The sequence below is a fragment of the Thalia democratica genome, chromosome 8 (genome assembly GCF_965202585.1).
Source record: "Thalia democratica chromosome 8, ktThaDemo2.hap1.1, whole genome shotgun sequence".
In the NCBI taxonomy this organism is placed as follows: domain Eukaryota; kingdom Metazoa; phylum Chordata; class Thaliacea; order Salpida; family Salpidae; genus Thalia; species Thalia democratica.
In genome coordinates this window covers 39,640,834-39,712,922 of record NC_139172.1, presented here as the reverse complement: position 1 = coordinate 39,712,922, position 72,089 = coordinate 39,640,834, and the positions used below count along the sequence as shown (strand labels likewise).

Genomic DNA, 72,089 nt, shown 5'->3' with positions numbered 1-72,089 from the left:
ATGTATTAATAAACATTTGAATATATTTATTTTATACATTTTGACTAAGGGTTGCCACTGGTTTTTTTTAATCTTATCCAAGCTTTGAAATGTTCCTCCAGGTATTAAAAAGTACACGTTTTTAGTGTATTTTTAGTATAAAAAAATATATATAAATCTGTTTCTTAAAATAGTAGACCAACATTGTAATGATACTATATAGCTACTCTTAATGAGTTTTGTGATAAAAAGTTTTTGAATATGACATAAAACTTTTATCTATAAAATAGATTTTTTTATGTCAAAATGAAATTTTACTACTTTACATGTAGTAGTTGTTTAAAAGTCCAGTTTTTTAGTGATTTTTGTTTTAAATTCTAGGTGTTTCCAGTTTTTTTTTCAATTTTTTTTAAAGTAAAAGTTTTTCAGCCTAAATTGTCAAATTCTAGGCTTTTCCAGGAATTCAAGTTTTTGACAACCCTGTTACATCTGTTACATTTTTATAAAGCTTAACTTATTTAAAACCAGTTTTAATCATAAGGTGTTACCAGAGTTGCAACTCTATGAGTCAAAAAAATGTCTTAGTGACCAAAAGCTGACCTTGGTCATATTGAGTATTTTAAAATTTTTATTCAAATAAGTTAACAAACTTTAAGTAGTTTAAAATAAATTTTCCAGAATCAGTGAAAAAAGTTATTGAAAAAAATTTATTATACAATTTTAAATATTGAAACTGGAACAACTAAATCTCATTCAAGATTTAAGAATTGAAAGTCTAAAATTTTTGAAAAGTAGTAAAGCAGTCCTGAGTTTATTGGCTTGAGTAATCCACATTTTTTATTAACTAAAAGTAGGCTGAGTTATCCTGAGATTTTCAAAAACTTACAAAACTGTCTTGTGTTGCTCTGACCATCCTGAATGTATGGCAACCTCTGTTACCCCTAGCTCTAAAAACTACAACTGATTATGTTAAATGATTTATGCTAAAACACAGTTTAGTTTCAATGACATTTCTGACAAAAACATCTGATTAGATCCAATTAGTTATACATAAAAAGCAGTTAACAATATAAAAGCTAAAATATTTTATTTCTATTTATTTCAAATTGCCTTTAGTTTATTAAAATTTTTTAATTAGAAGTTTATAAAGTTGAGTCCAATTTTGTTAATTTTATATTAAATTACTAGTTTTTAAAACCTATACTGATTTTAAGTGATATTTTTATTTAAATTTTTGACATTAAGTACAATTGTATATTTATTTATACAATAAAGGGTAATAAAATAAGGATAAATAAAAAATATTTTTTTTTACACTAAATAACTAATAGTTATATAGTCTTAATTATATTAGAAATAGAAATAATGAAACATATTTCTGCTTATCAATACAAGCCTGAGTTTTTCTAACAAATTAAAACTGACAAAAATTGGAAATAAAATTCTTTAAACTAGACTAAGTTGACATTAGTAAGTTAATGATAAACTTAGCAACTCTAATTTCAAACCTTCTACAACCACAAATTAAGTGTACTGATTGGTGTACTGACTGATTCTACTTAATATTATATCTGGAGGTTTTAAAAGTCCTTTTGCAACATTTTCAATGAAACTTTGTTTTGCCAAAATGGTCAAAGTTAGTATAAACCAGGGACGTAGCTAGCTCAAAAAAGTTACAAATCTGCAAAAATAACCGTATTGTAAAAAACTTATTTCAATGTCAAAATTAGTGTAGATCAAATATTATATTTACTACAAAGTTTCAGTGCGAAAAAAAATGACTTTTTTCAAGTACAGTAACCTCTCGGATCTTTACGCACTCGTGACGTTACTCACTCTCGTTTAGTTACGCATTTCAGAATTCTATAAAATTCAGAAAATAAAAATTTTAATTTTTTTTAATATTGCACATATTAGGTTTAATGTATATTTTTAAATTAAAATATGTTTTTGAATGCTAACACACCTCTCTATATCTTTAGACTTTAAAAATTTTTGTTCCTTGACTAATTGATAAACATTTAGTTATACCTCAGTATATCAGAAATTTTGTTAAAAATAAGAGATTAAATCAAAATTCTGAAATAAACATAACTGTATTTAATAATGAAAGTATAATGAAATAATGAGAGTTTAAAACACAAAGAAATAATACAGCAGTCTTGCCCTATATATTAATAAACACCATTTTATAATTGTAAAGAAATGCTTAATTATAAATTGAATTTGCTAAGTAGAATAGAATATAAATGTCACATATAAATAAGGATAAAGATAATTTCTACTTATTATTAAAATAGTAAAATTATTTCTACTCGTATTATTATTTTATAGAAATTCAAATCCTTATTTTAATATATGTATAGTTTTATCTATTGTTTTCATTTTATAAATAAAGTAAACAAATAGTTAAAAGTGGGAAAGTGCCAAGCCTGCTTTTAACTAGAAGCAATATTAAAAAACAGCCGTTATAGTGAGTATATTTGGTACCTCTCGCTTCTTTACGATCTCTCATATCTTTACGCACTTTTTCTGTGGACACAATGTGCGTAAATAAGCGAGAGGTTACTGTATAATTAAACAGTAAACTGCCTATACATGTCTACAAAAAATTTCAATAATGTTAAAATAAGTAAGAATTAAACTGCAAAAGTGTATGTATATTACCTTAAATAAACCAAATTATAAAACGACTTTCTTGTAAATGGAAAACAATAACACTAACATTTATACTTTATTTACTTTAGATTATATTTTGTTGAAGTAATTTTTTTTTATTTAGTGTGCAAAACCAAGATTACAACTAACATTTTTTATTAGTAATAAAACTTAATGTTTTTTAGTTTAACTTGTATTTTAGTTTACAATTATTAGTTATACAGTTTATAGGGTTTTTTGAAGTAAAATAAACCTTTAAAGCGAAAAATTGCGAATAAAATATATTTAATAAGCTAGTACAAGTCTTATAGATATGAAATAGTAGCTGAAGTAAACGACAAAAAAGTTTTTGAACTTATTTTTTACTTATTTGTATATAAGAAAGAACTAAATAACTTCTTTTCGGTACTAACTTTATATAAAAAATTGAGACATCAATTTATTTTGCAGTTTATTTTATTTTTTGTGAACTTAAAATTTTTCCATCTACCATTTTCAAAAGTTCTTGTAGATAACTAAATAGATTTTTGTAAGTTTTAAGTTAACAAAAATAAAATAAACTGCAAAATGATTTTTTGTCTCAAATTTTTATATAAAGAAAGAACTTATTTTTTAATTAAAAACTTTCGATATTGTATATTTCTTCTAAAATTCAAAATGTTTTTTTGTACTTAATAATTTAAATCCATTAGATTCCGACAAAAAAAAAATCAATTTTTACGACAGTACAAACACTTTATATTTAAAATTTTTTTAAAACCAAACGACTATTGTTGTTTCCTTCGAATAAAAGCATTAATTATAGTCTAAACTGAAGGTTTAACTAAAAAAAAGTTTAACTACAAATGTAATTCAAATACAATAAGACCGCAGTAAAATTTAATGTGGATTGTTTAATGTTATGTTTAAATACTTTACATTTGATCTTAGGTTTGTAGTTATTAAATATGTTCTATTACCACAAGTCCAGACTCCAGACTCCTCCAGAATACAGCTTATAGTGTAGCAACATTTTTATATTTTTGTTTGATTTGACAATACTAATAAACTTTGTAAATTTACCCGTTTTGTTTGTAATAGATGCAATATTTTAAATCTCTCATACAAAGATAAATCGGCAAAGCGCGGATTGGAGTCTCTAGAATAAAGAAGATGGCAGTTTGATTTGATAACACTTTTTAAAATTGTTAATGGTAAAGATAAAGAATTTTTTAAACAGTTTTTAGTTTTTTCTCAGACCAATTAAAATTTGAGAGGAAACGATAAAAAAATTTAAATGTAAATATAATTGTAATAACAGTCAGTGGCAATTTTTTTTCTGCAGAACAATAAATATGTGGAAGGGTGGAATATTTTCGATTAAAACTAAAAAAAAATAGATTTAAAATAATATAAACACTAGTAAAATACAGTGATTATAGATTAAAGATTCATTATAATAATGTTGGAAGTAATTTTTATTTACTTATTTTAAAGTATTAGTATCACTAAGAATGATTCTCTTCCCTACGCGTTCCCCCTACAGATTATAAATTGTTGTATATAATTCTTGTAAATGTTTAATCTTTTACAGTCAATACATAAGTTTATTTATGGAAATTTATTCTGTTTAATTTTTGTGCATACTAAATTATATGAGATCATACAGAACTATTTGTTTGCTTTTTTTTTTACTTTGTTGTATTTAGATTTTTTATTTTCATTGAATGTAACTTATTTCTTTCTTTTTCGTGTGTATTGTTAAGCGGCTCAGGTTTTAATGTCCGAGACCATCTTCGCACAATAAACTCAAATAATAATAATAATACATATTTTAAATATTATATGTCTGTCGCGAAGTAAGATAGTTTTATGTTTTCTTTCAAATGTCAAAAAAAAAGTTTTAATAATTGTTTTTAAATAAATAAAATTACAATGAAAATACAAAGTTAGTAGTACGATAATAAATTTTTTGATATACTTTTTTAGATTTCAATCTGTTATTAAGTTTAGATTTACTTTAGTTGTAAGTATTTTCATGAAGATCAGATCAAAACTAAGCATAGCAAATAGTTTTAAAACTTTTTGTGAATAAAAAAAATGTTAATGTATCTAATTTATAATTTGAAGCAAATTTCATATCTACTTTTATACTTTGATGCAACTTAATTATTTAGTTAAGTATCGTATTTCGTTGTTTTGTTTAATTTAGACTTATACTATTTTACGTGAGAGTTTGGTATGTGAAAATAATTTGTTTTGTAGCTAAAGTAATTTTAGTTAATGATTATTTAGTAGCTTGATAAATAAAGGTTTTTTACATACAAGTTCTTCTTTTATCGACATTTATAAGCGCTGAATTTTTCCGTCGTAATGAATTTTACTAAAGCCAGCTGCACTTCTTTATTAGCATTAGCTACATGGCAACAGCAAAACTTTAAAAGTCCATTTTCACTTAACGAATTCTAAACAATAACAAGATTGTTAATTTAGAGTATAACAAACCCATTCATGATGTAAATGTGTCTTCTGTAAAATTATCTGATACTAAAAATTTGATATAATCTAGTTTTATTATATGTTATAAGATTTATTTACTTTATCATAGTATCTTCTAAGTTTGGATGGTAAATATCAATACTTCATTTTACAATTTTATCTAAACAGTTTTTTTGAAATAAATTTTCTATAAATATCAATCTTTAAAGTATAACACAGACTAATTTAAAAGTACTTTTGTAGTATACTAGCATTGAGTTTTACAAAATTACATCAAACAATCAACAATTAAAATAAAGTTACCCCTTGCTTAAATTTTTCAAGGGCATAGGGGAAGCAACATTTTTTACAAAATTAACACTGGCTCTTATTTGAAAGCTAAAGTATATATTGTATCATACTGTTTAAATATAAAAGAAAAAGAAAAATCAATTAACTTTTTGATTGTAACCAGTTTTGTAAAGAAATTCAAGCTCTTCCTTCATTTTTTAAGTATTTACTTCAAATTTTTTGAAATGTTCATCTGATTATTACAAACAACTTAAAATTGCAGATTTTTAAAGAAATATATATCTAAATTATGACCAAAATTTAAAAGGTAACATGTTTTTGGTTAATTTTTCTTTTTCTTTTACAAAAACTAAGAATATATTTTCTTAAATAAGTTCAAAATTCAATATGGAATACACTAAATAAATTTTATAACAATTGGTCAATAAATGAAAGGTGAGATAGATTTTTAGTGAAATAGTCTATTTTCACCTGTTTAGTTTGCTCCTCCCACAAAGAGCCTCTAGAACTCCCTAACTTTGATGACTTGTATCTCAAAAGATACTTCTAATTTCAACAAACTGGTAGTTTAATAATTTATGTTAAAAAATTAGACTAAATTTCAATAAAATAGCTTTACCTATTCTCCCCTCCCCATGCCCTTATCCTGAACAAGTATTGAGTATTTTATTTACCCCAACATGATAAACCTAACATTATTCAATGAAAAGATACAAAATTTCTTTAAATTTTAAATGTTTGTCTTGATTTTGTTTACTATTTGTATGGCTTGATAGTGTAGGGATTTAATGACAGATTTAAAAAATCGGAGAGAAATTGAAACCCAGTGGTTGACACATTAACAGGAAAAAAAAAAAAACTGAGATAATTTGTAAACTATTAGGGGTAGGGAGTACAGCACATTTTTTGTTCATATTGTAATATTCATTCAAGTCCATATGATTTGTATGTGTTTTTGCTTCATTAAGAAGAATCTGAATAAAAATTTCCAAAAAAAAAAGCTTGTAGCCCAAAAATCTAATTTCAACCTCAAAAATCACATGCTTTTTGATTTTTTGACTTAACAGTTATAAAATCACTTTTACATTTCCTAAACTTATTATTTATGTTTTAAATGAAAGCTTATACTTATTGACATATATTCAACATCATATTAACTGCTTTTATTGTATTATGACGTCATAATCACCGTAAATGTGCAAAGTTTTTCTGTAAAATGTAGGGATAAGGACAGGGTTGCCACTTTACCTAGAAAAACCTGGAATTTGACAATTTAGGCTAAAATAACCTGGAAAAACCTGGAATTTGAGAAATTTTGAAAAAAAACTGGAATTTTGATCAAAAAACCTGGAAAAACCTAGAATTTTTAATAAATTTAACATTTTCAAATTAACTTGAAACTAAAAATGGACTCAAAAATGTGTACTTTTAAAAACCTGGAAGAAATTTGGAAAACCTGGAAAAGAAATTGAAGAAATGAGTGGCAACCCTGTAAGGAGTACAGCACATTATTGGTCATTTTGTAAAATCAAATAAGTAAACATGATTTAGATTGTTTTTACTTAGTTAAAAAGAATCTAAAAAATATTATTATAAATTTGAAAAAAAAAGTCCTGCTCAAAAATTGAAAAATATGTGATTTTTGGGGTTGTAATCAGTTTTTTTGGCAGGACTTATTTTTGTGCAAAATTATAATTTTTTTTTAGATTCTTTTTAACTAAGCAAAAACACATCTGAATCATATTTTTATTTATTTTAATTTTTTAATATGACCGAAAAATGTGCTGTACTCCCTATCCCTACATTTTACTTACAAATTTTGCACATTTAGGGTGATGATGACGTCATAATACATCAAAAGCAGTTAGTATGTCTTTAAATATATGACAACAAGTATAAGCTTTCATTTAAGAGATAAATTAGAAGTCTAGGACATGTATAAGTGATTTTATTAGTGTTTAAGTCAAAAAATTGAAAAGTGTGTGATTTTGGAGTTGAAATTAGTTTTTTGGGCTGCAAGCATACTTTTTTTTTTTGATTTTTTTTTCAGATTCTTTTAATGAATCAAAAACACAACCAAATTGTATGGATTCGTAAGTCCATCAAACATCACCCAAGTATTCCCTACCCCTAAAACTATACAAGGTTCCCACTATGCTAAAAAAGTGTAATTTTACAAAACAACAAAGGTAAAAACTAAATCAAATAAAAATCAAATATTGTATAAAACAAAGGAACACATGAAGTTTTTTTTAGGCTGATCATTTTGAAATGATTTCTACAACTGTTCATTATCAGAATTTTTACAATCTCTATTAATAATAACTTTGCTTATGCTTGTAGTTTTTGAAATGAAGCAGTTTTATTTTTGTGTATTATTTTTTTAGTTTTATTTTTGTGTATGTTTTGACAACTGGGTCATGATCTTGCAGCATTAATCTCAAAGAGTTCATAATGCTGTCATCAGGCTGCACTTTAACCGTGAACAATTGAAAACATGATAGATAATGAGCTTAACAATACAACCAACAACAACAAAATCCAAAACAATCTACAACCAGTTTTGTCCTTATTAACACTCATTGGCAGGCATAGTTGCAAGAAGCGCTACTATTTGTAGAAGTTTTGATAGTTTTTGCTAGTTAATTTGCATCAATCACAAGGAATATTTTTAACTTTTCAACTTTTATCCAGTACAAATTACACTTTACTGAAGAAATTAAAAACTGGTAAAAAGCAATTGTAGCTTGGTTAAAAATATGAAATATAATATCAAGCTGTAGAATAAAGTACTTTTCCCTATGATGACCTTAAATTTAAAAAAAAGTTTTTCTTAAAACTTTCAGGTATAACTACTTAGTCTTCTAAACTTCTGAGACAACACCAAGTGCTAAAGCAGGGTTGGCAAACTTTGACCTGCCAGGCAAAGCTTCTTTTTTTTCCCACAACTGTTTCCCATGCTGTTTAGCTTATAAAAAGCTATGTAATTAAAGCTTTTTTTGTTAAAAGTTTACAAATAAGGTTTTCTTTTACTGGTAAGCTGCCTATTTAAGGAGAGGGGGTAAATTACTTTTTTTTACAGTTTGATCTTATTTAATTGAGTTTTAATTAACCTACAACATGCTTTTTACAGATTCAAAAAGTTCAAAATAATTTTTGAGATATAGCAGGTTGAAGTTGGAGGCAACAATAGGTTCCATATGGAAGGCACAAACTAAATAGGCATAAAAAAGACTATTTCACTAAAATTCTATCTTCTCCTACGTTTTTGAGATAATTACCTCAAACTTTCAGGAAATGTCCCTTAAAATACTTATAAAATTCTATCCAAATAAAATTTATAAAAAAATAACAAAAAAAAAGTTTTTTTGTCATTGAATTAAAATTTTGTTTCAACATTATTTTCTAAATACTGCAAGGACATTTCCAGAAAGTTTGAGGTAGTTATCTCAAAAAACGTAGGATGAGATAGATTTTTAGTGATTGCTAGTTAATTGCCGTTTTAATTTGTGCCCCCCCCCCCTCCATAAGGAATCTATTATAATCTCCAAATTTGACAGTCTATATCTCAAAAAATATTTGAGTTTTTAAAATCTGTAATAAGCAACTTAATACTTTCAAACTTAATGAAATAAGACTAAGTTGTGAAAAAGGTGATTTACCCCTTTCTTCCTATGCCCTTATTGTTTTTGATTATAAAGTAACTTTTTTTAAATACCCTGGCAAGTACTTTTTCATTTTTATGTGGCCTTCAACAATTTTTTTTGGTAAATCTGGCCCATTCCTTATAAAAAAGGCTGCCTAACTCTGTGTTGAAATAAAAACTTATGAAAATTTTAAAATAGTTTGTTTAAAACTTTATTTCATTTACTGTTTTATAAAAATGAATATTTACTGAATAAAAGGTTTTTAACTTAATCTAACTATAGAGTTCATAACAAATAAATAAGACACAGTAATCTATCCACAAGAGAGATTGATAATTAATAATTTATTAGTTTTAGGAAAAACAATTACTAAGTTTACCGCACAGCAGATTTTAAAATTGTAAATCTGTAGTAAATTAATAATGTTAAAAATGACAAATAAAACAATTGGTTTGAATTAAGTTTTTTTACAAAAAAAAATTTATAAATAAAAAATTACATTGATGCCAAACATGGTTTAATTGTATTTTTTTATGGACTATAATTTAATAGTTTTTAAGTTAAAGATTGTTTAGCATCAATATAAATCTTAATTTATTTATTTTTATTTGTATTTTATTTTTTTTAAACTTAATTCAAACCAATTTTTAATTATTTGTCATTTTACCATTATTATTTTACTACAAATTTACTGTTTGAAAATCCACTCTGCGGTGAAACATAGTAAGTAATTGTTTTTTTTCTCAAAAGTAATAAATTTTTAACTTAATCAACATGCCACTACCAAATTAAATATATAAAACTGCTGTATTTAAGTAATTATTCAATAGAGTAACTTCAAACTGTTAGCTTGTTTTTTAAAGCAATTTTTATTGTAACTAAAATATTTAATAACTAGTAAAACTAGGTTAGAAACATTTTATCTAACTTCTGTCTTTATGTTGCTCTAAAGATTGTTTGAAACACTGAAAGTCTAGAACATAAGTCAGGACTTTTGAAATAAAATTTCTTATTAACTTGAGTTATATGTAATAGGAGCATTAATTAGTTTCTTATAACAGTTATAGTTATGAAGTGCTTATATATACATTGTTGTTATTTAATAAAATTGTTTTTTTTTGTTAAATAATGTAGAAAAAGTTAGTTTTAACTTCATCATTTTATGCCTAAAATCTACAATCAAGTTTAAACAAACTGTAAAAATTTTATATATTTCAGGATTTATTTAGTTATTAAGTTCACTAAAAGGAGTATTACTGCAAAATGGTGAGTGTTTTTGTTGATTCACACTGTATTTATTTTTTTTTTATTGATAGATTTTTGTATTTAAGAATATTTTATATTAGTTTAATTTGATAATCTTAGCTTACTTAGATTGTAGTTATGCTATATTTTACTATTTCATTAAAACTATAGGGAGAAGGGATAAATTACTTTTTTATTAAATAATCTTAAGGGCATGGGGGGTAAAATGCATTTTTCACCATTTGATCTTTTATTAGGTAGTTTTAACTAAGCTACATGATGCTATTTACAGATTTTAAAAATTCAAATTGTTTTTGAGATAAAGTGGGTCAAAGTGAGAGGTAACAATAGGTTCCTTATGGGTGGCGCAAACTAAAACAGCAAATCACTAAAAATCTATCTTAATCTCTGTTTTTTGAGATAAATACTTCAAATTCTCTGGCAGAACAAAGTTTAAAAAAAATGTAATGAAAAGTTTTGTCACAAAAATTCAAAAAAAAAAAACTTTTTTTGTTTAATTTTTAATAAAATTTTTAATTTTTTTAATTCCTTGACACAGAGTTTTCTAAATATTACAAGGAGCATCTCCTGAAAGTTTGATGTACTTATCTTAAAAAACATAAGAGAAGATAGATTTTTAGTGAAATAGTCTATTTTGGCCGTTTTAAGTTGCCTCAGACTTTGACAGGCTACATCATAAAAATTATTTTGAATTTTTTAAAATCTGTAAAGAGCATCTTGTAGCTTAGTACAAACTAAACAAAATAACATCAAATTGTGAAAAAGGTTTTTTACCCTTACTCTCCCCCCTTATGCCCTTAATTAGTCTATGAGTCACTTTTTATAGCTTTTTAACATTTGAATAAATTTTTGAGACACAGCAGATTAAAGTCAAAGAGTACAATGGGCTCCTTATAAAAGGAGAAAACAAAACTGAATAAATAAAAATCTTTATTTTCCTGCTTTTTTAAAACTTTTAATTTTGAGTTTTTTTAATAGTTAAAAATCAGTTGAAACAAATTAAAAAATCTTCTATACAAAAAAAAAAACAAAAGATCTTTTTTTGCTTATATTTGAAAACGAAAATATCACTTAAATTATATAAATTTTCTTCCTGTTAAATTAAATTAAGATCAGATGATAAATTTTTTTAAATTGATGCTCAAAAGTTATAGGAGAAGATATATTTTTAGTAAAATAATCTTTTTTTGCCCTTTTACTTCATGTTGTTAATTAGAAACACAAAGCTCTTTATCTAATTACTTATATCTCAAAAAATATTTGAAAAAGACTAAAAAGTAACTAGTAGCTTAGTTTTATTTGAATAAAATAAGATTTGAAAAAAACTGTTTTACCCCTCTTTTGTGGCTTTGATTGTAATAATAAGGCAATTTATACTTTTTGATTAGTACGAAAAAAGTAAACTAAACCTGTATGATATTTTTACTTTGCTTCTTCTAAATTGAATTATGAAACTTTTTAAAGTTGGTATTTTGTTACTAATATAAAAAATATCTTTAAACAAAATTTTAATAAATATCAAATCATATAGCATAAAATTAAGGGCATGGGGGGTAAGTAGCTTTTTTCACAGTTTAATTATTTTTTAGTGAGTTTCTACTAAGCTACAAGTTACTTTTTACAGATTTTTAAATTTTGAATTAGTTTTGAAATATAGTCAATCCCAGTATAAGAGTGCAATAGGCTCCTTATGGAAAGAAAAGACTAAAACAACAAATAACTTAAAATCTATCTCCTTCTATAATTTTACAGATAGTTACCGCAAACTTTTAGAATATGTTCCTTGCAATATTTTTTTTTTTAGAATTTAAAACGATATGTAAAAATAAATCAAATTAAAAAAAAGTTTTTTGGTATCATTTGTTATTATATTTGATTATTTTATAAGTCTGAGATAATTATCCCAAAAAACGTACATAGTAATAGATTGTTAGCAAAAAAGTCTTTTTTTTTGCTTTTTTAGATTGCCACTCTAATAAAGATTTTATTCTAATCTTGAGTTTCACTGGCTATATCTCAAAAATTATTTTAAGATTTTAGAATGTGCAAAAAGCATCTTGTAGCTCAGTTGAAACTCAACAAAATAAGATAAGATTGTGAAAAAAGTGATTTACCCTACCCCTATGCCCTTAGATCCACATATTATTAGATTAGAATATAAATCTGCAATTTATCATAGTTTAAACACATTATCTCAATTTTCAAAAAAAATAGTAAAATAATTTTTTCAAGAAAGAATTTTATGAGCTGCTTATAAATTGCCCAATTAAGATAAACAAAGTGTACAGTAGGGTGCAGCTGTTGCCCTTCAAAATGAAAATTTTTGAGTAGAGATTAGTTTAACGTTTTGTGCGTGGCATATCACATAGATAAACAACACAAGAAAATAGCTTAATATGTTTTTCCACTGTTGTGCGTTTTACAACAACCCCCATGTAACTAAAAACAATGTTTTACAACAACTTAAAACAACCCCCATGTAAATTGAATGGGACCTAAAAAAATTGATCTTCAAGTTTTTGTCTGATATTGTTTGTACATGTAACAGTTACCACAAAAACATGTTCTAGGCGTTTAGACAGTTTCATGCAAGCAGTTGTTGATTTTCTCAAAAAAAAAACTTAAGCAAGTCAAATTAGCAAAAAGTGATAAAGAGAACTGAAAATTTAAAAAACTCCCCATTATAATTTCTTTGAATTGTCTTAAAACGCCTAGAACGTGTTTTGTGGTGATTGCTACATGTACAAATAATTTCAGCCAAAAACTTAATTTTTTAGGCCCCATACAATTTACATGGGGGTTGTTTCCAGAAAGATGTAAAATGCGCAAAGTTGGTAAAAGCTAGGAAGCTATTTTTTTTGTGTTGTTTGTTTATGTGGTTTGCCACACACAAAAAAAAATTGAATTAAGCTTAAATCCAAGGTCCAGGAAACTTTATTGTACAGTGTTTTTACTTTGAAGTAATTTTTTTTAAAACTTACAACTCTAAAGCTGGAACTTTTAAAGTTGATAGCTGTTATTGCTCATGTTATAACTAATTTTGTAATATAAGAGTTCTTACAATTTTCCAAAATAGTTACTACTTTTAAAAACAAGCAAACTTATTACCAATATATTTCAGTCTTCAGAAGTAGAAGAAACCATCAAGAGAATCCAGTCTCACAAAGGAGTGGTTGGTGTCATTGTGGTCAATGCTGAAGGTAATGACTTTTTTATTAAATAAAAATTCAATTTAATCAATTTATATTCAGATTAATATCTAAGTGTTTTTGTTTCGAATAATGTAACTTTTTTTAAATACTAGCTTTACTTCGATATTATTTATCTGTGTACTATCAATAACTAGTTATGTATAAAATGTATACTTAAAGTACGTTTTATTATTTGTAGCAATGCATAATGACATCATAGGGGTTGCGGAGAAACATAAGTTACAATCATACTTAACATGTTTGCATACTTTTATATTAAATACAGTTACATTCGAGGTAGTTTAAACTACTCTGCACCCCTGTGACATTATCACGCATAGTCCATGATTGCTAACATTTTAAGAAATAAAACCTAAACACCAATCAATTATAAATGAGATGCTTAAACTGAAAACTTTTTTTTTATGAATTGTTTTAAGAATTGTAATTTCATTACAAATCTCTCATGAACATTGTATACTGAACAGTCATACCTTTAAGAAATTCCTAAGGCATATTAATAGTTTGTCTGAAAATTTATTCTCATTAGTTTAATCGGACTTAACTTTGTATTTGGTCTATTAGAGCTTATGTTTCTATTAAAGTTCTAAGAAAAAAAAGAGCTAATAATTAAATATAGTACAAATAAGTTTAGTAATAGTAGATATTGTTCTGATTGATTATAATAATGATTGTCATTATACTACAGCATATCATTAAAAAATTTTTTTCATTAAGTAAATTTTTATAAAAATAGCCAAAGATGGTTTAGATCAAAATAATATGGATAGTTGTTGAAATTTAATAATTGACAGTTTAATCTCAGGCCATAATATAAGCTTAGGGCATAAATTTTATTTTTTTATAATTTAAATAAATTACTTACATAAAACCCATATCATCCATAACAAACCTACTGTTTTTAAACTATGAACACTAAAATATTTGATAAACTAAAATCAGTATGTTTTCAATAAAATTCATCGTTATATATGGTATATAATTAAAACTTTTGTTAATTTCCATATTAACTAACTATTTATTTGTTAACATATTTTTTAGCATAGTTTTTAAAAATTCGTTATACTAATATATTACTATATTACTACTATAAACAGCTTGTTTACAACAACAAGCATAAAATTAACAGTATTTAGTTTATGTTAAGCCATAAACAAAAATACTTTTGATATTAATCAAGTCTTACAAGTTTTTCAAACAAATCTCTATTAGCTTTTGTAATAACAAATCTATTAAGCCATACATAAACATCATTTATAGTAGATTAAAAGCTATGTAAGAATTTTATAAGCTTAAATATATATATATCTTGTTTCAACCTTTTTGTATCTGTAATCAATTTGATTTGTTTAAGAGGTTGAATCTTTTTTTAATTAGTTTCCATTTTCACAAAATAATTAAATAAAATGTTTAGTTTGCCATTAATTTTTGAACTCAAAGGTTTTTAAATATTAATATTTTACTTGAATACTTATTAAACACTAAATTTAGTTATATTTAAATAAATAGATAAAATGAATAGAAAGATAATGATAAACTACTTGTTATGTTATAAAAATATTATATATTTAATAAATCAGTATAAATTGTATTTTACATATTATGCCTAGATATTTTTCTCAGCTTATTAGCAAACACATTCATTTTAACTTTTGTACTAACTAACCTACTTGGTCATTAATAAAAACTTATAATACTATAAATTCATTTAAGGTTGACTTTAATAGCTTGATAAAATCAATTTTTGATACAACTTGTTAGATTTACTAAAAACATTTTTGAACAAAATTTTTGAAGTTAGAGTTTTATTTACAAATTAATATTATAAATACATTAATATGCTGGCGCTTGTTTTTACAAGAGCGCTTGTAATGTAAGCTTGTATGAAAGCATAACGCTTTACTTTATAAACTCGTTATTTCGGTAACAACCAGCTGGTAGCATGGCCGAGCGGTCTAAGGCGCTGGATTAAGGCTCCAGTCTCTTCGGAGGCGTGGGTACGAATCCCACTGCTGCCACTTTTTATGCAATGCTTTAATATTTTTTTCTTTAACTGATATTTGATTTCTCACTACAGTCTAAAAAATATTAAGACAATTTTGTTCTTATAAACTTTTATTTTAGCTCTACTAAATTTAAATTCTACAGTTTAATTTAATACACCCTAAACAACTGCAAAAAAAAATATTATTTAATAGAAACTAGCAATATAATTTTGTTTATACTACATAAATTTAAGTAAAACAATCTTAAAAGTGATAATTTTTATAAAAATTTACTTTATAATTGATTAAAAAGTTTAATCGAGTAAAGCAAGTGTTTAAATTACATCTATAGTTTTATTATAATTTCCCAAATGTCAGGCATTAATCAACAAATAGATGGCCGCGATGGCCGAGTGGTTAAGGCGATGGACTTGAAATCCTTTGGGGTCTCCCCTCGTAGGTTCAAATCCTGCTCTCAGCGCTTTTTAAATATTTTATTTTCTTAAAATTGTTTTAATATGAAGTTAGTTTTACTTATTTATCAACGACTAAAATAATTTAAAAAAATTTTAATTGCTAAAATTTTAAGCTTATTCATTTATCATTGTTAAAATTCAAAACAAGTTTTCTATTGTTTTGGAAAGAAAAAAAAGTGTTATACTTCAAAACTATTTAAAATTTGTTTTAATCTGATGTTAAATAATTTCTTTACTACTACCAAATACAAGAAAACAGCAGTTTTTTATTTACCATAAATATTCCAACTACTATAATACTGATTAGCCCTTTACTGTTCAAAGATTAAGCTTAATTACATATATATATAAGTTTAATCTTACGACGCTCTTTCTTATTCTTCAATTTTTCAAATCTAGAATAAAACATCAATTTGCTCAAAGTTTCAATATTATTGAGCCTGTTGGAAAAAGTACATAAATGTGCTAAAAGTTTTAAAATTTTTGAAGTATTTAAATAAAAGTATTACTTTTCCACACAGGAATTCCGATAAGGACGACACTGGACAACTCAACCACGGTACAGTACGCTGGTCTTTTGCACTCACTCACCCACAAGGCCAGATCCACTGTCAGGGACATCGACCCGCAGAACGACCTGACTTTTCTCAGGTTGAGGTCCAAAAAACACGAGATCATGGTTGCGCCAGGTATGGGTTTGTTTGGAATAAAAATATATACTTATAATTATTTAATTTTGCAACATTTGTTGTAATGTAGTCCTAGAGGGCCTGAGGTAGAAACTACCTTTAATTGGGAGAAGTCCCCTTATTTTGTGCTAAACATAAATATCCACGTTTATTGAAAACGTGATGTTAATGTGAAAATTAGGAAGTAGAAATAATAAAGCAGCCAATTTATCAGTAGAATAAAACTGCGAATATAAACACAACAAGTAAACACCTACAAACTAAAATGTCTTAATGATGTTCTTAAAGTGTCTTAATGACACAATCTTAAGCACAAAATAGGTCTTACTAAAAATACTACTAATAATACAGAGTCTTAATATATGTCGTGCTTCATGCACAACGATGGCTAAACTAAGCACAATATAATACGATCATGCAAATAAACATCAAGATCTTATAAAATGAAAATAATAAAATAGCTCTAAAATCAACTAGTGTGCCTCTCGCACGGTCTTATGGCTTACCTGAGCACATTACAATACAGTTATACAAATAAAGATAAAGTTCTTATAAAATGACAATCATAACAAAGTTCTTAAATTCAATCAGTGTCTTAAGTTCTTAAAATTAGTGTGCTTTTTGCACGATCTTATGGCTAACTGAGCCAAAAACAAAAATAACGAACAACATATCGAACTGCGCGTAGTGCGCAAGCTAGGGCCTAATGAGCATTATCACAAACATTTTTAAAGTTTTATAGTGTAATTTGGTATAAAATCGTCTAACGCCCCCTGGCGGTCATTTAAAATACAACAAAATGCATATTTTGTTACAGTAAAACTTTATTTTGTTGTTTCTATTCTTATTTTGTGGAACGATTGAAGATTAAAATTGGTTAATGTTGTTAACATTATTGTGCTGTTTTATTACGATGGTCATAGTTTAGTAAATATTTTCTTATTAAATGTGTATAAAAGAACAATTTAGTTAAGTTTGTAAATTTTTTAAAGTTAATTTGGACATAATTAGTTTACTTTACTTTTTTTTTTGTGTAGTGTTTTTTTTTTTACATTTTTTTGGTAAAAAAAAATATTACAATTATTTAGTTGTTATTTATTTTAAAAAAATATTTATTAAAAAAAATCAAAATTACTTATACAGTTTATTCCTTCAAAGTTTAATCAATAAACAAAGTTTTGCTCAATGAGCTGAAATTTCGTCAGTACTGAAATCAAATACTTGAATGGTATTTTTGAAAGTCGTGGAACTTTTTTACATACTAGTATTTTCCATGACTTTTAAACATCTTTTCAGAATTTAATTAAGTAATGATGAGATGATTGAGCAAAACTTTGAAAACTGGTCAAATTTTGAAAAAATGAACTGTATTGATTCTCCTCTTGAAGTAGATACCCCGGTTTTTTTTAGCATCACAATGTTTTTAATTACTCTATTTCAGCTATGATTCTTAGTACTTTTGTAATGTTATTTTTCCGTTATCTTTAAAAGACTTCTTAAAAGAAATCATATTTTCCTAGTTACACTTATATAGAAATACTTTTAAAAATTACTTTAAACGAGTTTTAATAAAAAGTGTTTTTATCAAATAAATTTAATTTGAATTTATTTTGTTACATAATTAAGATGGTCGGAATTTATTATCATAGTAATCAAAGTTTAGTAGAGAAGAAGTTTTGAAATATTAAAAAGGCTTTATTAAAAACAGAAAATATTGTACTATTACCAAACAGTTTTATAAATTGCTTTCAGACTAAAAACTATCTTGATATCATGTTGTAAAACCACAATTTACATTTCAATTTTAAACCCAAAGTTTTTAATGGTTATTTGAGTATTTCTGATATATTTTTTTTTAGCATTTTATAGAAGCACTATTCAAAAATTTTTAAAGATAAATAGTTTTTATAAGATGACCAATAATTAAGCTTCAATATGAGAATTTTAATTATTTCAAACAAATTTATAAATCTTTAATCATTCTTTTTTTAGCTTTTTACTAATTGTAATAACTGTTTAAATTTTGTAGTATATATTAAATATACTTAGTTAAAAAACATGGATTTTTATTTACGACATAAGTTTCCAGTATGAAGTACATACTACCTATGTACTGTAAATTAGAATTTATATTTTACTTAAAAAGTAAATATTTATAATTGAAAAATGTTAAATTTATATTTTATTTTTTACAGATAAGGACTATTTGCTGATTGTCATTCAAAATCCCTCTGAGTAAAAATTTAATATCTTGATGCAAAATTTTACTAATTCCACTTTTTTATTTCTTTTTCGCATGTTTACAATACGTTTTTTAGTTTTTTACTGTTAATGAACTCATATTAAAGAATGTTTATATATCTTTAAGTTGTAAATAGTTATATTGAATTTATTATATTGAATGTTTTGTAATTTAATGTCAGTAAGCTTTTTCTATTAAAAGCTTTGTTTTGTAATTTTCTATAAAAATTAATAAATAACAGTATAATAAAATAAAATTAATAATCCTCAACTTTATAATTAAAATTATATTCAATAATAAACTCAAAATGTTTTTATGTATTAATTTTTTCGTATAGTTTCAACTTTGATTAAAGCAGAATAAGTGTTTTCTTTAAGAAAAATACTAAATAAAATTTTGTTGTTCATAAGTTATAAACCTAAAAATAAATTACGTTAGAATAAATCTATTTAATAAAAACGATAGTATACTTTTGTGAATGACATCAAATGCTGGTTTTTTAACTACATTCATAATTTTTCTTGCAGGGTTGCCAAAAAACCTTGAATTTGAGAAATTTTAAAAAACCTTGAGTTTTGAACAATTTTAACATGTTAAGTAGTAAAATTTCGATTTGACACAAAAAATCTATCGTGAAGATATTTTTTTAGCACCTTTAAAGTAGCTATGCAGTATCTTTTCAATGTTTTTATACAATTTAACATAGTTTCCTACATTAAGCTTAATATTAAACTGAAAATAGACCCAAAAATGTGCAATTTCAAAAACCTGGAGGAAATTTTGAAAACCTGAAGAAAATTTGCATGTTACTTGTAATAATTTATATAGGCAAGCATCTACTATAAAATAGGTTAATTTGTACTTCATGTAGCTACTCATACAAAAGTTGTTTAGTTTGATTTTAAATTATATTTTAAACCTCTTTGGCTAGTTTGAAAGTCAGGGTTGCCACTTTACCTGGAATTTGACAATTTAGGCAAAAATAACCTGAAATTTGAGAAATTTTCAAAAATGCTGGAATTTTGAACAAAAAACATGAATTTTAAGTTTGACACAAAATATCTATCATATTAATAAGATATTTTTGTCATCATCAAAAAAAATATTTGAAAAAACTCATTTGAAGTAACTTTCAGTATGTTTTCAAGGCTTTTATACTATTTAACACAGTTGCTTACATTAAATTAATTTAAAACTAAAAATAGACCCAAAAATGTGTACTTTTAAAAACTTGAAAGAAATTTCAAAAACATGGAAAAAATTTAGAAAAAACGAGTGGCAACCCTGGAAAGTAGACTAAATTGATACAAAAACATTTTGTAAAATAAGACTGTACTTAATATTATTCAAAACTTTCATATGTATCACATTCCTTAATTTATTTACTTTAATCTATGACTTTACTTGTAAGTAACATCAAAATCAGATTGTGTAAAATTATTTTCACCTAAACATACTTCGAGTTCAATTGTTTTACTAAAGAAATTTACTTTTAAGACTTAGATAGTAAAGAATCGCTATATAATGTTATCAAAGTATGCTACATGTGTATGAAGGTGAAGAATTAGTTATAACTTATTTTAACTACAAGTTAAAGGTATTTTAGTTGTTAAGTAGCATTTAAAGTTACAAATTTTCTTTTAACAAGTACTTGGTGCTTTTGTTTTCAAATTAATTTTGTTTTTAAATCTTTTGACGACAATGTGTAGAAATTTATAAAGTTGTAGAAAAAGTAACAAAACAAACTAATCATGCTAGTAAATAACTTTAACTTACCTCTGTACAATGCTTTATCTAATAAGTGAAAATTAAATTTAACATAAGTATTTTTATGAGCACAACAACTTTGGTATAGTTGTCGAAGTAGGTCATATCAAGCTGTTGTTTAGTATTTGTTTTTACATAAAACAAATTATAATAAAAACTTTTCATTAAGTCTATCAATACTATTTAACAGTACAAATGTTCTATCAAAATGTCTGTTTAAAACACAATTTGATACCTTATAAAAACTAGCCAAAATTTTGAAAAAAAATATTAAAGATACTAATAAAATTGTTGGACTATTAACTTTAAAAAGGTTTTAGTTTGATTGTGCATATGTATTTGATTACTATTGAATCTGATCGAACTTAGATGATCAAAACTGTTTACCTATCTGTTACATAATACTGTATTGAACTAAATTGTTTTAAATAATTTATAGTTGCATGTGTTATAATAACTAAGTTAACTTTTTTAGTTGTGAAGCTTAAATTGTTTGTTTCTAATATACAATGGAAACCTTAATGCAAATTATGTTTAAGTTGTAAAGTTTGTTTTTGTGAAGATAAAAGTAAGACTGATGTTATTACAACAAAAATTGATTTTTATGTTGCTACTAAAAGCTTTTACTTTACTCAATTTTAAAAATTTTACCTACAAAAAAGCAAATTTTAGAAAAGTATTTTAAGCAAACTTTAAAAGTCTTATTTTGATTTTATAGCTGAGAGTCACCTATTAATTTTTAAAAGGTTTTATCAGTAAGTTCACATTAGTAAGCTTTAAGTGTTGTAAAAACTATATAAAAAAAAGTTCGGCTAAACTAACGACTTAGTTGAAGTTTTGTTTAACAATGGAAAAAAACATTAAACTGATCTCAAGCTGTTAACTGCGAGTGTTATAACAGATAAAGTACATAACGATTTAACAAGAACTTCACAAACATTTTTTTGTACCAAACTGAATAGAAATGAGCATAAATCTTGAACTTATAAGGGTCTTAAACTATGGTCAGAGCTACTAAACTACTTAAAACATCAAGGCAACCTTCAAAAAAACGAGGTTGGTTAAAAAAATACTAAATATTAAAAAAGTAAATTGGATGCAATGGGGAAACTTTTTTTAAATTTTATGAATACTGATGATTTCTTAAACACATTGGGATGTTGTTCACTAAGTTCTAATGACTTTGCTCCAGTCTAGATTTTAGCAAATGTTATTGTGTTTCAACTGTATTTAAACTATTAGTAAAATTTAACTAGTTAACACTTCTTTTCTGCAGGTTTATCTACCAATTCTTTGATATAAAAGGTTTTTAGAGTTGAAATTTTAACTAATATTTTGTTAAAACACTATACTCGAAATATATTAGGTTTTATCTATTTTCTTTTTATAAAATTTTTACAAGAAAAAGTTTTTAGTATATTTTATTTTATTTATTACATGCTAATATTGTTATATTTAAATCTTTTGGTATAAAAAATAAGATTTTATTTATGAAATTCATTAGTTTGAAAGACTTAAAAAATAGACAGTTTTTCTGGTGAAGCATAAGATCTATTAAATTAAAAAATAATTAGATATTTTTACAACTTAAAACAATTAAGTAGACTTGAGCTTGTTTTAAGCAAGAGTTAAATCAATAATTTATCAATTATGTTAAGTTGTTCTGAGTTGAATGTCATAGTCTGTTTTTCCATTAATGCTAGTGTTTTTTTTCTCTTATACCTAATTTATTACTTTATATAAAATCATCATACTTCAAAAACATTTTATTTTACCCTCTCTATATTTCTTCAGGTACTTTCAAAACCGCCGTCGGCTAATAACGGCTTTTTTTCTAACTGTTTGCTGAAGACGGTTTTGAAAATACCTGAAATATAATGGGTGTAAAATAAAATACTTGTTGATTTTTTGAAATATAATGATAATTGTGTATAACAATTAAGATAAAGACAAAAAATCACAATTAATAGTTGAAGTACTCAGAGGACGATTTGAGAAACTTGAACATTATAATACTCTTACCTTATTTATTATTATAGCACAAGTTTTTAATGTTATAAATTCATTTTTGACTTTTATCTTAAAGTAGTTAAAGTTTGCAAAAATGTGTTTATTTTGATAAATAAAGTATATGTTTATAAGCATCAGGTTCTTTAACCATTTTTGAGCTTTGATATTTCTTCATCCTACTTATTAACTTACTTTAAGTAATAGAATTTACAGGTAGCTTTGTAGTCTTATAAAACAAGTTGTGAAACAAAATATTCTAACACATACTAAGTTATAAAAGCTAGGTTTATATTGTATAATAAAAAAGTTTTTAACAAAGAGTACATTTAAAGTTAGAACTTTAAAATAATATATAAGCAGTTAAAACTGGCTATAGATTATTATCTTACAACACAAGAAAATTTATTAGTATGTAGTTACTTATTATAACCATAAGTTTTAAAATTCCGAAAAATATTAATACTTTTAGTAACAATATATTAACTGGTAATACAGAAGTATAATTGTAACAAAAATAATTACAAAACATTTGTAGACATTCTATTTTGAAATATTTTCAAGCAACTTTATTTTTCCTACAGTTACAAAAACCTAACTATAATTAATATTTCTCCAACAAGTGAATATAACAAGAGAAACAATTATTCATAAATTAAAAAGTTTACTCTAGCAAATGTTACATTATCAAAAGTTTATCTAAAACGAAAGTTAAGAACTATTTTGCTAAAGCTTTTATGTTTATTAATTATTGAACGACAAAAAAGACGCCCAAAATAATTGGTCTTGGATCTGGTGCACGAAGAACCTTTCGGTTATTGAGTCGTACACCACAGATACCTTTTAATGGCTTGTCTAGAACAGCTTTTTATATAACAAAACTTTTGAAAGATTTTTTTAATACACATTTATTTTAGCTTTGAAATATATTAACCGTGATTTTGTACACAACGACATAGTAAATTAGTTGTAAAAGTGGCTTTAAGTTGCTGTTTAAAATTGACGAAAACATAAATGTTTCAAATGTTAGGTTTACTGTTAAAGTGAAATAGAAAATCGTAAGATTTACTTATGAGCTTAACAGACTTTTGTAAACAGAGTTAAAACTTTTTTTTTTAGCTAACTCGTATTGATTGCTTTACTTATATTTTGTATTTATAAAGTTGCAATAAAAACTAAGAGGTACATGCTAAAATTGACTTAAAACAATCCTACTACTTAAATGTGCTTAACAAGTGAACATAATGAAAAATTTTATTTATAAAATAAGCTTAATAGAAGAACTAAATAAAAAACAACTAAAATTACTAAACATAAAACTGTTGTTATTGTATGTATAAACTGTACTGTAAGTATGACAAAATTAGATTTGAGGTGCATAAATCTTATTTTGAATACTAAATAAAAATAATATGTTTTTTGTTTTATAATAGGTCTCAAGTTTTTAAAATGGCGATAAGTTTTTAATTATTAAGTCAAAAAATGTTGATAATTCTAATTTCATTATGTTAAAACTTTTTTTTCAAAACAGGTGACTTTAAAAGTAATGCTCAAAACTTTACTTTGTTTATTCACATACCTTTCTAAGTTTGAATGTTACTTGTCAAATAAACTTTTTTCAGTATAAAAGTAATGAGAGTAACTTGTAAATAGATAGTCAAACTACAAAGTGATATAAGTAACGCAGTTGTTTGTTGAATAGTTATTGATAAGATCTCATTTTAGCTTAATTTTTTTTTTTATAAAATTTAACATATTTTTAGTACAATGACATTTGATTTACATAAATAAAAGTTGTAAAACTAAAAAATGTATAAACTAATATAATTTTCACCTCTCAGTATCTTTTAATTTCGGGACTAGGCTAATATTAATTTTTTTTTTTTTTTGATTTTAGTCAAAATAATTTAAAGCACATATACACCTTTATCAATTAAAACTAGGTAATTGCCAAATTTTTATTACAACTTTTTAAACTAACTATAAATACGCTAAAGTTTGATTTTCATTTGTTCATAAAAGACTTAAGTTTTGTATTTTTTTCTTTGTAAAAACAACGTCTTACTTTTTGACTTTTTTTAAGAAATTCAATAGTTTTTAATCCCTTAACTAAAATCTAAATTTATTTTTTTACAAGATTTGTATTGATGTACAACATATATCTAAAACTTTTTTTTCAAGATCTTTTATAGAACAGTTTTTAGTAAATAAACTTTTGTTAGTTCGCCTCATCTCTGGCAAAGTTTAATTATACTTAAAAATACATTTTTAACACGAGGAGCGCAAATGTTTTCTTGTTCTTGCACAATGTTTCAGTGATATTTAATTATAAATATTATCTGAGTTTGCTACATTCACTTAAAGTTTTACTTTTTTGGAAAACAATCGGATTTCTAAAAAATATATTTTTAAACAAATTACAGCAACAAAATAACTACAAAACCTCAAACTGAAAATTTTTAAGTTTTTCTCAGCATTACTAAATGTTAACGAATTTTGCAGTGAATTTGCAGTTGCTAGTTAAGCTTTCTTGGTAGTATTATACTTGTGGTTAATTTAATCTCAGGTAATACATCAGAAAAATTTTGTATCTTTAATAAATAAGAGCTAAAATGTTCAAAAAAAAATCACGGTGACCACAGTTAAACGTTTGATTTTGTTCTTAGCTGAATTGCCTACAAGTTGCGAAATTTAAACTATTTTTTAAGTTCACACAAACTCAAAAAGTTAATCTCAGGTTCGCGCAAACTGAATTTTGCTTAAGGTTTGAAAATAAAACAAACACAGATTAACTGATTGATAGATAAAAAACGTTGTTACCTAACAATTGATTTATTTGTGTTTGTTTTCATTGTTTAATTTGCAGACTTAAAAAACAATTCAGCTTGTGTTAAACACAGTTTACCTAGAGTTTGTGTGAACTCAAAAAAAAAATTAAGATTTGTATTTGGAACAGTTAACTAGTTTTTGTTAAGTTGTTTAAGTTTTTAAGTCAATACACTACCTTAAAAGCTGTAGCTTGCATTTAAAAAAACTTGTAGTTAATACTTGACAATTTTACTTTTTGGCAGTTTCTTAGTAAATGAACTTTTACACAAAGACTTTCGCTTAACTGTTTATACAACTTAATCGAATCTAGGACTTTTTCAACGAAACGTATCATTACTTCACTTAGATAACTATTACAATTTTTATACCAAATTTCAAGGTATTTTAAAAGTTTAAACTTTTTAGTAGAAGCTATTTGATAAAAAAAACTCTGTCAGTGTTAACAGCTTATACTCAAGGGTGTGAATAAAAGTTATTCTTCTTTAAACATAGAACTTGTTAAATGATGATTTAATCGGTCTATGTTGTAATCCGCTTCGGAATCACTGCTAACTGTTTTAGCGTTATTGCATCAATATAAGCATTTGAACTTGGTAAAAGTAGTTTAAAGCAGTGAAAACCAATTTTTAGTAGGCAATCTTTTTAAATACTATGCTACCGGCTATGCTGAAACACGTGTTTGAAGTTAGTAAAGGAATATAAAATAACATTCACTACTTGAATTAAAGCAAGTATGAAAAAAAAAGTTTCGGTTACCTTCAGAACTTGAAAATTTTTATTTCAATATTTAGCTTCAAGTACTGGAAAGTTTTAAAAAGTCGTTCGTTGGCAAATGCAATACTAGAATAGCTCAATATACCTTTATGAAAAATTATTTTGTACAGAAAATAAGTGCATGCTAGTGCAACTAAATTTTCTAAAACAAAAATTGCTTTGAGAAATTGAAAAAAAAAGTTGTAATATGTATTTAATTTAGATGAGAAAAAAAACACATTATTATAAACCGGTAAGTAGTAAGATTAAAGACTTATATTAGTAAGTTTAAATTTAAAAATAACAAGTCAGTTATTATTAAATGTATTGTTTGTAAGTAATTTAAATGTTATGTTTAGTAATAGTGTAATGATTTTGCATAGTTTTATGCTTAGACACGCTTATGTAACAAAAATCGAATAAACCAATTGATGTGCAAAAACCTTTTACTTTTTTTCATAAGTTTAGTTTTAGTGGGTTAGGAACTAAATATATTTTAAAATCATTTAATATTTTGAACTTTATAAATTATACTTATTTTGTTTGTTATCATTACATATAGTATAGCCAATTGTGCAGCAAAGAACTATTAGATACTAAAAAGATTTTTTTTTTGTGTAAATGATAAAACATTGGAAAACAGGAAAAGAAAGATAATTTTTTTTTTGAATAATTACAAACTTATATAGAACTAAATACACCTTATCCCACTTTACCGAGAAATCTCTTTTGTGTAAAATTTCTTTTTATAGAGTGGCAATTTTTATGTTATTTTAGTGAATGTTTATAAATAAAAAACATTACTTTTTTCTGCAAAATATTCAGAAAAAAATTTCCCAATTACATAATCTACGTTTTACAGCTGAAGTTAGATTTAATTTGTGGCTCTACTTATATAGAAAAAAAGCACTATTTTACCAGTGTTAATGTGTAACTATTAGCCATTTGTAACATTTCGTACATAAAGACTTAGTATAATTGTTTAATAATGCATGTATAAAGTATACATCAAAAAGTTGTAGTATAAAACCTTAACAACTCAATATTCTATTTTAAAAACAACACTTCTGATTCTTTTCTCTAAATTAAACATTTAAAAAACAGTTTAAGAAACGAAAAAAGAGACAAAATAATTCTGTTAGTTTATTTAAATAAAAGACACCAAACTTAAATAAAGCTAGTTTTCAAGCGCAACAACTGTTTGAAGTATACAAGTAAAATGAGCACTTTCTCTCCGAGGAATTAACTTTGTAACACAAGAATATTTTGAATGAGGGAAACATTTCAAAAGGTAATTAAAACTTTGTTGGCTCAACCGGGCAGCCTAAATGCTTTTTTTTTAACTGTTAAAATGAAGTTTACTTAGGGCCTCACTGTTTTTGTAAGATTTAAAGACTTGCGAGCCATTAATGACAAAGCATAATTGGTTGCTGTTTCTGTAAAATATTTTTTATACAGTTTTGCATGTTTAACCGGATAAAATATATTCATTAATTTTTACTCAGAAGCAAATCCAATCGGTCAAAAGTGTTTATGACGTCATTGGTATCGCTAAACAAAAATAAACCTGTGTTTTTAAGGTACAGACAAATTTTTTCCTTTAACTTTGTGACTATACAGTCTTATATTTGTCTAAACACTATCTTCATTTTGTTGAACCTTTTTTTTATATTGCTGAGTAAATATATTAACACGTTCCAAAGAACAAACTATGGACAAAAATGCATCTAAGCCAGCCTGGTAAGAACCAATTTCAAAGTCGTTTGGAAAAATACAAAAAATTAAAACTTTTCAACAAATTAAAACATGATATACCACAATATTATGTACAGCAGCAAATATTGATTAGGAAAAAAATTAAGTACACATTTCAACTAAGGGTTAGAAAAAATTAATTTGATTAGTAAATTGATAACTGACTTGAGTTCCTCGTTAATAAGTAGATCACTGTGAAAAATATACAAAAAAGTTTACGCTGAAAAAATGGTTTTCATATAAAAAAAGTTATGGTTTTTAACTAAAGTGGTCCATGAATGCTTACTTTCTAAAAAAATGTGCTCAGCATATTTGGTAGAAAGTATTTGAAAAATATTAACCTTTTTACTGATTAGTTAAACTGAGCTAAATTCAAACTTGGTTTTCTGCTAAAAAATTTAAAATCTTTAAAATAAATTTCTGAATGATATTGTTATCTGATAAGTTATAGTTATTAAAGTGAAAGAGGTAATTGTTTAGCACGTTAATATTTAAAGCTAAAACCTATATTTTCAATTAGTTATAATTTTACAGCTTCAACATTATTTTCCACCCAATTGTTTAATTTAACTCGAAAAGTTTAAATTCTTTCAAGGCTCCGTGTTTCATATTGAAAATGCTTAGAAAATTTTAGAACCTCAAAAAACTTACAAATATTTTAACAAATAATTTTATGGTTGTTTATTCTTTAAATCTTGGAATTCTTTGCTAAAATGACTTTTCAAAAAGTCGAAAAACTGATTAAATTTCATTTTGATGGTTTATTTTTAATAACAAAAAAAAGGCAGAAATGCAACTAAAATGAAAGCTACAGCCTCTTTTAATTAAAAAAAACTTTTTAACTTTAAAACAATAAAAATCCTAAGCATTTTCATGAACACTCAACCCCAAAAGAAACCAATTCGCATTTTTACTACTTTAAAAATATTTTTTAAAATCTATCCAAAAAAATTGCTTCTAATCTTCTTCTTCATCCGATGATTCGAACAACCGACCGCAAGACGCCTCAGTTATCCGACCATTAGAATCGCCAGGTGCCTTGCTTAACCGGCTGTTGTCGGTGTGATGGTGGAAGTTTTTGTGGAAGTCGAAGATTGGAAGAGAGCAGTCGTCTGCCACTACACCTGTTCAACAATGCTAATATTAAAATTTAATAAAAAAAAAAAATATTAAAAAATAACTTCATTAGCTAACAATTTAGTCTACTACTGTTCCTGCATAAATAATTAATTTCAATAAAAGTTTTAATATCTTAATAATATTTTGTGGAAAACGAATATTGGGAGAGACGTCTACTACTACACTTGTGAATATGTATGAAAATTAAGATTATTTAATTAGTTTTAAATTTTTTTAAACAATTAGAAAACTACTACTACGCCTGTTGAAAACAATATTTTATTACATTCAAACACGTATTATTAATAAACCACTAAGGATCTGATAAAATTGTTTTTCCATTCTGATAAAAAGAATAGTTATTCAGTCAGTTTAATAAACAGATAATAAAACAAAACAAAAGCCTTACCTTATGATACACATAAATTTATGCTAAAACTTTAAGCATTGTTACGTCATAAAGTTAATCAGTTTAAAATAAGACACTCATTATTTTAGTAAAGATCCTCTCTATTTTCTAATTTACTTAATAGTGAAATTTATAACTCAACTGTACTGAACTAAACAACAGAGGCTAAAAATCAAAACCGTTAATTATATTTCTCATAAATTTTCAGTTGATCATGTGTATAAATTGTGAAATTTACATGTTCCTATTGTAAGACAAGAACTGACTGTTTGTAAATATAACGTACAAATTTGTTTCTGAAATAATATATTTACTTTGAAAAACAGTACCATGTTCTATACTTTGTTATGATTTATCAAAAACAGTTGGAATTTTAACAATTTGATGCAACTTTTTACTGCAGCTTAATATTTGTTTGGTTGTAGAAGATAAGAACATTTATCAGCTGTAGGTGAGAAATGTAAAAAAAAATACATAAAACTTTCCATTCAAAAACTTTTAGTGGAAATTTTTTTAACTTTGAGGTGTACTTAAATAACGATTTAAATATAAGAAGTTATAGAATATCAAAACAAATCTAAGTCTAACTTTCTGTCATTTTCTATTTATTTTTTAGCCAATAATTGACGTTTATTTATTTTTAAAGGTTAAATTCACTTTTGAACGAGCAGCACATAAATGACCACAATAAAATAAATACACCGAAAAATTAAAAATAGCCTGAATAAACTGTTCACTGGTTAACATAATTACTGAGACTGCTGCAAGTTTTATGAAGTATTTTGTTGGCCAACAGCGCAATTATTACGAAACTAACAGGCAATACGCGCTTGTTGAATTGCATTAAGCTTTATTAAGTGGTTGCAACCGCAAACGTTGCATTACGTAAACATAATTGTGTAAAAACATTTTAGAAATTTATAAAAACATTCCATATAAGCAAGTCCGTTGAAGTTAAACTCAGGCAAGAAGTAACCATATTATAAACAGCGTCAGCACCATATTATAAATACCATAACTTGATAAAAGAAAGTATTTTTGAATTTCAATTGAAGAAAGTTTGAAATGTTTAAAATTACTAACAATTCCAACAGCTTAAATAAGAACAAATAAAGGTTTAAAAAAATTAAATAAATAAACTGCACCAAAAAAACTTCAAAAAATTACAGATAAATTAATATTTTAGTTACCACAAAACAAAAAGGTAAAATAAGTTCAAACTGAAATTTACCAAAAGCTTGCGAAATAAACAATCATAAACAAATAAACTCATTCATAGGTAAAAACGCTTTAACCAAAAATTACATTTGTGAATTTCGCAACTATTTGGCAATCCAGCTAACTACAAATTAAACTATCAATTTCAATCGCCGTAAACTTTTTTGAACCAACTTATTATTTGTTGTGCATACAAAATATTTTTGATGTATTGCCTGAGTTTAAAAATAACCACAAATGCAAGACTACCAAGAAAGGTTGATGGGCAAACTGAATTTCTTGCAATGACTAGTGAAAATTTCGCAATCTTGTGTGAGATTGAGAAATTTAAAGTTTGAGGTTTTGAAGATGTTTAAGTGCTGTAATTGACTTTTGAGTGGCTATTTGATTTATTTTGAACTCGTTTTCTTGACAAAAAATTATAAAACAAAACTTCATATACAAAATAAGCAATTTTTCTCTTAGTTCTTTAACTAAACTTTTTCTCTTGTTTCAGTAATACATTATAAGTTATTTATTTGAGATTAATTACATTATAAAATGATAAATATAAAACATAAACAGTTAATACTAAAATTATAGACGCTTCTGAGTATTGCATAAAAAATATCTTGTTATGAGCAAACAATTAATAAGTTTATAAAAACTCTATACTAAATTCACAGTTTCAATATGTTGTATTGAGAATTTCTTAATATTAGCAAGCAATATATAACGAGTTTTGTAACGTTCAGATTGTGCCAACGTAGGCACTATTACTTATCTTCAGAAACGCTCTGTGACATCACAATAGACTTTAAAATTGTGCAATGTTGCGAAATTGTTAGGCAACTTTTGTTTAATAAACAAACAGAGCTTCAACTGATGAAGAGATAAAACTTTTAGTTAACAGACAGACTTAAAAGACTGATAAGCTAATTTTTTTAGATTAATTTTGGGAAGTTATACATAAAAGTTTGTAACTATATATAATGTTTTAAGTAGTATAATTTGTACATTGTTTTGTCTAACCATCTTTTAGAAATAACAATAAACACAAAACAAAACTATATACTAATTTAAAATTAGGTCTTGTTTTATGCTTTTTTTCGCACTCAGTAAACTCAAATTTAAGACTAGTGACAATTTAGTTATTGGATGCATTTCATTAAAGTTTTATAAGATAAGTTTGAATATATTTTGGATAAAACAAAAATTTAAAAATGATGTTTGTTGGCAATAAGTTGCAATATTGAAATTTGGCACAACTAATAAAGTAGGTTAGGTTGAACACATGTTTTTTGTTTTTTAAGTTTTTTGTTCGAAAATTTGGCCTAAATACTCACTTTTCAGTTGTTTGGCAAACAAAAAAATGCTTAATGTTTAATAAACAATACACTTTTACACATATAAAAACATTTGTTTTAAAATGTGTTTGAGACATTGTAATGTTTAGCTGAAAATCATTTTGTAAACAAAAGCAATTTTTGCTATCAATATATAAAGTACACTCTGAATAACTAAAGTGCATATGTTGACAAAATATTTTGAAAAATTTTGTAATATTTCACATCTATTGAGCAATTTAAGAGAAAACAAAAAAAATTGTGACCTTTATTCTATTTCTTCAACTTTAATCAACATATGAAAAATTCAAACAAAATATTAATCTAAAAAAACAAATACAACATTAATGTTACAAAGCTAAATAATATTAACTTATTTTGGTCTAACAGTATACTTCTAGTTATTAACCAAAAAATGTAACGTAGAACTAAGGAAATCATTAGCACAAATAATTGAAGCATTTTATGTAGTGAAAATTATTTGTATAATCAACTACCACATAAAAGCAGTGTACCTTAAAAATAACTTTGTAGTACTTTTCAACTTTTTTGAAACTTTCAAAAAAAAAGAAAAAATATTAACATTCGCTTTATGCTGGTTGTATTAACCTTTTACAGTTGCATTAACCTTTTTAATCATTATCAAATTGCTTGAATAGCCATAAAAAATATACAGTCTTATTCACTTGTGACGTAGTTTTATAAGTTTAAAAAGTTTTCACAACATTGCACAACAATTAAGCAATACATACAAGCTAGTTTATTTCTTGCTACAATACCTTTTCAATAGCTTTAACCATGACAGGAAATTATAACCATTAACCAGCATGAAACTTCGTGTAAAGTTTTGTGTATTCGAAGTAACTGTATTACAGACTTTTACTTTAGTTGTGAAAATTTCTATAATGCAGTTTTAACCCGTAAAGATCTATAAAAAGGCATCATTTAAATTAAATCAGCCTTACACTTTCATTTTAAAAAAATAAATAAACTTGTTCAGTTATTAAAGTTTCTATACAGTTGGTTCAAATCTTAAAAAGCTATACAAAAATATCGGAGCATTCACTCTCAATACAACTCAAACTTTTTGTATACTAGCGAGGGAAATTGTCAAGTCTTTTCACTGATGCGTGTAATTGCGCAATTGTTGCGAAAATCTAAAACGCAGGTTGAAGTAAATTCGCGCCTTTTCAGAGTTTTATTTCAACTGAATTTTATCTGAACAAAAACGTTTCATCCAGTATCGAAACACTGAACCAATAGACGCGCTTGTTTCCCAGATAATAAAAATCAAGGAAAATAAGTCTGTTGGCAGAACGCTTTGCAGTATATATACAATTACGTAATTGTCATGAAATTTTCGCGCCAATAACGAGTTTTATTTCAACCGAATTTAATTTGAACCAGGGATCGGCAGCCTTTTATAAGTCGCAGGCCAACTTTCTCATAAAAAGTTGCTCTCTGGCTACATTTAACCTAAATAGTTGTAGTGATCAACAGAAATGTTATTTATAATTACAAAGCTGATAAATTAGCAATAATAAAGCTTTAGTAAATATGCAATATCAAACTGAGAGCCTAACATCAAAAAATTACTGCATAAACTTTTTCAATTGCTTTAAAAAGGTATTTTTTTAGCTAAAAAGTACATCGCGATCTGCAGTTTGCCGAGCCCTTATTTAAACCAAGCAAAATCATTTAAAAACCCTTAGACAATGTTGAAAACATTTAAATATTAATAATCCATGAAAATGAGCGCGTCTATTGCATTGGCTTCACAGTTGAAATTGCGAAATTCTTGCGAAACTTGCCATGGTGAAAGAATTCGCGCCAATGTGAAGTTAATGTTTAACATTTTTCATTTTTACTAGAAATACGTCTGGATATTTGTTTGAACAGGGTTTTCTTGCACTTTAAGGAAACGTTTTATTGAGAAAAAACTTTATTTGGAAATGTTTATAAGAAGAAATTTTTATTTAATTCAACTTAAAACTTTCTTTATGTCAAAATTTAAGATATTTAAAAGTGTTCTAGAGAGATTGGTATTGAAAGTGTTTTACAATTATAAAGCTGTGTCAAACTTTAAAACTTACAAATAAAAAAATATATATTTTATACTAACTTTTTTTAAGAACTTTTCTTTTATCTTATTACAAACTGTGAGAATATAACCATTACAACCAATAAAAATCTGTTTTAAAAATGATAAAACAATTTGGTATTTATAAACTTAATCAATAATCTATAAGAAACTGGAAATAAAATACACCAACAAATAGTTTTAAGATCTTTAGTCAGAGTATATAAACATAAATTAGTTTTAAGAATTGGTTTGTACTTAAACATTTATATTTTTATTTGTTTATTTTTAAACTTTATGTCCACACACTTATTTATTGTTTGTATTTTGTAGTCTGACCTTTAACCTACAAAAATGTAATCATATGCTCTGAGTATATGCAATGTATAAAAACTACAAAAAAATAGATTATAATTTTTTAAGTAATAAATGTCATCTTTTTATTTGAGTATAAATAATTAAACAACATTAACCTTGACTTTTTACTAAGCTCTATGTAAACACAACATTACTAAAGTATCATAAGCATAATATATTTTAATTCAAATTTTATAGAGAACATAAAATTTTTAAGCATGTAAAACCTTTAAATAACTGAATAAAGTTTTTTATTTTATATAACAAATTACAAATACTTCTTTCAAAATATTTATCTCTCGTTTAATAAAAATTAATACACATTTTCCATAAATCTAAATAACTATAAAAAATTTTGTAAACTTTCAATTTGTACTGCATATAACTATTTTATGACTTCAATTTTTGAATTAAATCATGAAGGAATATTTTATTTTAATAAAACCAAACCCAGGTATTCCATCTTGTTAAATCTGATAATTCTTTTTTGGTCTCAAACCCAATTAAATATAAACAGGTAAAATTCTTTAATTAATGCTTATTTCACTATTAACTTGAAAAAAAAACATTAACAACTTCTCTGTCACAATTTAAGTCAACTGTTTTTAAATTCTACCATGATTACTCACCAAGTTATACATGGACACATATTTAATTTGACGTCAATAATGTCATAAAACGAACCTAACTATGTAAAACAGTAGTACTTGTAAAATACTTTTACTTACCTACTATCTAATACTATTTAACTATGCAATTTTTAAACAGCCGTTTATGTCAACTACTTTCATAATTTTTTAAATATAAGACTAAAACCCCTTATTTCTCACCCAATTGAAACAAAATATGTCACTGATATTAAAAATACCTCGCACCCTAAAAGACTTTATGTTTTTTATTGTAGCAGTTACTAAAACACAATTTAATATATTAACACACATGTACAATTTTTATGAAATAGCAATGGATAAATAAAAAAAATCCTTTTCAAATTAAATAAAAATAAAATTAAAAATTAATTTAATAAAAAAACTTTATCTTGTACTGTACAAGACTTTATGCTTTTTATTGCAGTAGTTACTCAAACACAAGTTAAAACATTAACACACATGTACAACTTTTATGAAATAACAATGGATAAATAAAAAAATCATTTTCAAATAAAATTAAATACTAATTTCACCAACCCTGATCCCGCATCCAGTTGAACCTGAACACGTCTTCCGCGCAGGGTCTGTTGTTGTAGTTCCTCTGCAGCAGGCAGCATATGAGGTGCCTGCAATCAGCTGACAAAGTTGAGGGTATCTCGTACTTGAGCTTGTATATCTTGTCGAACAATTTCGAGTGGTCCGGTGCGTTGAACGGGTATCTGCCCACTAACCTGAGTTGGAAAAAACGCTAAAAGTAAGTATATATTTGTAAAAAGTTGTGTTTAGTTTGAGCTTTATTGTAAATACTTACAAGTATATTCCTAATAACCTGAAGAAAATATTACTTAAACAAAAAAGGATAATAAAATATATAGATTTAGAGGTTATTGAATCACCTACTACTTAGTGTTAATATCTAGTCATAAAGGTTTAAAAAACTAGACCAATAATAAAAGTAAGCAATTATTAAGTAGTTAATTAATTAAATTGTATCTGCTCACTTACTTGTATTAATGAATAATATACTATATTTAAATATTATAAACAATTTTCTGAACGAGCTTGAATTATTATTTAGAAAAAAAATTACTACATTTTTTATAACTAAAACCAACATAGTATACAGCATAATTCCGAGTCTCCACACATCTCTCTTCTTTCCGTTGAAGCAAATTGATTTGTTCCTGCTCGATCTGTACATGTGAATCTCCTCTGGTGACACGTAAGCTGGGAAGGCCATGCTGTGAGTAATAAATTAGAATTAATATAATTAATTTATATATGTTTAAATAGTTGCACATGTGGATCTCTTTGGGTGATACATAAGCAGGGAATGCCATTCTGTGAATAATAATATAAACAATATAAAATAATATATAAATTTGTATTCATACATGTTTTTTATTTATATATATATATTTATGTTTGTTATATTTGTATAAATATCTGTGCATTTGTATTTTTTCTGGAGATGCACAATCTGGAAACATCATACTGTGAAATAAAAAATATTATAAACAAACATATTTATATATGTTTGTATTTGTTCCTGCTTGATCTGTACATAAAGATCTTTTCCGCTTAAGTTTAAGCTGGGAAGACCATACTGTGTGTAGGAGTAAATATTTAATACAACACTGTAATACATTATCAACTGTTTGCATATAAATTTGTAAAACTGGATCTCTTCTGGTGACAAGTATGCAAGGAACATAATTTTTTGTATAAAAATAATATATTTTTTTACTATGAAAGCATCTTCTGTTTATCTTTATTTAATAATTAAATAAATAGTTGCACATATGAATCTCTTTGGGTAACAAATATACATTAAACATCATGCTAGTAATATTAACTATTTATTTTATGTATACAGGTTTACATATAATATTATAACAAAACACGTATCTGACATACATATTTACATTAGTATGAACAATTTTAGATACAGAATTGTTAGCAAGATATAGGTATAAAACTTACATTATATAGATATGTATTTTGAATTTAATTTTACAACGTTTTTTACTACACAATAAAAACGATTATTTTATCTCTACAAGTTCGGATACTTTCACAAACTAAAATGTCTTTGGGGAATACTCTAAAGAGAATGTTCTTAACAAAACCACCACAAGAAAGAGTGGTACAAAATTATTTACGATTTCTCATTTAGTTAACCATTTGTAAATTCCCAAGTTCCCTTGGGTAAATATTAGACTTTTTGATTTACTTTTAGTTCTGAAAAGTTCGACATTTAATTTAGACAAGTTAAATATCTTTTCAGATTTTTTATGCTTTATATAATGGGTTTTCTTTCAGCTTTTAGACGCATAATTAAATACAAAACAGTTGCATAACCAACAGCTTAGCTTTATCACAATATTTTAAATTTACACCAAAAACCAAACACTGTAGAAAAACTATACAGCAAAACCAATTAAAAACTTTCTAAAGACTGAAGCGTGTAAAAACATTAAAGATAATAAATCATGAGCATAAATTTACGTAAATTTATCAGTGGGCAGTATTTTCAGACGTCAAAACAAATACTAGAGCGAATTTTTCAAATAAAAACATCAAATATGTTTGTTCAAATAAAAACATCAAATTGTTTGTTCAAAGGTTACTGACGTCGCCTTTCAATTGGCGCAATTATTTACATTTTTCACTTCTGCCGTTTTGATTGATTGCTAACAGCTAGATTTCGAAAAAAATAATTTGTTTGTTGTTCGGTTATTACACGACTGTTTTTGTTGTAAATTAGCTGTTGTGAAAATTTTACAGCTTTTAATGGTTTTTGGTATGTGGAAAACCCAGTTTTATTTGAAAAAATCTAACAGTAAATTACGTGAGTGTATTCTAAAGTTTAAAAACAAACTAGTTATGAGTAAAATGGTTGATCAAAAGTGAGTAAGCCGTTGAAGATAACTGATGACCAAAAAAAACACCCAAGACAGAATTAAATAAAAACAAACAAAATCTAATCAATGTATTAAAAAGAAGTAAGTAAAATTTTAACATGCAAGAAACTCTACAAAAGTAGTTAATTTATTTTCCAAAAAAACTCAAAACAGTTAAAAATACTAATCTATTAAAAATTGTCAAAAAAATCGGACATTTCTAAGCAATTTTATTTATTATAAATATATGTGAAAATTTAGTTTCAATTTCAGTCAAAATATAAATAATTAATCATAGCATTACCAAAAACGCAAAAGAATTTCGTCTAATAATGCATAGAGCAAAAATAATTTAAATTTCAGTTGTTCATTTTAGTGTGATGGACAAGGATCAAAATAAAATAAATAAAGGTAAAAAATATTCTGTGAAAATCCGCAAAAAAAGTTATATCAAACTCTGATAGTATAAACAACTACTGAGTAATAGTAAAATAAACTTTAAAAGAAAACGCAGAAGAATTCATTTGTAAAGTGCTGGCGAGAAAATATAATAACATTTTCACTGAGCAAAACATTGAAATAGTACGTCTATCGTTGGCACAAATGTAAAACAGAAAAGGTTCTGTGAACTTTTTCGTGAATTTAAGATTATACCTGTTTGATAATTAAACAGTTTTTACTTTTTTCAAAGTAATAACTCAAAAATTAAATTGCTTACATTTGAGCCAGGTGAGTATGAGAATTTTTATTTAAATTTCAGTTTGTCTGAAGTGAGTGAAAGAAATAAAAATAAATTAATTAACTTTATAAAAGCAATATCTATCTTCATAAGTTAAAACCAAATTAGATTTCACACCGTGAAACAATTTTAATACGTGAAATTCTAGAAAGAATTTTAATTTAAATATCAACAAATCGTAATGGCGAAACTCAGCTCCGCACTTCAGCTCCCTTTCAAGTAACTGTGACGTCACATAGACCGCAAAATGACGAGGAAATTTCACAATGAGACGTTTTGAAAGATTGTTTGTTAGTAAATATTTCACAATAATTATGACTGTTTGGTAATAAAGTTTTTTATTTGACTTTTTATACTTATTGTGGCTTTTAATAAATTTATTAAAAAAAAAGTTTTATACCATTTATTATTGGTTCAAAAAAGGGGTGGGCAACGTTTATAGTGGGTGGATAGTTTGTTTAATTCAAACATTTCACAATAGCATTAATATGTTTGGTAATACTATTTTTTATTTAAGTTGTTTGTTAGTGTGAACATTTTGTATTAATAAAAAGTTAATGTATGTTTATCTATATTTTTTATGATTTTAACTCCAATACAAATAAATCACCATGGTATTGCTTTGCTGTTAATTTTAATATACTTATTTGTCTGAATTTTTAAACTTTTAAGTGGTTTTCAATTTTAATTTCATAAAGTTTAAAAAATAGTTTGAGATTTATTTTTGTTTGCTTTACAATTTATGAAGAGTGTTTTAAGCAATTTGGTCTTAACACATTTATTTTTCAATTATTTAGATTTGTATTTCAAACAACTATAAGCTTATTTGTTTTAAATAAAATATTTGCATAGTGATTTAGTGAACTTCATTGGTTGAATTTGTTCGGGAGAAAAACAATTCATTTGAAAATTATTAACAATTTTCCATTTCAATACATGCAGATCAACTACATCTTAATGGTTTACAAACAAAGTAAATAGATACATACTATAGTTGAATAAATAGCAGAATATCGAAACAAATTATATTTTAAATCAATTCAATTCGTTTTTTTTACTACATAAACCAGCTGTAGTATATTGATTTAAAATTCACAAAAAACACAGTTTTAAATCAAAACATTTTCAAGTACTACTTTGTTTTGAACGAGTTTTGGAAGTACTCAAAATGCATAAAACAAATTACAAGCAATTTCAAATAAAATTTCGAAAAAAATTAGAAATAAGTTAAAAGTTTGACTAAACTATTTTTATTACTTATTTATATTTATACAAAAAGTTTTAAACTATTAAATAGATAGGTATGTTAGTGTATAGCTACAGTGTTTGCTAAGCTATGTGTAATTTATTTATGTAAAAAAATTGTTGCAAAAAAATACTTATGTAAACTTGTTTACTTTTTTTAATGACGCTTTTAGTTGAAGCAATATTTGTTTTAATGATCACTTTTTTGTTGATGTTTAAAGTTTAATTCAAATTACTGTTAGAAAGTTAGTATGGTTCAATCTAAGAAATGACCCAACACTAACTTTGTTTAAGATTTTGTTTATGCTTATTTTTTATCTTAAATTGTTAGTTTTTTTATTTTCTTATGTGTCCTGTCTAAGTGGCTCAAGTTTTGATGCCTGATAGTTAGTATGGCTCAATCTAAGAAATGACCCAACACTAACTTTTTTTAAGATTTTGTTTATGCTTATTTTTTATCTTAAATTGTTATTTTTTTTATTTTCTTATGTGTCCTGTCTAAGTGGCTCAAGTTTTGATACCTGAGTCCAACATTGCACAATAATATATGTAATAAATAAAAGGAACTTCAAGTGTTTGATATAACTAATACTTATTTGTTTAACTTAACTTTTTTTTTTTTAATTTTAAAAATCTGATTATTATTTGTTACTATATGACTACAAACCAATGTGTTTAATTACTATCATCAAGGAAATACTAATATCTAATAATGAACTTTCTATATCTAAAGTTCATATGTAGTATTGGATTGAATATAATAAATTGTTTTATCCAACTCTAACTTAAATAGTTAAACAATGTTTTTATAATAAAAATAAACTTATACTTTACGAATTTACTTTGTATAATACATTTAAACACATAAACAGTTTATTGCCAGACGTTTTACTGTAACGCAATTTTTTAAACCTCTAAAAGTAATAAAGTTTTAAAATTTTGTTTTTCAAACTTTGTGCGTAAATACGTTAGAAAATTACAGGCATATGTTTTAATTAAACTTTCAAAGCAAACAAAAAAAGCGTTGTAAGACAAATATTGTTCACACTACAAAAAAAATAACAGTCATTAAATAAAGATCATGCTAATAAATCATCATTGCAAAATTAAATGAAATTTGATGATTGTTTCTCCTTATTTTATTTTTCTCTACGTACATTAAATTTTTTGATTTATGGGTGAAGTTGTTTATCAATATCAAAAATGTTATTTTACAAAGAAAACAAGGCAATATATCATGTTCATTTAGCTTTCTGATTTATCAGTAAATTTTATAATAATAAATCTCTTTATTTTTCTTTTAACATGAAAATTGTGAATTATAAAGAAGCACTAGAACTATAACGTAACAGTAAACTTATTGCTTAGTTATAGAAATAAAACTAGACATATTTTGGTAATAAAAAGAATATTTTATCTGTTTCAATAAATATACTTCTCGACTGAAACCGGTCGGATAAGCGAGGAACGGATAAGTGAGGAAGCACTGAACTGAAATATTTTATGCAAATTAAGAAGTACCCTTTATAGCTTAGTTAGAATCAATACACATAAAAACGAATTACTCTGTTTTAAAAATTTTAGTTCTATAACTATGCTTAAAAAACATGTATTATCTAATGAGTTTCATAAATAATTGTAAATATTTATAGTAATATAATAAATATTTATAATTAAAATATTAATTGTTCGGTGGAACTAATGTTTTCCTCATTCAAGTTTAATTTAATTAAACAAGTTGAAATCTGCTGAGTTCCATATTACAATTATTTTTGACAATAAACCCCTTGTTCATAAAGTTATTTAACTTGCAATAAAAACTTGTATTTAAGTTATTTTCATGTTGAAATGAATTAAACAAAGCTTGATGATATAGAAGAGCAACTAAAACTGAACCATAGTTTACTTAGAGGTAGTAACAAATAGCTTAGATGAAAATTATCAAACAAAAATAATAACAAAAACAATCAATTAGTAGAAGCCTATCAAAGTAGTATAATGGATAATACAATTAATGACTCATATAGTATTTAAAACTAATAAAATTATAAAAAAAAAACTGAACAATTTTTGCTTACATCAAAACTAGTATTTAAAAAAAATCAAACAACACTAATAGTTCACATCATTGGTTTGTTGAAACTTATTAAATACTTTATATGAATAACAATTACCCTTTTTCGTTCACATTAGATTCTCCTTCATTCAATAGGATTGCATCGTCAATACATTCCAACATTACAAGATCTCTGTAGAAAAATATTAAATATTTTATATTTTTAGTTGCTTTAAAAGCTTTAAGCTTAGCTATTTTATAAAACCTTAAGTAAAAAGTAAGTATGCGTTTTAAAAAATCACTAGGTCTCTGAAAAAAAAAGGTTTTAAACTTTTTACTTTGCTTGTAGTTTATCTATAATATTTAAACTTAAGCGAAGACCAAGTACACATTTAAATATAATGAAGCAACTTGAAATTTTACTTAAAATATTTATAGAAAGTTCTACCGGTACTTTCAGAAATGACAATAAAATTTGCAAAATATTGAAGTAGTACGTCTATAGTTGGCACGAGTGTAAGACCGAAAAGGTACTGTGAACTAAGTCGTGAATTTAAGCTAATTACTGTTCAATAGTTATACAGCTTTTTATTTTATTCAAACTGATAGCTCAAAAGTTAAACTGATTACATTTGAGCCAGGTGAGCTCGATAAATTTTAAAACACACACAACAAAAATACAATGAACAATAAATTGAAGTCACAAGATTTTTATTTTCACAACTTCTGTATGGCATGTGATCGCAATTATTTCCTTTAATAGAAGGAAGCTTTTTATAATGTCACTTCAGACTTTTGTTTTACGCTCAACGTTTTAAAAGTACATTTCTATATAATTTATATTTATTTAACTATTAAGCATAAAAAAAGTTGTTTTATTCTTAATTATACTTATTAAACTTCGCGAATGAAAACTTCAACTTATTGTATAAAAGTTTGTTGCTGCATTTGATTTTTTAAAACACGAAAAAAAAATGAGCTAAAATTAAACATTATCCCGGAAATGTTTGAGGTGTGCTGTGATGAATTGATTTCACTAAGAATTTTTTATCATTTTCAAGTTAATATAAACACTGGTATGATCGATGACTCTTAACTTATAACTAATTCAGAATTGTAACACTTTTGATACTTTATAGTTTATAACATGGTTATTTGCCTTAACTAAAAAATGTTGCTCAATTTTTTTGGAATGTAAATAGATTCTTTAAATAATAATGTAAGCGCAAATTTAGGTTTTTTATTCAATACCAGGTTTCGGTGGCAAAAAAAAATGACAAGGTTGTAATTTTTTATCCACCAAAAACCTGGTAATGAATAAATACTTAAAATTTCACTAATTATTATTTAGACACTTTGTAATAAAAACAGTTTACAAACTATTAAAAATTTTGTATTGTCATGGAAATTTATTATAGTTTAAGAGGAAATACTTGTTATACAATCAAAAATTAATTGTTTTTTTTTAAATATGCTTTAGAAATTATAATTAATAAAGAAAATTTTGATGTTTATAAAAATATACTAAAATATAGTAACTAATACTGTGCAAATTTTGAAACTATGATTAATCAAAGGTAAAAATGTTTGAGTTTTATTACAACATTCTTTGAAATGCTAATAAAACAGTCAAAACGTTGACAAAAAAACTACATAGTCCATTTACAAACAGCTTTGAGATGGATGATCATCACTACAAATTTCAAAACATATTGCAATATTTTAGCTGATGGATTTATCACATACATTTTAATATTAACTATAAACGAAACTGTTTCCCCAATTATTCAAAAATTTTCAGATTGTTATTTCAAGGTTGTATTTAAAAAAATAACATTATATAAATAACAAATAATAAAAAGTTAGTTTAAAAAAAATTTAAATTATTACCGAGTTTTCAGCTAAATATGAATTCCTTTTTAAAAACTATTTTGTTCAGGTTATTTGAAAAGACGTAAATTAACTTTAACAAACAAAAGATAGTTTTGATTACTCACAAATTAAAAAAATACAATACTGTTAAAATGTTTTATTGCACACAAAGCATTGAAATTACTTTGAAATGAACAAATATAAAACTATCGGTTTCATAAGTTTAATCAAATATTAAAACTTCTTTAGCTTACTGATATTTTAAGTAAGTTATTGATTAAAACCTCTTACTTGTTTCAAATTGCATTAAATTACAGCAGCTTGCAATAAATTATATAAGTAAAAAACATTTTATTATAATTTTTATGATACCCTATTTTTAACTTATAAAAAGTTTGAGTATTTATGTTTCACTTTGAAACTAGAAAAACATAGTTGATAAACTAAATTAACATACGGTACTACTTACATTATGCAAAACATGAATGTTTTATTTTGTTGATCAATTATTAATATTAGACAAAAAAACATTTTCAATATAAGACAAATAAGCATTTAAAAGTATTATGTTTTCGTTATGCCAAAAACTACACAGCAAAATTTACCATTTCAAATCAGCTATAAAACGAATTTTAATAAATAAGTTGTATGAATGTGAATAGAAGCCTTATGCAAAAAATATATAGTACAAGAATAGAAAAACTCGAGCGTAAAACTTATATGCAAAATTCTTAAAAAAAAAAAAAACTAGTGTTGTTACTTAACAAAAAAGAAAGATAAATTGCTTCTTTAAGTTAAATGCTGAATTTAATCACTAACATTTGAATGAAATACTTATTAAAAATTTTTTTTTGTGTTTTTTTTACAAAACAAAATAGTAAGCAAATTATTTACTTTGTTGTTTTGAAATAAAAACTAAATTAATGTTTTAACTTTCAAAAAAAAAAAGAATAAAAATATTTTGAACTCAAAACAAAAACATTTCACAAATTTATTTCTACAGACAATTTTATTTTCACAATATTATTTTCGAAAACTAAATTTTTACAAACATCCACATTCCTTTGTTATCAAGTTTTTGGTAAACAAAAATTAAATCTGTCAGTTGATATGCCTAAATGTAATTAACTTTTTTACAAAATAGTATGTTTGAATTTTTTTTTGTTTTAAAGTTTACAGTTTTAGTCCAAAAAAAGTTTTTGAACATCAATAACTATAAAAGATTAACATCATTATTATTTTTTTATGTACCCGGACTAATAACTACTAATTCTTGCAAATTTCAAACTTTAGTACAGACTTTTAACCAATCCTACCGTTCCAACAACGATTCAACAAGCTTAGCAACAAGGCTGTATGCTTGACATTTGAACAACTTGGTAATTGTAATTCTTAAAACGAGGAGAGTTTTTAATACAGAACAGTTATAAAAGTTAATTTTATTTTTTATCTTAATTCACCTAAATGAACTGGCAAGTTAATTTTTTTTTTTAAATTCAATACTGAATTTTAACCTAAGTCTGACATAATAAGCTTTAAATTAAAACCGACTAAATAAGCTCAGCACTTTTTTTCCATTTTTAGTCTTTAGAAAAATATTTTTTTTAATTAAGGAAACTATATTTATTTTTTTCCCCGTTTACCTAAACTCATAGCTACAATAAATTCTTTAAACCTACATGTTAATATTGACTTTTAACCCAAGTTCTAACACTGATTTGACAAGCGCAGCAACGGTGCATGTTTCACGTTTGAACAAGTTGGCAAAGTTACAACAATTTTGCAAGCTATTTTGCAATTTTCAGGGTTCAAACTTGTTTTGAGTTTGTTTGCTAAAATTTTACGTTCAGTTTCTGCTTGGTTACAAACTTTAAAGGAAAATTTGGCTGGAATTTTCTATCTGACTTTTACATGCACATAGTAGTTTGACATTTTTATTTCAGTTTTTATACTACATATATTAATTTTAGTGTTTTAATTTTGGTAAAACAAAACTTAAATATTGTGTAGAAATATCTTAATCAGATCCTTTTTTAAACGAAAACGAATAACCTAAAACTTAAATTGCTAAGACCTTTAGTATTTTTCACACAAAGATTTATAACAAAAATTCTTTGAAACTATTAAATTTTTTTATGTTTATAGTAATATTTATTTTAATATTTAATCTCAGGCTTGAAAATAATTAAGTAAACAAAGTCTTTTCAAGTGATTAATAATTTAAAATCTGTTCACTGGTTTCTCAAAGTTCTTTTATGCATTAAGTTCTAACAAAATTTACAGCTTAAGAAGCTTTATCAATCAGTTTGAAAAATTTCAAAGTTAAATAGAATAAGATATGAAAAAAAAGTTCAAGTTAGTTTTAAAATACAATACTATGTTGAAGTATGATTTTATTTCTGTGAATAAACTTATACTCAACAAAAAAAAAACTATATATAAACTAACTATGAGCCAGATACTTATTGAGATGTCTTATTACAAAAAAAAATTTTGAATGAAACTTGCTAAGTTTTATACTTCTACTTTGAGTTCCAAAAGATTTTTGACTTAATCATAGTGCTTCAATAAAGTTAACAAAGACTTTGTATTTATTAAAAACTAATAAATAAAAACTCAACTAAGTTCATACGCCTTTAATAATTAAAAGACAAAAAAAGATATTGAATAGTTATTATTTTTTGTTTGATATACTTTTTAAAACTATTCAAAATTGGCTCTATTTAATCACAACTGTTAACTACCAAAATAATTTTAAGCAAATCCTATATTGACAACAATTCAATTCAAACTGAAAAAACTTTTCTCTGAATATGAGTTTCACAAAATAGCAATACATGTAAAACACTTCAAGTAATATCAAGCCTAACTATTTTTTTTCATTGTTAAAACAAAAAACAAACTTAATTTAAAATATGAATTTTCCAACTACAAATAAGTTCTTCCAGTTGCAATAATTTTAATAGAACAAGTTAGTTTTATGATATTATGTAAAGACAAACTTGCTTCTAAATATAAACTTCAAAAAAATTAGTACTTGTACAGTAAAAATACTTTATGCAATATGAAGTCGAAAAGTTGTTTCATGACAAAAACAAATACATACAAACTTGTTTCTTCATAACATATAAAAAAAAACCTATGTTTAATGAACGTTTGCTTGTTTTATACTGAACCCAATTTTTTAAATAACAATTTATAAACAAACTTGTTTCTGAATATGAATTTCAGAAAACAGAAGTGCATGTAAAAATACTTCCTCAAGCAATATTAGGTCAAAACTTTCTTGAAAAAACAATTTATAAACAAATTTGTTTTTAATGAACGTTCGCTTCTTTTATACTTAAGCTTTGAAATCTTTAAATGACAATTTATAAACTAACTTGTTTCTGAATATGAATTTTCACAAAATAGTAGTACATGTCTAATAATTTCACTAATAGCAATATCAAGCCATACTAAATTGTTTTAACATAAAAAAAAATTTAAAAACAAACTTGTTTCTGAATATGAATTTTCTCAGCTTCAAGTCGCAGGCGACCACGTTGTTTCTGTGCATGCAAGCCACCGAGCTCAGCACCTGCCTGAACATTTTCCTCGCTTCCTTCTCACTCAGCTTGTTGTGCGTCCTGATGTAGTTGTGAAGGTTGTCAGCCTGGAAACCTGTTGATGTGTTATATGTTGATGTAACATAAAACATATTTGTAAAAATAGTATTCAAATGTAGCTGTGCAAGATTCCTGCTTCAAACATCATTTGTGATTATTTAAAAATAATACTTTGTGTATAAAACTATTATAAAAAGGGTCTTCACCTCAATTTTGAGCATTTACCATAGTTTTATAGTATTAAATAAAGTTAATACTTAACTCAAAATATGAACTTATAACCTTTTCCATTGAAACCTGTGGAAGATAGTTTTATATTTAACATTAAAACCTGTGGAAAACATTGAATAATTGTAATGAATCTTTTTTAATCTTTTCTGCTTAAGTGGCCGAGGTTTTGATGCCTATGATGATCCAGCATAATATACGAAACAATAATTATAATATCATAAAACTATATCTAAATACATTAAGTTCTTTTTTAAATTCTTTCACAGAAAAGCTGAGAAGTATATTTAAAATTGTTACAAATATAATACTATTAATAAGCTGTATGTTTCAATGTTAGTTACAAACAGTTACTTTTTGTTTCAAAAACTTTACATACATTCCCTGATATCAATCAAACATTCACCATTTTTAAAAGCTAAATTTGTTTTTTTCAAAATATCAATTTTAAACTTTTATCTAATTTTCAACATTTATTAATACCATTTATATTCAACACAAATTTCCTAACACCAATCAAATCTTTATCATAGTTCTTTAATAGCAAGCAATGGTGATATTAAATATTTTTTAGCAATTATTTATCACATGAATTTAATATTAAAACATTACATCATACCTTTATCATAGTTCTCCAATGGCATTCCGGGGTGGTAGAACGCAAAATAATCACCAACGTTGTCCTCATTGTGGTGATCGGATATCTGGTTGATGAAGTAGCAATCTGTTACTTTGGAGTAAACTGAAGTTGCATGCTGGTACTCTTCTCTGGTGTATTTCTGTGTATTTAAAAATATTGATAGCTGTTACTATTTAATAAAAAACAAATGCCTTTTATTTTGTTTAACTGTTTGGTATTATGAAACAAAAAAACATTGGTTATTAAACTGATAGTTGCTACATACCTATTTCTGGTGTGTATCTTTAAGGTAAAAAAATATCGAATTTTTTTTATAAAAACTTGGAGAACACTTCTTTAATCATAATTAACTATCATAAGATCTTTACTTTTAATGTTTTTCTGTGGGAAATTAATACATTTTTTAACATTATATAAAGTAAGATAGATACTTCTTTAAACATAATGTTATTGTTTTTAATTTTTTTTTTTGTTGGGATAAGTAGTAAAAAAAGAAATTTTCCAGTAAAAATTTGAAATATCATTATTAAGAAGCATTATTATCATAAAGTACACCTTTTTAAAGTACTTCTGTGGGAATAAAAGAAAAAATATTTATATTTGGTTTTACAAAAACTAATTTAAACCTTGCAAATGTAGTTTAATTAGACCATTTAAATATAAATGGAAAATTAAAATCATAACTTTATCCAATAGTATTTGATATAAAACAACATAAAACAGTTGTCTTCAAAAAACAAACATTGCAATCAGTTTTATAAACTAAGAACTTTGTAAAAACACTCAATAGTAGTAATACAAAGTTATAGTTATGTCATAGCTTTATCCAAATTATGTCAAAAAAAATTCAAGCAGTTTAAATCAATTAACTTTTTTTTTTAATTTACAAAACAAACCTTGCAAATGTAGTTGTCACCTGTCTCCCTGTCAACGGCCAGATAAACATTGCCCTTGTTGTGACCAGCAATCTGCTCTATGACGTCATAGTTGCCAATCTGGAAGTTCGATTTGCTCTTTGAATCAGGAATGAATGAGGGTGGTGTGGAAGCTCCTGAGAAAATGAAAATAATATTTTATAAATTAAATTAAATAAATATATGTTTATTTATGAAAAAAATATAGTTTTTTAAACTGTAAAGCAGTAAAAAAAATCTTAGTAAAATTTCAGAGTGTTTCTGGATAATTGGGGGTCTATTTCACCAGCTAATTGTAGAGAATTGTATTTCACCTACAATCTATACTTTTATACTTTTTCAATATAAAGCATTTTAATGACAAAATTCAAATATATTGATGTTAGATTCCAACAAAAAACATTGTTACTTAAAAAAAACTAAATAACTCAGTAAGCTAGTTAAAATAATTTTTGTAACAAAATTAAAAAAACAAAAATTTATAAATAAAAAAGTTTTTAATTTACTATTTTTTACTTGAAGTTAATTTAATTTATCCCTTTTTTAAGTTTTTATTTTTTTACTTTACAGTCAACTTTTTTGCTACTACATGTTGAAACAATAAAATTTATATAACCCCAAATTCTTTTTTTTAAATAATAACATTTTCAGTCAAACAACAAACCAAGCCCGGCTGGATCATCAGAGCTGTGGGAAGCGTTTGCTTGGTTCTTGATGGTTTCTATGGTATCCCTTCTGACCCTGTTGTCAGCTATCAGTATGGGCTTTGACCTTTTTGGGGCAGACATCTTGTTATATTTGGTTTTTGTTTGTTTTTTTTATTTTGGATGCAAGGACTTTTTAGTTGTGAAAAAGTCCTAGCATTTAGTGTAAACTGATTTTAAGGAAAATTCATCTGTGATCAAACATGTGTTTTAGTTGGATTTTGTAGGCAAACACAACTACAGTTTGTACTTTTTTGTATATATATTTAAACTTAAAGAGATGTTGTAGATATTTTTGACAAGATATAAAGCATAATTTTTTTTTGATGCAGATTATAACTAATCCTTTGAAACTATTTAAAGTAAAAAAAACATGTATCTTTAAAAGTTTTAATTCATAATTTCTATTAAAAAATAATAATTTTTAGATCCATATTTTCATTTTGATATTCCTTTTTTTCACACTTCAAAATTATTTTATAACATTTAAATTTTCACTGAAGTCAGATCTTGTCATTTTAACTTTAAATATTTCACAGACCACATCATAACTTTTGTAACATTTCAACTTTTTTTGAAAAGTAGGTACTTAATCTTTTTAAATTTAAATATCCCCAGCTAATAAACACTGTTGGTCAAAGGCTAATGACAATTAAATTGTATAAGTTGAAATGACAATATGGCAAAACTAAAGAGCTCAGCCCTGATAGTATTATAATAACTGAAAAATATGAAACACATTAATTTTTAGTCAAATTGCAAACTTAAAAAAAAGTTGAAATGTCAATTTAGTAAATTGTGGGCAATAATTTGTTACTTGAAATGACATTATCAGCTTTTTGAAAAACTATAAGAATTTGAAAGTATCCAATTATATATTAGTATAAATATATTAGTATATTTGACGTAAAAGTATACAGAAATAATTTCTCAAGTTTTTTTTTTTCAATATAACTGATTTATTGTAAAAAAAAATAATCTATACCATCAATCTATAGTAAAGTATCAAAATTATTAGTAGATAAGTGAAAATATAACAAACTTTATTCTAAGATTAACAAAAAAGCAACATAGTTCAATTAAAGTTTTTATACAGCTAATACATATGAGGTGAAGAAAATTAAAATTGAGTTCATATGAAAATTGTATTGTCCTGTGGCTATGTTGAGCAACATTGTAGTAAAACAAAAGCAGTCATGTGTAAGCTTTTTCGCCCAGTATAATTTTGTTTCATTGAGAAAAGCTACAAACTTTTGGAAGTTGAGGGAAAATAAGTATAGTTTGACAGTATCAACTAAATCTGTGTTGCGCATATACAACAAGTTTTACATTACAAATTCTGCTTTAGCAACTTCTTTATGGAGTTAATAATCGCAGGAATATTTCTTTTACTACTTTAGAAAATAATACTTCATCAAATCGGGGACACGTTCAAAATCCACCCACAATCAAAGTCCACGGCTTTCAAAATCCACCCAATCAAAATCCACCCAGTAAAACTCGAGAAGCGCTTACCTATCGAGGGTAAGGATTAGGACTTAGGGGTAACAGTGATAGTTAAAAATAAATAAATAAATAAATAAAACTTTAAGTGCGAAAAATATATACAACAAATTAATAAATTAAAAAATATACATATAGGGTAGATTTTGATCGGGTGAATTTTGAACGCAGGTGGATTTTGATAGTATACCATCAAATCGAAGTACGTTGTATGCAAAAAGTAAAGTATGCTAAATGATCAGTCTGATTTGCATAATTATTAAGTCAGCAAATTTTTTAAAGCATTCATTTATTAATTTTTATTTAAACTCTTGAAATTAAGATAACATTAAAAGTACTTTTTTGCTGATGCAGCAAATATGCAAATCAGATTAGACTGATCTTTAAATATAAAAGCTACTGCACAATATGTAATATATATTATGAATTTTAAGTAGTGATCTACAAAATAACCGATTTAGAATCCAGCCGGGTCCGAATTTTTTATCTAAATTAAGATCCGGCCAAAACCGGATCCGAATCTTTATTTTTAAATTAGGCTCCGGCCTAATTTAGATCCAGATCTTTTTTTTTCAAATTAACATCCGACCGGATCTAAATCTTAAATTATCTTAGGTTTATGTAGTTTCAATAAAGAACAAACTTATAAAATTTAATTATTATAACATCATAAATTAGTATAAATCGTTCAATACAATATTTTGTAAAACAAAACAATGTTTTTGTCTAAATATTTATTTAAACAATAGAAAAAAAACGTAGTGAAAAAAAACTATCTATACAAAATCTTTGTTTATTAAGAGTTAAATTTAAATCTATTTAAAAGACTTCGTACCTTGATGTCCTTAATGACTTAAAAATATTAAATGTTAATTTTAAACAAAGAGCTTTATTAAACTCTTTATGATAAGCTTTACAGTTTAGTTTTATTAAAAAATATCAAACTATAAGATGAGCAATAACTTTTTTAGCAACTGTTTAGAAATATAAAAATAATGATTTAGTAAGTTACTTTTACTTATATCAATTCCATTAAGCTACAAAAAAAGCTATTTTTGAAATAATTTAAATGTGTTAAACCTATCTTTTAGAAATAAGAAAAAAACATGTTATTTCTGCTAATTTTAGTGTTTAATAAACTGATGTTTTTATAACTTCTCAAAATTTAAAAAGAGGTAGCGGAAGAGATAACACAAAATCTAATTAACTTTTATAGTCAAGTCATTCAATAAAGTTGGTTATATAAAACAAAATTACAAAGTAATAACAAAGTAAACCAGAATTGTTTCTAAAGTGACCCTCCGTGCAAAAGTGTCTTAGTGCAATGTTGTCTTCGTGTATAGTTGACCCGTTCCCGAAATTACATTAGTTCGATAACTACTTAAACTATAATTTAGGCTAAAAATAGTTGTTTGATGCTTAATATATTTAGTCTAAATAGATACCTTGTTTTTAAAAAACTTTGTAAAAACATAAACAGAATTAAGTTTTTTTATTATGAACTACTAATATAACTTAGATATTTTGTCGCTTTTAATTTACAGATTTGTAATTGATTTGAAATAGTTTATTGATATCATCGAGTTATACAGTAAATGGAAGCAAGTAAATATTTAATTTTATTGGTCTATAATAAAATAGTCTAATTTTATTATCTTTATTACTGTAAAATGTAATTTTTTACCTTTAAAAACTAAAAATTATAAAAACTTAATAAAATTAAATGGTCTTAACCATCGTTTTTATTGTTTTAACTAAAGTTAAATGCTTTCGTACAAGGTTTTCGAAAATCCAAAGTTTTTTTTTCAGAAGTTTTAGACTAAAGTGAGTGTATAGTTTCTTATTCAAAATATTACTTTAGGTTAAGCTTGCACAGTTAATTTTAACTTATTTGGTAAGTAATTAGCATTGGAATAATTAAAAACTTTGTGTTACAGAACAAAAGAATTATTAAATTTGAAGGTAATTTTAAATAAAGATTTTAATCTTTTCGATAAAACAACACATAGTAAATTTATTTCTAATTACCTTGTAGAGTAAAGGTGGGCAACGTAAATAATTGACGGGTCGGATCCAAACGAAAAAATCCTTAGCGGGTCGGAGCATTTCGAGCAAGTGATTTACCTGATTCAGCTTGATCCTTTTTTAAATCCGGGTACTAATTTAAAAATATTATCTAGATATATAATTTTAGACAAAGATCTGAATCCTAATGGAAACTAGTTTCAAAAAGATTTGGATCCGGCTGGATGCTAATTGATCTTTTGAATCAATTTATTAATTACCAACATTCTCAAGTTTATGTTAATTATTAATAAGTGTTCATATTTCTCTATACATTAAAAATCTGGACCGAACTAATACTAGTTGGTCTTTTAGAAACATCAGTTTACTCACTAAAAGTTACTTGATCCTAACATTTCAAGCTAAAACATTAAACAAATGTTAACTACTCGAAATTATCAAATTTTGGGCAATCCTTGGCTGGAGTTTACATTAGTAATTTTATTCAGAAGTTAAATAACATAAAAATATTAAAATACTAACTTTTAATTTAAATAAACTAATTAAGATTCATTACTTTTTATTGTACGTACAAAAGAAACAAAACATCAAGTAGCTCTGATATAACAAACAGTTTTACCGTGAAAAACGAAAAAAAAAAAAAAGTTGTCATTGAAACACTTAAAGTTGATCATATATTAAACTTGTTTAAATCTAGTTGTATGACGGTTTGGGAAAATCTGCATATGCACTGGAACACCGATTAGGTTTGAAATTAGCTTGTTCTTGTTGATGTTTATGGTCTTAGAAGATTGTTTGCAAATGTATGAAGTGTCGAACAAAACAACTAGTATATGGCAGTCTTTTGAAGTTATCAAACTTTGGCTAGTACAAAAAATACATCAAATCTATCTAAAACTTTACTAAAAGCAACGAAAATTATATGTTTGTTTTAAACTTGTATATCAAATTATTTATAAAAACAGGTAAACCTTAATGACAAATTACTTTGGCTTAAATTTTAATACTTTTTATTTTAAAATATCAAACAGTTATTCACAACTTATAAAACTTAACTAAATTATGTAGTTTAAAAAAATATTATGAAACAATGCCTATAAAATATTTACTAGTACTAATATAAATTAATAAAATATTAAACTAAAACAGAGATTTATTAATATTTTTAAGGTGATAAACATATTAATTTGATTGATTTTGGATTAAGATCAATTTCACAAATGAAAATATTACTAAACGAATACCTAAGACATAAAGCTGACATATTATATCTTAAATGTAAAGTTTAAAGAGTTTAGCAAGAACAATAACACTAAAAAGGAATCAATAAAACATTTGTGGATCATTAAAGTTTTTAGCCAGTTGTTTAAAATCTAGAAGTATTTTTTTGTAGTAGATATTCTCTATTATGACTGCAGATTGGTATCAGCAAGATTTAAACGCAGCTTACTTTTGTTTATAATCGTGGTAGAGAATGTTTGTTCACAAATATATGAAGACCTAAACAGAACAAGTAACTTAAACTTTTTTTCAAATGGTCCCTTTTAAAAAAAATAAAAAGCTATGGCCCTCTTTAACAAGATTACTAAAAAAACTACCATTAAAAACACCTAGAACCTTTTTTTTGCTCTTCATCAACAACTCCAGAACATCTAATGTAAGTTTTAATTTATGACCTCATAGACTTTCTGTGGCTCCATAACTGCACATGCCCCCCTCTTTTGCCCGCAGAGTATCTGCCATGGTCCCCTAAGGAACCAATTCGACCATTTTGGGAAACCCTGCGATAGTTAAGTTGATGATGAAGAGCAAGTTATACGTTTTAGGCTTTTTTAATAATAGTTTTGAGACTTATACTAGATATTATGGAAAATTATCCCCTTTAAACCGATTATTTCAATCTATAACCAAAAAAACCATATATTATACCCACTATTACCCAAATATATAAAAATTAAACCGAACAATAGGTGATATTACTGAAAAATTAGAATTTAGTACAAATCAAATGTTAGCCAATCAGAAGCGCCTTTGATTTACAGCCGACGCGTAATATAAAAAACATAAATTTTAAACGAGTCCGATTCAAATTCTAGGTGTTTCCCTAATATTTGCTTAGTCAGCAAAAAAAATTATCAAAATTTGTTTTTTCAAACAATTTTTTATTTGCTTGGGTAAGGTGGGTTAGAGTTAAAGGTATAAATAGTAAAATTGTTTTAAAAATGCTGACTCAGCAAGAATAAGGGTAATTACGTTTCACTTAAAATTAGACCCATTTTAAACATTACATAAGTGGTCGTTAGCAATAGACAAAAACATGTTTTTTAAGTTTACTACAATAAGTGTTTGACATAGGTGGTCACTTTTAAAAAGCAAAAACAAATTAATAAAACAATCGATCAATATGTTAATATGTGTCTAATGACTTTGATACTGTATACTTTTCTTATTTTAATTCAGATTATTGTCGTTCAACTTTTTTAGAAACAAAGTAACATAAACGATCAATTACATGATAAAAATATTGTGAAATCGTACCCGTATTAGCATTTCATCAAAAATAACTGAAATGTAGTTTGACATAAAAAAATCAAATAATGTTTGTAAAAAAAATAAAATAACTCTTTATATTAAACTGGTTCGTAAATTAAGTTGTCTTCATAAAAATTAGCAACAATAAGTTATCTATAAAAAATGTAGTTCTAGTGTAAATTTAAAACTCGTTTTAAAATACTAAACTAACATTAATACGAAAAGGAAAGTAGAAATGTTTTCATATACAATTTAACTGTTTCTTAAAAGTATCTATTAAGAATATTAATTTATAGCAATTCAAGTTTTTGTTTTATCTATCATTTGAAAAACTTTGAAAATATTTTTTTACACTGCTAAACTTTTTAACGAATTGCTGTTAAAAAAGCACGACATTGGTTAGTATACACAACAGAAGCTTTCAAGCGATTTACTCTTAATTTAGAGCAGAGTTGTATAAAACAAGTTTACTAATTATTATCAAAAACTCTAGTAAAATTCAGTAGTTTAAAATTAGGCTAAATACAAAATCAAAATTTATTTAGAAAAATGTGTTCAAAAAAATGAAAAACAGAGACATTTAAAAATTAAATAAGCATGTTTTAGTGTTGTTAAAAACACAAAACATAAACTAAAAAGTACCAGTTACTTAAGAATCCATATTTTTATAATTCAAATAATTTAACTGTAAAAAGAAAAAAAAAAACATTAAAAAACCAAATACTTGCACATATAAAAGAATTTTATACTTCTAGGAACTTTATCTTTAAAATTTCAAAAATATCACTTAATGAAATATTAAATTGAAAAATTTAAACTTTCTTAATGTACTTCAAATGTAAAAAAAAAGATTTGGTTTTTCATAGTAGCTAAGTTTTTTAAAAAATGTTGGAAACTAGTTGAACCAAATTACAACTGACACCCTGAGAAATTTCTTTTTACATGCATTCTCAAAGCTGACAATGTGTGAAATTTTCTCCCACATTTGGCACAAGGATAAGTTGGTTCGAAATGAGTTTTAACGTGTTCTTTCAAACTTGATGAAGTGTGAAACTTTTTACCACATTCAGCACAAGAATGAGTCGGTTCGAAATGAATCTTCATGTGGTTTTTCAATTTTGATGAAAAATGAAACTTCTTGTTACAATGCACACAACAATAGTCTGGTTCATTATGGTATCGCATGTGAGTTCTTAATGTGTCTTTAGTTTTAAAGTATATTTCATCTGGGCATATTTCGCACTTAAATTTTCTCTCATCACTGTGAGTGGCCAGATGGTTTTGTAAAGAATGCTTGGTAGAAAAACTTTTGTCACAAATCAAACACACGTTGACCTTTTCTCCCGTGTGGCTTCTCATGTGAATAGTAAGGTTCTGCTTCGAAGAATATCTTTTATCACAAACAGAACACGAGTGGGGTTTTTCTCCCGTGTGAGACCCCATGTGACGGGTGAGATGTTGCTTGGTAGCAAATCTTTTATCACAAACAGAACACGCGTGGAATTTTTCTCCCGTGTGAGTTCTCATGTGAGCAATGAGAATATACTTTGTAGCAAATTTTTTACCACAAACAGAACACGAATGGGGTTTTTCACCCGTGTGAGTGCTCACGTGACGGGTGAGATTGTGCTTGGTATGAAACCACTTCAGGCAAAATTGACACTGGTGAGATTTGTCGTGGATGCTGTCCATGTGGTTCCAAAGTTCGCCTTTGCTAGCAAACTTCTTCTTACACGTAGGACATTCAAGCCGTTTTTCAATGCTCTTTTGTGACCAACTTCTGCCTGAGAAAAAAAAACTGTTTATTTGGGTAGGTGTCATATTTATACGAGCGGACAAATTGCACAAAGGGACTAAATTGCACGAGATGACTGGTTTGCACGAAGACATCTTTGCACGAAGGACATTTTTGCACAATGAGACAATTTTGCATTGAGAAACTTTTGCACAGAGGGTCAATTTTGCACGAAAACATTTTTGCACAAGTTAATTTTTTTTATCAAATTTTATTTTATTATTTTATTAATTTATTTTTTTGTATTTTTTTTACAATCACTGATACCACTAACCGTTACCCTTGGCCGGTAACTTATTTTTTCCTGTGTACTATTTTGTTAATAAGTTTTTATTTTATTTATATTTTTGCTTTTTTTATTAATAATTTTTATTGGTTTTATTTATACTATCACTTTTACTCCTAACCCTTACCCTCAGTCAGTAACTTATTTTATCCTTCTTTTTCTAATAATTCATCATTTAGTGGTTATTTTCTGTTTTTTTTACTCTACGGCAAAAATTACCCACCGTGCCTAGTTGTCACTCGTGCAAAATTTACCCTTGGTTCAAAATTGTCTCCGTGCATTTTTGTCCTCTTGTGCAAAAGTGTCTTTGTGCAATTTTTATCCGTTCCCTATTTCTCTATATAAATTAAGCACATTAATTCAATATTTTTTATTTATAGGTTTTAGTATAACAAATTTTTGTACTAATAGGTGCATCTATTTATGTAGCTAAGTTTGTAAAACAGTTGGTAAACTTAATATTTATCAAGTACAAATTAATATGAGCTGAATCAAAGTTTGGTTCAAGATAAAGTAAGTTAGCATTCAGCGTATAATACAAGTTGCTTTAGTTTCGAAAAGTTTAATATTTAATTAGTAACATATTTGCAAAAGTTTTATGAAAGCTAATTTTAATCTTTGTTCATGTTTTCGACTATCAAATTAGAATAATAAAACAAGATTAACATACCTTGGATTATAGTCTTAATATTTTGATTCAGAGAAATTTCACTGGCAATCAGGCTGTTAGCTTTACTAATATCTATAAAATAATAAACATTAAAACCTTTTGATTTTATAGTTATTACAAACTCTTATCTTCAAATTGAACAAATATCTTCACTTTAATTCAAATTAAAATACTAAAAAAAGTTTCTTACTTTATGTTGCATTAGGTTTTTTACTAAAAAGTAAGATGTTATAAAGATTTTTAGTAAAAAAACAAGTATAGGTATATTTAATTTATTTAAAAATATAAACATTTAATTGCAGATTAGTATACATTAGTTTAGAATTTTAATTCAATAAATAGGTTGGAAAATGAATTATAAGAAACATGAAACACACAAGATTTGCATAATAAAAGTTGTCATATTTGATTTAATATGAATCATAGAGAGCTTAAAATGCAGAATATTTAGTTTTGTGATATATAATATATATGTAGAATTTGAGGGCATTGGGAGGGTTAAGCAATTTTTTACATATTAGACTTACTTAAAGATTATTAATTTAACTTTATAAAATTCAAATTAGTTGTTTTTGATATATGAGGGTTAAAAGTCGGACAGCTCAATAGGTTCCTCATGGAAAGACCAAAGTAAAAAGGAAAAGGAGATTATTTAATTTTGAATATATCTACTCTTACAATTTTTAAGTGATCTTTGTGAACTATTCTCAACTTAATCTTAGCTAATTAACTAACATTTCTGATGTATGCTTTTTTTAAATTATAGTTGATAGGGTTTTTTTTACTGACTATTTGTTTTATACTGGTCATAATTTTTTTTTAATTTTAACTCTTATTATAGGATTTTTTCTAAACATTTTTGGATCTTTTCCTAACAGCTTGAGCTTAAATGGCAAAAAAAATGAAGGAAAACATAGATTTTTAGTTAATTTTTTCAAAAGCCCATGAAAATTAACAATGAATATTTTTTTATCCATACGATTATATTAGAAACTTTTTTACAACTCATAAAAGCTCAAAAAGTAATAAGTACTTTTTGTTCTGTGGAAAGTATATCATACTGTGTACAAAAAGCTTTTATATAAGGTCTAATGTTATTTTTTGAAAAAAAAATTGTTTCACCTTCCTATGCCCTTAATTAAAAAATGAGAAAAAAAAAAGATAAAGTTAAATTAATGTTAAACTTTATTTGTCATAAACACATAAATAGAAAATTATCTTTTTTAATAACTTCCAATAAAGCTCTTATTACTTAATTTGATGTTTTTATTTCTCTATAAACATTTATTTTTAATAAGTTTAATAATAGTAATTGCTTTTAAAGTATTCTTAGTTAGCTTGAGTGATTGGCTAAAACCTCTTAGCATTTTCTGTAAGTTCAGTTGTTTAAATTTTAAAACCAAAAAAAAAATATTCATTCTAATTACTAAATACTCTTATTTCTTATTTTGATTATTGTTTATTCTTTTGAAAATCGACTTAGACTTTTATTTGCAAATACTTTTTTAGTTTAGGAGCTACAGACTTCAAGGTAGAATATAAAAAAATAAGCTAAAATGTCTTTTGTATAATAAGAATACTTGGTTACCTCTTGAATAAATGTAAAAAGTAAACAAAACAACATACCTTTAACGTCAGCCTTAATAATTTGATGTGCACTATTTTTCTGAGAAATTTTATTGGTGGTAACGTTGTCCACTGGACTATTATCTATAAAATAATATGATAAATAATTATTACTTATTTATCTTATTTATAATTTTTACTGGTGTAAACAAATTTAGCACTAATAAATAATTTTACTAATGTAGAACAGACCTATAGAATAGTTAGTTACTTTTAACTTTTAAAAAATTTAAAATTAATCAATTCTTTTTTTTTTGTACAAGTTAAGTTTAGTTAATAACATTTTAATACTAAGTGAGTGGTTTTTTATCATGTTTTCAATAAAAGTAAATTGTTTCAATTTAATATAAATTTTAATTACATAAAATGTAACGATCAATACTAAAATTATTAAATTTTGATTAGATCTTGAAATAATACATAATAAACTAAAGCTACAAATAAAAACAAAATAACTTCAAGAAAGGAAAAAAAAACTTTAACATTAAACTGTAAAAGAATAGAGATGATAAAACTGTACATAGGGGGATAAGCCATGTTTTTTACAAGTTTATTTTTGTTTATAGAGTTTTTTTTAAGCTTCAAGATGCTTTTTATCGTTTTGAAAAATTCGAGTTATTTTTGAGATAAGACCAGTCAAAGTCGGGCCACATGATAGGTTCCCTATGGGAAGGGAAAACTAAAACAGCAAAAAAAGATTACTTTATTTAAATTCTATCTCCTCCTACATTTTTCATACAATCTTCTTCAAACTTTCACAGTCTAATCTTTATACAATAACATAAAAAAAAGTTAATTGGACTTAATAAAATGCTAAGTAAAAATGTTTTTTTAAATAAACAATACATTTTTTTAAAAAAAAAATATTTTTAAACTACTAAAATTCATAAATATCCTTTTTTTTCTTATAATATAAGAAGCTTTACTGAAAATTTGAAGAAGATGCTTGAAAAATGAAAAGAAGATAGATTGATTGCAAAAAATTTGCGGTCTATACGTTTTTACCGGAAAATTACTATAAAAATAAAAAAATCTCATAAAACAAATGATATTTTTGAATTCTATAAAAACTTGCTTGTAGTTTGTACTTAAAGCTTTCATATAAAAGCCAAAGTTAACTTTTGTAAAATAAAAGTATTTTACTCCCCCCCTAATAAACTTAACTTTTTTTAAATTTATATATTTTTAACAAACTATTTATGGTTAAAAGTATGTCTAAACAATACTTTGTTATTATTAAATTACAATCAAATCTAAATATGTGAAGTTAATTTAATTGACGGAGGAGATAGATTTTTAATTATTTTTAAAGTTTCCAAGAAAACTGATCACAAAAAATTTGTGGTCCATACGTTTGTAGCGGAAACTTTTTACAAATAAACATATCTCATAAAATAAATAAAATTTTTGAATTCTATAAAAACTGGCTAGTAGTTTGTACTTAAAGCTTTTATATAGAGCCAAAGTTAATTTTTGTTAAAAAAGTTTTTTACCCCTCCTAATAAACTTATATTTTTTAAAAATTCATATATTTTTAACAAATTATGTATGGTAAAAAGTATGTCTAAACAACACTTAGTTATTATTAAATTAAAATCAAATCTAAATAAAGTGAATTTAATTGACATTTGAATAAAATTTAAAAGTATATATTAATATCATTATTAAAACTCCATTATATTTGAAATTTTAAAATAAAGTCAACATCCAACTGCCTAATAATACTAACAAAAAAGTAAAGTAATATACACCATTTATTAAACTAAAAGTACAAACGAGGCTTAAATTTAATAAATAGTAAGCAACGTTCACCACAAATACTTGAAATAAATAACATATTTATCAAATTTTAAAAATATATAAGCTTTTTAAAAGTTTTAAATTTAGTTAAAAAAAGAAAGACTTTAAGTTTATTTGATGATTTTTCCCTTTTTTTTAAGAAACCTAGCTTAACTCCTACTTAAGTTGCAATTTTAAACACAAACTACTAGGGCTCACAGGTTAAATTAAAAAACGCTTATTATTGAATCAGTGTCTATGTTTATTTAATTGTTGGCAACCATTGTTTAAAACTGCTTATGGTAGTTTTTTAAAAAATCTTGTAGGATTAGGTAATAAATTTTTCATTTTCTTTAAAGGTGGACTTAAAAAAAAAGTTTGAAAAACCCTGGTCTAAACTGTTTAAAAATTTAACGTATTCTGAGATATGCTGAATTTTTACTAATTTTATAATAAATCTATTTAGTTTTAGTTACAGGTGCATTAAATTTATAAATGAAAATATTAATATATTGTTTTCATATTCTTGAAAAATAAACAATAATAAATTTAATTCAATGAAATTGATAGGATTTTAATATTAACTGATGGTCTCTTTTTTGAGTGAAACAGCTCTTTAAAAAAATCTTAAAATATTGCAAGTTATACTGATAGTGATTAAATCTATTTAAATGCCTGTTGTTAAGAGTACAGGGAAGTCAACTCTGTTTTAAAAAATTGATCTTATTTTTCAGAGTTTTAATGAACTATCAGACATTTTTAACAGCTAAGAAAATTCAAAGTAACTTTGAGATGTAAGCGAGCAAAGTCTGTGTGATCAATAAGTATCTAATGGAAGGTGCAAAACCAGAATTCAAAAAAAAAAGGCTACTTTAATAAAAACCTTCTTATCCTTAATTTTTTAACCAATATATTTTAAACACTTACAGAATGTCCATACTTGTATCCATGTCAATAAAATACAGGATTTTTTTTTTAATATTGGAAGCCACCCTTTTTTGTTTTTTTTTATGTAAAACTCTTATCTTTTAACATTTTTCAAATCCTAACTTTCAAAGTCTTTTAAACTGTAAGAAACGTTTTCTAAAAATAGAAGTTTCTATCTCAAAAAATGAAGGAGATGATAAAAGATTAGTGAATTTCAAAACTTCCAATAAAATTGACGTTGAACAAACTGTCCCTTTGTTTGTATTAGAAATATTTTACAAAAACATCTGCATCTTGAAAACTTGTTTTATTTTATTTTACAAAAACTAATTTAAAGTTATTTCTTTTAGTTTTAATGCAAGGACCAATGTTGACTTTACTATAAAAAATGTTGGAACTCCCCTATGCCTTTAATGTATATATTGTAATAATATTATATGTTTTGGTTTTAAGAAAACAAATAGAGAAATCTTAACTACTGGAAGAAAAATAATGAATTTATTCTTTCAAAAATTCATTTTACAAACTAAGCTTCGGTCAAAGACCTCGTCAGTGCTTAAATAAATCTAAAAAGATATGTGACAGTCATGGAAAATAGCATTTAAAAAATTAAATTAAAACAAATAAAAATGTACTAATTAAAGTGAGCTTAGTTTTTAACTGAATATTATTGCATTGAATATAACTATTGAGGTGAATTTTAATGTAGCTTTGCTAAAATGCACCTCAACTTTAAGCTTTATTTATTAACTACATTTTTGCTTAAGCAATGTTTACTTTGAAAATTAACTATAAAAAAAAAGAAAGCTACATACAGCTTTTATTATTATTGTTGTTATATTGATTTTAAAACTTAACTATATTTAAAATTTACCTAAAATTCAGTCTCAATATTAAAATTTGATTTGTTTGGTTTTTCAAGTAAAAAATTTTGAGTAAAAATTTGTTTTTATTTTATTTTAATTGTTTAAATGCTATTTTCCATGACTGTCACATATCTTTTAAGATTTATTTAAGCACTGACGAGGTCTTTGACCGAAACTTAGTTTGTAAATTAAGTTCTTAAAAGAATAAATTCACACTTTAATAGTTACCAAAAAGGTCTTTAAGCACAAACTTTAATTATATTGTATATTGTGGACAAAAAAAGTTTTTTATTTTATTTAAATTAATAACTTGTTTCTTTATATAATATTCATTATTTACAAATTAATAAAATAAATAATAATATATATATATAAAGAAAAACTTACTTTTTATAGTAGGTTGTGCTGAGCTGTCCTTAGCCGTGGTTGAAATTCTAACATCAGAATGTGAGCTGAAACTATTATTACTGTTACCATTTAATATTTCATATCCTTTTGAGCTTGGATTGTTTTTTCTTAAGTTGACACTTATATTTTCTGTAAGTAAAAATTACTTTGAAAATTTCAAAGTAACAAAAAATTTAAGTTTTTGTTCATGTAAGTAGTTATATCTGTTGAAACAATTGATAAAAGATGATAAATTTTGCATGATTTGCAAAGTTTCAAACATAAAATAGTTTTGTGAAAAAATTATGCTGCATTAAAAAATTTTGAGTGCTAAATTTAAAGCTTTATAACTTAAGCTAAAATACTTCTTTGATGTATATAAGTTTTCAAAGGCACAAAAAATTAACTTAGACTTTTAGGTACTTGACTTTATCAATACATTAATGAAAAATGTTTTAAAAGAGTAATGAAGTCTTTTATTTCAATTATTAAGTTATGAATGGTAAAAAGCAAACTTATAAATCAATTATTAACAAATAAGTGAAACTAAATACCTATAGTATTTAGTTCAATATCATTATCTGAGTTAATTTCTTCAGGTGTCTTAACAGAGACTATGTCATATATGAGAGTGTTAGATCCATTTTCAGCACTGCCTATAAAATAAGTACATTACATTATTTTTTTAAGTATTAGTACTTTTAAAATTAATTTAACTTTTTACTAGCAGAGAAACTAGACTATGTATATTTATTAACTAGTATATTATACAGTCATTGGTTTTTTAGTAATTTCTTTCATTTAGTTTAAAGTTTAGTTAATGATAAAAACTGTGTTAATTTGCACAATGGGACACTTTTGCACAGATGGTCTGTTTAACATTAAGGGTCATTGTTGTATGAGAGTAAAAAGAATAATAAAATATATTATAAAAAAAAATAAATAAAATAAGTTACTGACTAAGGGTTAGGGGTAAGAGTGAAAGTAAAAAGTAATGATAAAAAAGTAATTAATAAAAACTATTATTTAAAAAAAAACAAGAAAATAAATAATTGAAAACAAATTAATTTAAAAAAACAAGGGTTAGGGGTAACAGTGATAGAAAAAATTAATATTTATGAAAAAAATTAATTAAAAAAAAAAAAAAAATTAATCAAAAATTTAACATGGGCAAAAGTGTCTTTGTGAAAAATAGAACCTTTGTGCAAAACCTTCTCTTCATGCTTTTTTGACTCCTACCCGTTTTTAATAGTATAACAACATTGGAAAGATACTGTTAAGCTACTTAAAATGTGTTTATAATAAAAAACATTTTGATAATATAAGTACTTGAGATGTAATAACTATTTAAAATTACTTATTAATTATTAATTATTTTAAAATTACTATTTAATTATTTTTTTGTTATAAACTCCAGGTTTTGTGCTAACCATGATTATATAATGTTTTTATTATAATAATTTTTTTATAGTAAATCAACATAAAGTATTATTTTCCGTTCAAATAGGTCAGTAAATATAATACAAACTTTAAAACAATATACTTGAACTTAGGTCACAATTGACAACAGAAGATTGTCTATTGAAATTTCATTTACTAATTATCCTAAAATTATTAAAAAAATCAGACCTAAAAGGTAGTTGAAGTATTCACCAGTTATATTAGAAAAAATTCAAAACATCATAAATACTTCTAGAAAAATTTAATATTCACTACAAAGTTCTAAGGCATAGAAATGTAGTTTTATTTATTGATGACTTAAATGTTTACAAAATAAAAATCTAAGGTCACAAAAAACTTAAAAAAGCTCAATATCTGTTTATTTTAAGTTTTTTGGTTAACAACTTAAGAATGCAAAGTTTAGTTTTATAAAACTATAACTAACACACATTTTTTATTAGATGTCGGTTCATTATGAAACAGCAAATGATGTGACAACGCATGTGCAGTTCTAAAATATCTGTCATCTGGGCATATATTGCATTTGAATTTTGTCTCATCACTGTGAGTTGCCTGGTGTTGGTTTAAATGGTGTTTTGTGGAAAATCTTTTATCACAAGTAGAACACACGTAGGGCTTTTCTCCAGTGTGCGTTCTCATGTGTATATCAAGATTTGTTTTAGTTTCAAAACACTTCAGGCAAATTTCACACTGATAAGATTTATTGTGGATGTTCATATGATAGAATAAGCTTGCTTTAGAGAAGAATTCACAACTACATACAGAGCACACAAACTTTTTTCTTTCACCTGCAAATCAAACTGTAGGTTTTGTTTTGTTTAAATTGTGTTGAAATAAACTTGTTCAAGTGTTAGACAAAATATGCTCAATTAGAAAAACATGAACTTTGTTACAAACTTGAAACAAATTAAACAAGTTTTTAGTTCTTTTAAAACGATATCATGTTTTCCCTATAGTTTTTATGATAACTGTAACATTCAATTTAGTTGAATAATACAGTTGATTGTTGAAATTCATCAAAAGTAAATGATAAAATTTTATTTAACTTTATTCTAGAAAAGTTACACAAGTTTAATAGCTTTGTAAACCAAGACAATTGTAAACAAAATTGTTTTATCCTTTATCAGATAACTAAGTAATAAAATTAATTACTTTTATTTCCAAAAAATAGACCACTAAAAATTTGTGACCCGTATATTTGTGTTGGAAACTTCTTAAAAAAGTTACAATATTTTATAATTTATATAAGATTTTTAAATTCCATTAAAACTGGCTTGTAGTTAGTGCTTTCACATAAAATCTAATGATATTCATTAAAAAAATTGAACCTCCCCTATGCCCTTAAATTATATAGCATTTTAAAGAACCTTACTCTCATAATCAATAAACTTGTAGTGAAATTTTGTTTTTATTTTACTTCTAGTTTATTTTGTATGAGAGTGAGACTGTTGAAAGTACTATAAACTTTAGAATTAAAAACAATAGGTTTAAAAAATAAGAATTCCTTGATTATAAAGTTTTATAAACTTTTAATTTAAATATAAAGAACAAAAAAAAATCTTTTGAAACTAAAATTTATAAAAAAAACTAGAGTTAATATAATTTATATGTTTTTAATTTTTTAGATACAGCATCTGCTACAATGCTCCATCCAATGTAACACTACTATAAGTTATGGTAATTTAGCAAGTATAAGCACTAAAATAGTTTATACCAAAAAAACTAACATTTGTTTCTTTCTTCATGTTCTTTCAAGCTATCTGCAGTATGAAATTTTTCATCGCAGTTTACACAAGAATAAGCTGGTTTAAAATGATTCTTCATGTGGTAGTTCAAATATGCAGAAGTAGGAAACTTCTTATTACATATTACGCAGCAGTGTTTCGGTTCAGAATGAAACTGCATGTGAACTCTTAGCGCAGCTTTAGTTTTAAAATATCTATCATCTTGGCATACCCCACATTTGTATTTTTTCTCATCACTGTGAGTTGCCAGATGTTGTTTTAACGTATACTTAGTAGCAAATCTTTTACCACAAGTAGAACACACATAGGGCTTTTCTCCAGTGTGAGTTCTCATGTGAAGTGTAAGCTTAGACTTGCTTTCAAAACACTTCAGGCAAACTTCACACTGATGAGATTTATCGTGGATTTTCATATGACTGAGTAAACTGCTTTTAAGGGAATATCTTTTGCTACATGAAGAGCACTCAAAAAGTTTTTTGTTTTCTCTATTTGCCACACCTACAAATATAAAAATGTGTTTTTTTTTTTAACTGAATACTTGAATTTTTTTTTGTGCTTGTCAAAGTATGATAGTTTGAGACAAATTTTCTTCAAAGATTACAAAATATCTTGTTCACAGTAATAATACAACACTATTTAATTTTCTTAAATCTCCCATCTGGTATGTCAGTTCTGGCAAGGCCGCTGGTTTATGACAAATTTTCTTCAGATTTTCGAAATTTCCTTTAGGTTTTTGAAATTAGACATTTTTGGGTTCATTTTATATTAAGTTCAAGGTAAAAAACTTTGTTACTAGTGTAACAACATTTAATAGATAATGTAAAACTAATTTAAACTTGTTTTTTAATATAAAATATAATTTGATGATAAAAGAAAATTTCTTTGTGATAGATTTTTTGTGATAATTGAAGTTTTACTACTTTACATAAAATATATGTCCAAAGTTTCAGGTTTTTCAACAAATTTTTCCAAGTTTTTTTAGCTTAAATTGTTAAATTTCAAGTTTTTTCAGGGTTCAAGGTTTGAAGCCAACCTGTCAATTGTTATTTGTGATGTTTTTTGTCTTTATCTAAACTACTATAAAATATTTAGTAGTAAATACTTTTTTAGGTGTATTAAAACAAATATATTTTTTTAATTCGTTGATAAATGTCAAATTAACTTTTCCTTATTGTTTCAATTAATTATTACAGGGTTGCCAAATGTTTTTTCCAAATTTTTTCCAGGTTTTCCAAATTTCTTCCAGGTTTTTAAAGTACACATTTTTGAGTCTATTTTAGTTTAAAGTTAAGTATAAGGCAAGAAGCTGTGTTAAATAGCATAAAAACATTGAAAAGATACTGTAAAGCTACTTGAAATTGTTTTTTAATAAAAAAAAACTTGATGATGACAGAATTATTTTAATCATATGATAGATTTTTGGAGTCAAATCGAAATTTTACAACTGAACATGTGAAAATTGTTAAATTTCAAGGTTTTTTTTGTGATTTTTGTTCAAAACTTTAGGTAGGTTTTTTCAAGTTTTTTTATCTAAATTGTAAAAATTCCAGTTTTCTTCGGGTAAAGTGGCAACCCTGTTATTACCAATGACTGAAAATATTTTGACTCAAGAGATATTATTAATATAAAATCAAGGTTTTTTTTTTCAAACTTTATAAATTTCAGGTTTTCCTATGTTTTTTTTTTATTCCAGGTTTTTTAAGGAACCCAGGTTTTATGGCAGCCCTGTTCATTTTTCAAACAAATTAGAAAATTGCAGCCTTGAATTGAATGTGGTTATATGAGAAAATTAAGTAAACATGAAAAATTTATAAAAACTTGCAATTCTTCTGTACTTTACATCAGTGTTTCCCAAAGTGGGCTATAAGCACCAAAGGAGGGGCCATGAGTAGTAAAGAGGCCACAGGGGGCCATGAAACCATAATTTAAAGCTAGATCATGGGTTGGCAAACTGGCCCGCTGGCTGCGTTAATTTTTTTTTTTAAATAGTTTAATATATTAATATTCTCAAAAATCATAAACAAAGTTCTAGTGCTATCTTTAAAGGATAATCTATCGCCTAATTTTTTTTTGCACCAGAACTTATTTTTAAATATGTTTTTTAAAGCACAAAAAAAAATGCTCTATTTTTGAAATGCTGACCCCTATTCTAGATATTCAGGAATTGATGGTGAAAAGCAAGAAAAAAAGTCTTAGGTGTATTTGATGATAGTTTAAGTAATCTTATCAGAGGGGGCCATGCTTTTTTAACTACTTATGCTAATTGCATCGCTATTTTCAAGCTCATCCATTTTAAACAAAATCAAACTAGTAACTTCCCTTTCTGTTAAGTTTTTTTTTGATAAGTGTAATTTTTTTTTTATTATATTAACATATTAAATATCAAGTAACATACTACTTTACAAAAACATCAAAACAAAAAATAAACTAGATTAAAACTAAGCTGCAAATAAGTTTTATAAAATTAATAAAAGAAAATTTAATATAACTTTAAGTAACTGTAAAAAATACAGCTAATATCAGGGTTGCCACACACTCAGGGAACTCAGAGAATCTCAGGGAATTTTCAAACTGTAGAAAATCTCAGGGAAACTCAGGGAAGTTTTGCATTTTTCTTTTAACTCAGGGAAACTCAGAGAAGTTTTGATTTTTTCTCTAAATTTCAGGGAAGTTTTTGAAAATCTCAGGGAAATTTTTTTCTAGATCTAGAACGAGGTTTAGTTAATCCAGTTTCAATATTTTGTTCAAAAGTAAATATTTTTATTATTTAAGTGGTTATTTAGAATTTTTCTAGTTCTTCAATATTCTTAGTATTAACATTGTAGTTTTTAAAGTTTAAAATTTATATTTACTTAAGTAAAGTCAAACAGTTTAGAGAAATGAAAGTTGTTGTTAACTATTCATTGAAATGTTCTAATAATTTTTTTATTTTTAGTTACTTATGTAGTTTAAAAAACACTATGTTGTACTATTAGTTCTTATTTTTTAAATAATAAAGTTATTTGTTATTTGTTTACAACTACTTGTTTTCAGTAAAAAAAATTAAAATGAATACAGATTAGTGTTGTATTACTTTTGTTAAAAAAATAGAGGTTAAATTTTTGTTTATAAATAATAATTTCAAAAGTAGTAGCAGTAATGGTAATTAATTTTTTAGTGTGAATGTTTTAATATACTTTACAACTTTTTTGCAGACTTAATTTAAAAGCTTTTTTAAGTATAATGAGTAAAGTACAGTTTAAAACCTTGTTTAAAAAAAGTTGGCTTAACCATGAAGACTTCAAAGATTGGTTACATGAGGATGTAGACAAAGAGAAGTTTAAATGTAAGTGGTGTGGTGATGATACACCAATGGCTTTATCCAACATGGGTATAAGGGCATTGAAATCGCACAGTATGTCGAAAAAACATCTTAAATTGAAAGCCTCTAAGAGTAAAAATAATGCAATTACTTCTTATTTTGATGGGCTAATAGTTTAACTAGTATATCAGCTGCAACTTCTTCAACAGCTGCTGAAATTTATTGGGCTCTCAAGTGTACCAAAGAAAACTGGTCAGGAAACTCTTGCGATAATAATAACACTTTATTCACTACCATGTTTCCTGATAGTGAAATTGCAAAAAAGTTCTGCATGAATAGAACCAAATATTCATATATAACAAACTTTGGTATAGCCCCTTTTATTAAAGATGTCTTAAAAAAAAATAGCTTTGTGCTCGTCTTTTTATTCCATTTCATTTGATGAGTGTTTCAATAAAGTCTTGCAAAAAACTCAACTAGATTTGGTGGTGAGATGCATGAAGAAAAAAAAAGTACACTGTCAATATTTTACTTCAGCATTTTTAGGTCACTGTACTGCAGATAATTTAAAAAAAGCCCTATTGACCGAAATTCAAGAGTTAAACCTAAAAAATTTGATCCAAATTTCAATGGATGGACCAAATGTGAACGTTGCTCTTGCAAAAAAAGATGACTTTGATAGAGAGGCTTCAGGTCTACCTCAACTTATTAAGACAGGGTCCTGCAGCTTGCACATTATTCATGGTGCATTCAAGTCCGGTGTTGAAGCTACACCTTGGAAAATAAAAAAAGTTTTGAAACATCTCCATTGCTTATTTGATCACACATCGGCCAGAATAGATGACTATGTAACTGAAATTAAAATTTCAAACAAATTAAACTTTATTCTTTTATGTAGAAAGTTAACTAACAAGTTTACACAAAGTTGTGCAAAAATTTAGTTTTTAATTTTTAATTGGTTTAAACCTTCTAAGATTGAGTTTTTAAAAACAGTTTTTTTCATAAATTTAATGCAGAAGCATACACATACAACCTTCCTTTTATTATTAAAGAAGAAAAATGAGAATGAGGTATTAATAATTTGT

The 72,089-nt window shown here is 25.2% G+C and overlaps 3 protein-coding genes and 2 non-coding genes across 5 annotated transcripts; 3 read left to right on the top strand and 2 right to left on the bottom strand.

Moving 5' to 3' along the window:
* Positions 1–10,269: 10,269 nt before the first annotated feature.
* Positions 10,270–19,214, top strand: LOC145843454 (dynein light chain roadblock-type 2). The gene is made up of 4 exons (XM_082950940.1): positions 10,270–10,319; positions 13,441–13,519; positions 16,514–16,681; positions 18,877–19,214. Exons 1-4 carry the CDS (start codon positions 10,317–10,319, stop codon positions 18,918–18,920), a joined length of 294 nt encoding a protein of 97 aa, XP_082807066.1. The 5' UTR covers positions 10,270–10,316; the 3' UTR covers positions 18,921–19,214.
* Trnal-aag (transfer RNA leucine (anticodon AAG)) lies at positions 15,468–15,549 on the top strand. The gene has a single exon. It is a non-coding gene; the product is annotated as a tRNA-Leu (tRNA).
* Trnas-uga (transfer RNA serine (anticodon UGA)) lies at positions 15,916–15,997 on the top strand. Its single transcript has one exon. It is a non-coding gene; the product is annotated as a tRNA-Ser (tRNA).
* An 8,195-nt stretch (positions 19,215–27,409) lies between the features above and the next one.
* Positions 27,410–50,288, bottom strand: LOC145842059 (tribbles homolog 2-like). The gene is made up of 8 exons (XM_082949422.1): positions 50,062–50,288; positions 49,380–49,534; positions 48,463–48,622; positions 47,505–47,670; positions 42,254–42,328; positions 36,308–36,433; positions 35,730–35,923; positions 27,410–29,158 (listed from the first exon to the last, which is right to left on the bottom strand). Exons 1-8 carry the CDS (start codon positions 50,183–50,185, stop codon positions 28,992–28,994), a joined length of 1,167 nt encoding a protein of 388 aa, XP_082805548.1. The 5' UTR covers positions 50,186–50,288; the 3' UTR covers positions 27,410–28,991.
* A 6,782-nt stretch (positions 50,289–57,070) lies between these two features.
* LOC145843226 (uncharacterized) lies at positions 57,071–68,115 on the bottom strand. The gene is made up of 7 exons (XM_082950687.1): positions 67,686–68,115; positions 66,387–66,746; positions 65,052–65,153; positions 64,498–64,647; positions 60,539–60,622; positions 58,913–58,984; positions 57,071–57,945 (listed from the first exon to the last, which is right to left on the bottom strand). Exons 1-7 carry the CDS (start codon positions 68,113–68,115, stop codon positions 57,071–57,073), a joined length of 2,073 nt encoding a protein of 690 aa, XP_082806813.1.
* Positions 68,116–72,089: the final 3,974 nt, after the last annotated feature.

What these genes read in the sequence shown, in the direction of transcription:
- LOC145843226 (XM_082950687.1), bottom strand. Translation starts at nt 68,115, where the DNA reads ATGAAAATCCACGATAAATCTCATCAGTGTGAAGTTTGCCTGAAGTGT. An exon ending in TATTAAGGCTGACGTTAAAG is followed by an intron (nt 58,985 to 60,538) that starts GTATGTTGTTTT and finishes ATTATTTTATAG; the next exon opens with ATATTAGTAAAGCTAACAGC. An exon ending in TATTAAGACTATAATCCAAG is followed by an intron (nt 57,946 to 58,912) that starts GTATGTTAATCT and finishes TTTTTTTCTCAG; the next exon opens with GCAGAAGTTGGTCACAAAAG.
- LOC145843454 (XM_082950940.1), top strand. An exon ending in CATTGTGGTCAATGCTGAAG is followed by an intron (nt 13,520 to 16,513) that starts GTAATGACTTTT and finishes TTTTCCACACAG; the next exon opens with GAATTCCGATAAGGACGACA. An exon ending in CGAGATCATGGTTGCGCCAG is followed by an intron (nt 16,682 to 18,876) that starts GTATGGGTTTGT and finishes TATTTTTTACAG; the next exon opens with ATAAGGACTATTTGCTGATT.
- LOC145842059 (XM_082949422.1), bottom strand. Translation starts at nt 50,185, where the DNA reads ATGTCTGCCCCAAAAAGGTCAAAGCCCATACTGATAGCTGACAACAGG. An exon ending in GTGACAACTACATTTGCAAG is followed by an intron (nt 48,623 to 49,379) that starts GTTTGTTTTGTA and finishes TTAAATACACAG; the next exon opens with AAATACACCAGAGAAGAGTA. An exon ending in CAACTGGATGCGGGATCAGG is followed by an intron (nt 29,159 to 35,729) that starts GTTGGTGAAATT and finishes ATTGTTGAACAG; the next exon opens with GTGTAGTGGCAGACGACTGC.